Source organism: Macrosteles quadrilineatus, unplaced genomic scaffold (genome assembly GCF_028750875.1).
Source record: "Macrosteles quadrilineatus isolate MER2022 unplaced genomic scaffold, UCM_ALF_1.0 Scaffold_2__2_contigs__length_208266976, whole genome shotgun sequence".
Taxonomy (NCBI): Eukaryota; Metazoa; Arthropoda; class Insecta; order Hemiptera; family Cicadellidae; genus Macrosteles; species Macrosteles quadrilineatus.
This window is the reverse complement of record NW_026542595.1, coordinates 98,318,698-98,390,786: the sequence shown is the minus strand read 5'-3', so window position 1 is coordinate 98,390,786 and position 72,089 is coordinate 98,318,698. Positions and strand designations below refer to the sequence as shown.

Below are 72,089 nucleotides of genomic sequence, written 5' to 3'. Positions count from 1 at the left end.
CTTTTCAATCACCCTGTATAAGATCTTGGTCTTCCCCATACATGTGTGTTTTGAAGTTTAAAACACATAGGCCTACATACACAAACATTACACATAAAAATGAATTAATTAAAAAAATTAATAGCGAGAAAAAAGAAAAAATGTTGATAAAATAAAAACCATCTGTAAACACAGAACAACAACAACAAAAAATGCTGTAGTTTGGGCTGCGTTTTCAAAATTACCTTGTATTAGAAAGTTTAAGTTCAAGGGGTCGTTGAATTTAATTACAGGCTCTAAAGTACGAGGAAGAGTATCCCAGTGCATTGATGGAGTTCACACGTGCATATGAGTTGAACCCTTCTTGGGAGACTCCAAGCAAGAACCTGCGTCAGATGCTGCAGTATCTAGACTCCATCATGGACCTGCTGCAAGCCAAGGGACGTCTGAAGGCCAAGAAACTGCAGTCTTTGCTGCAAGTGAGTATACTATGGAAACTGTACATTCCATCTCTAAGTGAGAATAAAAAAGTATTTTAATTGTACCACCGACAGAGTGTGGTAAAGTAAATTTACTGATTTCTGTCAAATATGCAAATTTCTCTAAAAAAAGACAAAATTTTTTGTAAAATGTAGCATCTTTTATATTCTGACACACAAACTATAGTCTGTCCACAAAATTTAGGCGGTTCAAGTTTCGAGGGAGTTCTTCCCCTAAAACAACTAAAATTTTGTGACTGGAATATATATAGTTTTAGAATGTAGGGAACTCTTTGAGTGGTTCCAACAAGCCTAACCCTACCATTCTCAGACGACCTGTCGCTAAACTGTTCACGGCAGAAAATAGATAGTTTTTTTGCCGCACGATATATTTACCATTGCGAGTCGAAAGGTATGTTAAAATCAATAAAAACATACTTAGCTTGGATTAAATAAATATATAGGATGGAGAAGACACAGCTAACTCACCTGATGAAAGGTTGCAGTCAAAGAACACATAAAATCACACACATAATAGTGATTTTATGTGTTCTTTGACTCGTCTGCAACCTTTCATCAGGTGAGTTAGCTGTGTCCTCTCCATCCTATATATTTATTTAATCCAAGCTAAATGCTTTTTCCTGAAAACATAACCCTAAAAACATACTTAGAGATGATCAATATTTTTCAGTTCGAGGATAAAAAAAATTTTGATGGATTTACAACTTATGAAAGTTATCTCTAAGAACCATAACTTACTGTCATTATCCGTCTATATTGTAGATTGTGCGGTTAACAGTTTGACACGTCCTCTCTAACCAATTGTCCCGTTGCAGAGCATAGAAGACAAGCAGTTGGGTCCATATGAAGGAGGCCAATATACCTCAGGTGGCCAGACAGTCAAGCTAACTCTGCAGCCTTTGTCCAGCCTCAAGGCCGGTCTAAACTGTGAGGTCGTTATTCTGGGAAAAGTCATATGCAGCGTGAGGAATGAGGACATTGTGCCTTTGTGAGTTGTTAAATATCGGATTATCATTTATCATATCACTATCACCTTAGCCTTTCGTTAATTCACACAAGAAACCCCCCTAACACCCGCTATGAGAAAGTCTTAAAAACCTACTTTAATCAAAATAAGGGTAAAATAATTTACAAAAAATTATCCTTTTTGATTTAGGTATCGATGATATAATACTTTTGCATACATTACAAAACCATACTTTACGTAACCAATCTTTTATTTACGTATGGAGCTATATCTTTGGCTACTTTGTATGAAAAGTTTTTGAGTAATCATTGACTATTGATACAACTAGACATTCCATCCCTATGTTAAAGTTGTCGCAAATTTGTTAATCAAAATTGTAGTTGATGTGAGCCACCGACAGATTGTGCTGATCTAAATTACTCATTTCTGTTGAACACAAGAACTTTTTTACCAAGCCAAACTAAAATGGAATGACCTATAAGTCCATATACTTACTTACTTACTTACTGCTGTGGCCACTGGTACCCTAGATGGTACTTGGCCTCCCCAACACACTGCCTCCTTAGGTCTCTGCTTCTTGCATCTTCCTTCCTTCTCCCTAGCTTCCTCAGGTCTTTCTCCACTTGGTCGAACCATCTAAGTTTCGGTCTTCCAAGGGGTCTTCTACCTTCTGGGTTATTCCTCAAGATGTTCTTTGATAGGGAGTTGTCATCTTTTCTTAGAATATGCCCTGCCCATCTCAGTCTTCTGCTCCGTACCTCAGCGACAATATCTGGATCCTTAAATAATTTTCTTAGTTCCCAATTATGTCTTGATCTCCATTGTCCATCCTCAAAAATCGGTCCGTACACTTTCCTCAAAATCTTGTTCTCAAATACAATAGCTTTCCTTTCTGATGTCTTGCTTAAGATCCAATTTTCTGAACCATACAGGAGAACTGGTCTGATGATTGTCTTATAAATCCTGAGTTTGGTGGTGTGGGATATTATTTTTGAAGTTAGTAACTTGTGATAGGCCGAAAAACTTTTTTGTGCTAGGTTTAATCTATTTTGTATTTTTAGCTCTTCATCATAAGTCCATATAGAGACACATAAAATAAACACCACAAAAGTAGAATTTTTTTTCAACCACTGGAGAAATGCTCCACCTTTTATTTTATGTGTCTCTATAGACTTATTTAAAGATAAGCCCGCTTTCTTGTCAATTTCCTTAATAATTCCTGACAAATGCCCTATCTTTTTATCAGATAACCTTAAATGGAATTACTTATTATGCATTAGTTTTGTTTGACCTATCCACTTGGTCAGCAACATAAAACCGTAACCAAAGTTGGCAACTCTGGCTGCTCCATGTAAATGGAAAGTCTACTTTCAGTATCCATTTGTCAATGATTCAACATACTTCCATAGTAGATTTGTCATCCTTATAGATCAGCTTATGACAATTTTAATGTTTGTTTTTTGTTGTTTAAGGGTACTGTTTTTGTTTCCAATTTGTTTCTTGCTTTTTCAGTTATGTAAATACTAGCTGTAACCCGCGGACTTTGCCCCGTTTAACTTCTTAATTTTCAAGATTATCTCGTTCGCATGGCTCAATCACGTCCTGGTTGAAGTTTGTTCGCTACGCTCACTCACCTTTAGGTTGGAGCTGGTTCGCTGCGCTCACTTGCCTTCAGGTTAGCTCGTTCGCTACGCTAACTCGCCTCCAGGTTGAAGTTCGTTCGCTACGCTCACTCACCTTTTGGTTGCAAATTAGCTGTTGTCATAAATGTAAAAGAAATAATAGTGCTGCACCCTGTTGGTAATCCTTGTAACTTTCATGCTATTGAACATCATAGAACAGAACCAACTTGTTTAATTGAAACAGCTGTTAAGATTCAATAATTCCAATTCTCATAAGGTTAACATGGGAAACTCCAGAGCCACTGGGGCGGAGCCCGAAAGGATTTTTGAAATAAGAATATGCCTATATGTTAATCGGGAATGTGAGCTATCATCATGCCAAATTTCAGCCCAATCCGACCAGTATTTTTCGCGTTCACTTGTCACAAACATACATCCATACATCCATCCATCCAAACTTTCTCATTTATAATATTAGTAGGATTAGTTTAACAAAATGAAACAATCTAATTATAAGCACTAGCTTATCCTTTTGTTTTATAACCGAAAAGTTAAGTACAAATTATGAACTCATCATAAAATATGATCAACAAAATTTTGTCAACCCTAGCGTCCAAAGTCACCAACGTGAACTAGACTTTATTTTGACGAGAGCTGCAATCTGGAATTCATGTTTAGAATTGCTACGCTTGGACTTTAAGCTGACCAGTATTGTTGTGGTAGAACATCAAGTCAGACCAATGGCTGAGTGGTTTAACGTGCTGTTTCTCCGTCCGAGAAACTGTAGATTGAAGCTTCAATACAGAAAGAGTAATTCTTACATTACCAACACAACCTCTATATTTAAATAGTACCTTTAAATGTGCATTGGGAACATTACAATATATTTCTGTTTTGTAGGCTATTCTTCTTTTTTACCACCGTCCACAGTTTATTCTTTCTGCTTCTTGCCACTTTACCGTATTTCACCTAATCTTGCACAAATCTTACCTACGAATTATTTCTCCAAATTTAGTTTTATCCTCCAAGAGCGATTTTTGTTGCACTTCTATCCTTATTTGATAGGAACAGTATTGTACAATGAAGTGTATGGTTTCAGCACGTTCTGCCTGATAGACAAGCAGAAGAATGTGTGCGCAGTGACTGTTTACAACATAGCGGAAGGTCAGGGCGTTATCATCGGTGACTCAGTGGCCATCCCTGAACCTTACGTTACCAACGTGTGCTTCTCCTACGGCAGCAGAGTAAGTCAATCAGATATCAGGATACAGTCTTGATGGTCGTAATGTAAACAAATCTGTAGAGGCAACTTTAAAGGCTTCTGGGGCAGAGCCCCAAGGGAATTTACCTCGTTCCTCTTTTGATGGCTCATCTACAGACCAAGACCTTTAGATACCCCTACCAAGTTTCTACGCCCAGCCGTTCTCTCAAATTAGCTATGACAAAAACCCTGTTTTCCTCCATAAGAATAACATGGGATAGGAATTTAAAGGCCACTGGGGCAGAGCCCCGAGGGAATTCACCATGTTTCTCTTTTGATGGCTCATCTACAGACCAAGACCTTTCTTTAGACACCTCTACCGAGTTTCTACACCCAGCCGTTCTCTCAAAATAGCTATGACAAAGAAAAACAGTTTCAAATTAATATATAGATTGAGATTTGCCTGTATAATTAGCATGGTTCGTGTGTTACTGTTTTTATAGTAGATTTTGAGACCCACATTATTCCGTTGTATTCTCCTCGTGGCGAAGCACGGGCAGAACAACTAGTAATCCAACATTTTGTTACAGAAATATTCCTACTTGAGCATCAGAGTAGATAACCCGCTAGTCATGGTTGTCAACGGGAAGAAATTGGGAAGAGATAAACTTGCTGGAACCCAGATGTCTACCAGTCCGATGACTCACTAGCGAAAATGTGACTTACTACTGCCACTGCCCTACCTGGCTCAAACTGTAGGATTGTTACGGTAATAGCTACTAACTATTAAAAAGACTGACTATTAACATTTTGCTTTAAAACTAATGTAGATGCAGAGACATTGTGTTATTTTGAATAATGTAGAGACTGTTAAGTTGGCTCATTTCTTCTTTAGAGAAGTATTTTCTTAGATCGTACTACAATAGTTTTTGTTTTTTGTTCTTAAAAATTTTACTTTACTTTGTAAAATGATTCTCAATGGCAAAAATACTCAACATAATTGATAGGGGTGCATTTAAGTATATAAATCATTAAAATTTGTTTACTCATCGCTTGTTTCATTGTTTTTCAGTATTATTTTTAGAAATATAAATGTAAGCATCTTTTGTACCAATATGAAACATTGTCATTTCTTGCAAAAAAATTCAAAGATCGGATATTTGATTTGGTTAAACATGTGAACTATGCAATTTTTAATCAAATGTTGATCCAAATCTTGATCATATTACTATCTATAAATATCTATGTATTGTTTTTTGTTCACATACTTTTAAGCACCAAAGCATCCTCAAATGACCATAAACGCACACTCTGGTAAGCTCTACAGCGAATAATTATTACTAATTTAATATTTTAAGTTATTACTGCACAGTATTAACATAAAACCAGTGTCATAGATATATTTAGCACTAATATGTTACCCTTCGTTAACATAACCTTGCTTTTTCCATCTGTTTGTAGAAAACACATGGGGGTGTTTATGAAAATGGTTTAATAGTAGTTAACGCAACGATCGCATAAAGACTATTTACCCGAGTTGTGTGCTACTTTACCTACGATCGTTTTTTAAATACTAACAATCACTACTCATAACTTCTAAGAGAGGTTATGTTTATGTTTATTACCTCTCATTGCCCACTGATAGTGATATAACGACTCATTAAATAGGTAATAGCTGATAAGTTGTAAAAGCATTACAATTTTACTTCTTTTCGCTCAATCCTTGAACCTCATTGGTCCATTACTAGTGCTGTAAAGTAAAAAAAATGTGGTTAAGTAAGTAAACAATGCAGTAAAGTGAATCTTTTATATTTTTAGAACTGAATTGAAAAAGCCAGTTTAAAAAATGGTCGTAGGTCAAATATTATCAATTTAGTAATTTGTTTAAAATATGTGCCTTTTAATAACCATAAATCTAAATACTTCTAAAGGTTTTTCTCAAGTGATTATATTTTGTGATTGTTTAAGACACGAGCTATAAATAACATCTGGAGATAGCAACTTTGTGAATAAAAAAATAACCAATGGTTTGAATACTGTCCTGATAATTATTGGTACCTAGCTTTTAAAAATGTCTAAAAAAATTGTTTAACTCAATATAAAAAAATAATATTTTTAAACAAAAAGAAGTCATATGTTTACAATGAATATACAGGGTGTCCCGGAACTCTCTACCAATATTTTAGGGCATTGCTCCTGGATAAGAAACATACCTAAATATCATATTTAAATTGTCCGGAAGTCCTTAGTTACTCACACAGCCGCCATTTTGTTTTTTCCAGTTATTAATTTTTTTCTAAAGAATGGTTAAACATACGGAATGGAAACTTTGCACAAACATTAATGACAACTAGACAAAGCTACAAAAAAATTATGAAGATTTTTCTAATTCATAAAACAAAATGGCGACCATTTAAAATGTTGTTTCTTAAATAGCTCAAAAACCGTTGATTTTATAAAAATTTTAAATGGCCGCCATTTTGTTTTATGAATTAGAAAAATCTTCATAATTTTTTTGTAGCTTTGTCTAGTTGTCATTAATGTTTGTGCAAAGTTTCCATTTCGTATGTTAAACCATTCTTTAGAAAAAAATGTATAACTGAAAAAAACAAAATGGCGGCTGTGTGAGTAACTAAGGACTTCCGGACAATTTAAATATGATATTTAGGTATGTTTCTTACCCAGGAGCAATGCCCTAAAATATTGGTAGAGAGTTCCGGGACACCCTGTGTAATATGAAAATTCAATGAGGCCTAATTAAACACAATTATTATTTCACTAGGCCAAATCAAAATCAAACGAATAACAGGCAATATATATAGCAACTAATAATGATCCCAAATTGACTAACTGTCGCTCAAAGTCTTCTGTACAGTGCTACTCCAGATGTAATTGTAGCTAAATGTGACAGGAATTTAGTTTATGTTTTAGTCCTAGATATAGTTTATTTTATAAATCAAAAGTTTGTAACAAAATTGTGATAAGAATTATTTCTTTAGTTTTATTAGTGATTGTTACTTAGAACTTAGTGTTAGGTTTTTGTTGTTTCTAATGAATTTTTTTTTTCCAATTAATTCAGAACTCAATTTTCACTTAGATTTTTGTAGTCTAAAAATTCAATTTATTTGTCGTCGTAACAGTCAAGACAGTCATTATGTTATAAATTAAATATATTAATATTTCCCTATATTAGATAAGATTTCAATTTATGCTTGTAAAAAGAAATGTGTAAAAAAACAATCTAACTATAGTTTTTAATACGATGGATTGGTTATATTAAATCATGATATCGAGGCGGAATTTGCACAGATTGATTTCAAAATAACTGCCAGTAAGCCTACATTTCACGAAATAGGCCTACATCTTGCTTTATTAAAGTGATTGATAAACCGGTAACTGTATAGTTTAACAATTATTTATTGGTTAATAGAATTATTAAATTTAAACTTTAAAACTTATAAAAAACTGGCGGCAATAAGAAAATTTATGTTCCATGTTATGATAAACCTTGTTTGAATGGAGTCAAGATCTTGTAGGTTTAGAGATAAGACTAAATTATAGTCAAGTAGTAGGAGTGGCTTAATCTTCAGTTAAAAAACAAACAAATACATTATCTCTCTATTTTGATAAACCTAAAAAAAATTAAAACTTTCTCTATTAACACTATACACCTAATACTTAACAGTTATTTGCTGTGCTTGTAATCTAGAAATTGAGGAGTTTAACTAAAACATTTTGTTTAGTTACAATTCCTACTTTTGTTTATTTTCTTACTTTCTACGCTTGTAGCATTTTCAAAGGAGGAGGAAACAGAGGTGAACAAATACGTTTTCGGAAAGCTGTCCTAACCCATATGTTTTGTGGTTGTGCGGAATCGAACACGTTCCTCTAGCACCTAAGTCCAAGATGCTAACACACCCAGTCTGGCGAGTATAATTTGCCACCCGCTCAAAAAAAGCAACCTATACTATAAAAAAATCAAAAATTAAAAAAGTTTATCTTTGCGGTGGAATGGTGAGGATAGGTCGCCGGGTGCCATTTTCCCGACTGCACGAATGGCAACCTATACTCGCCGAAAAAATGAAAAACAATTCGACCTCAAAGAGTTAAAGGAGACTAGCAGCATAACCTGGCTTTGCCAACACAACCATAACTAACCAACATTTTAATAATATGTTGACGGACAGACATTCAAACATAAAGAGAACTATATCAACACGCAAACCACTTATAACTTACCGGTACTCAATTAAGCAATTAGTTTTCTGAAAAAAATATTTCTCTAACATGAGTTCAAATTTCCACAGCATAAACTTATATTTACTACGAAACTAGATTATTCGTAAGTGGTTAGGATATATAGTTAAAAAATACACACCTCCTGAAAACGCAAATATTATGGTGAGAAAAAACTTCATCTAGTAACATTGTAAAGATATGTAATTCCGACAATCAGTATTTTTGTAAACAACTTATTATGTAACATTTACATTTAAGTGACAGTTTGAAACCAGCTGTTAGTTAAACAAAATTACATTGAAACAAACTTAAATGTTGTCAAACGCTAGAATCGGCTACTAGACTTTTTTAAATTAAAACTAAAAAGTGAATGAAAAAGAGTTTGATAGTGTAAATTATTTCTGGTAAAATCATATTTTCAAAAAAAACAAAAAATACCAATGAGTACTATGTGTATGGTTCTATCAGATTTGATATATTTAGTTGATGTCAGTAGTATTTATTTATTTTAGTTTGGTGCTTTCCAATTTTTATTTTAGGTCTTGTAAGTTTTCTATTGTGAAAACCTAAGTTTTTCTTAGATTAAGATAACATTCCATTGTGAGTTGATAGGTTAAAAGATAGTTTACTGTTATTATAAATTGTATCAAATGTTGTTGTACAGGATGGATTTATAAGTGCTGATATTTTTGTCATGTAATGACGCAGAAAACCTACCCCGGTTTCAACCAAACCTGGATACTCAGAAAAAATTAAATCTTTTACTAATATACTGATAGTAAGTGGATCATTTTATCCTAAAGTTTCCATTGTTTAATAATCATCTTTATCATTGAAATATTTACTACTCTACTCTCATTATTGTAATTAGTGGTTACAATTTCATATTTTATTTGTTTCATTAAATATAAAACTTTACCAAAAAGACTATACCAAATGACATTTAGGGTCGAAGGTTGTAGCAAAATACCTATGTCCAAGACATTTTTTTCAAAACCAATAACGTAAAAAGATGTTAGTTTGTAACGTGGCTATATTGAGGGGGGGGGGGGGGGGTCAAACTAGCCTATTTATCTGTCTAGCCTATCCCTAGGCATAGCCTACAATTCCTAACTAAGGTTATAGGTTAGAGGGCTAACCTTAGTTATAACCTCTCTAGTTATTATAGGCATGATACACCGTTGTGTTTGGTAATAAATAAGTGCAGAACGAGAGTTATTAATTCTGTATTAGCGTGTATAAACCTTATACAGAGTTTTATAGCTTATTGACTCACCAGCGATGTGTTTTGCAAGCTAGGGCTCAACCCGGCTTAGTACTTCGACGACCCTTTCTATACTTAGTAAACCCGCAGATCGCGGCTTAGGTCAATAATCCGTTTCAAAGGCGTGAGGAAATGCGGTGTGAGTAATGTAAACCGCCAACTTGAAGTTAAAACTCATTGTCATGTGAAACAAACACAACATAACCTACAGTCAACACAACAACAACAAGTTTGAGTGTCTATTTGGTGGCTGCAGACGAAAGCCGCCGGCTAGCTTTTTTCGGGTTAGCAAACAGCAGACGTCCAGGATCAGCTGAGCCCCCTACTTTGCTAGAGAGAGGAGCGAGAGGGATGATCCGAGGAACCTTCAGGTGACAGGAAGACAGGAGTCCCTGTAACAAGCAGAACACCCATATGACACAATGGGAACGACAGGTGTCCCCGCAAAGAGCAGGATACCCATACAACGACATTGACAGGGGTCCGTGCGATGAGCCGGATTCCCAGGTGCTGAACAAGAAAACGATTTCGGGGGTGGCGACTAGTGTCCATGGAAGGCCACCACGTCCCACTGCGGTGGAAGGGGCAGTGAGCGGTCCGTGAGGATTATTCCGGACTACGGTGACATCTGTGTGATAAACCAGATGATCGAGATCTCCGACTCGGTAAACCTCATCCAAGGCGACGGCACGGCTGAGTGTGAGAGTAACATCTTGACGCGAACCCTGGAAGGCCAACCCAAATCTCCGTACTGAGGCCTATCCGGAAACTAAATGTGCTGTATAACACGTGGTACTTGAACCTGGCATGTAAACTAGTGATGTATGTTTCAATGTGAAAAAGTACGTCACAAGATTGAATTGACACATTCACTACGGGATTTCACAAAAGTCTTCATACAGAGGAGTGTGACAGCTGGTATTTTCTCCCTAAGAATAACATGGGAACTTTGAAGGCCACTGGGACAGAGCCCTGATGGAATTCTAAAGTTTTTTTTGTTTTATGGCAAAACTACATGCTAAGACCTTTCTAGCGACACCTTGAACATGGTGATCGGTAGCACCACCGCTCCAAAACAATTATGACAAAAATATGCCTAGCGTATTAAATATATAGATAAATGGACACTAGAGTTACAAAACCAAACTTTCACTTACAGCTTTTAATGTGAGTACAACTCAAGAAAAACATAATTTCATAACATTTCCCCTCTCATTTTCTAAAAATATCCAAATTACTCTTCTAACAAGTTTTTAGTAGACATACACCAAGTTTGGACAGATAATGTTGCATCAGAGATACATCTATCCCTTCAACTTGCACCAGAGCCATCAGTGGCGGTTTAAAGGGGCAGGCTACAGGAGCTAAAGCCCCCCTCCATTGTACCCTGGAAGAATATATCCAAACATACATTTTGTCCTAAAAAAGTAACGGAGGTTTTTGGATACAGTTCTAGACGTTAAAAAATGCTTAAGAAAGTCACCTGCTTTAAAAAAAAAAAAAAAAAAATCCAGGAGAGGACCCCTGAAACCCCCTCTTCCTTGGGGGGTGTTAGACATCGGCTCCCCCCTTGACAAGGTCCTAGAACCGCCATTGCAAGCCATTTACCTTTTATCTCAGATGATAGACCTCTTCCATTAACTCTAACACAGACAGGATAACTCCTCAGGAGCTGCACATTATCTGAACAAGGATTTGAGCTATTGATCATGATATACTTACACAAGTATATAACCACTGGGCAAAGTCTAGGTCAGTACTTAGTAGAGCTGTTGCCTGAACGGGTAGACATCACTGATGATTGTTAGGTAATATAGCACACTAACGTAAACCCAATTCCTTAACGTGGTTCTAAGCTTATCTCCCAGGTTAACATTTCAGGTGTAATTTACAGCAGTTGTTGATGAGTTAGGTTTGAGTAAATAGTTGTAAGTGTAAATAGTTACTTTTTGGTTGTATTATTCATGATAACCTATGTACCTACCATAGAGACTTAAAGGGTCAAAGCTTGGTGATTGTTAGCGTGTTTTAGACACCTTTCCTTCAGGTGTGTAGCTCCTACAAACCTTGCTACGATCCTACAAATAATCATTTTACTGGTGGCTGTAAATATTTCAGTATTGGTAGTAGTGCCAAGGAAGCTTTTCTGGAACGTCTTAATCCCTCCATTTACATCTCAACCAAAAATGGGTGTAAATAAATTGATGACATTAAAAAATAGTTTATTAAATCAGCTAAACATTAGCCAATAATTTATTTACACATCTGTACACTCTCTTAAAATAGACAATAATGATTGTCAAAATATTAAACTAAATCTTACAGTAAAAGGAATAAATAACCTCTCAATGTACACTAAAACAGTCATCCTTAAGTAGAAAGCTAAATCATCACCGGCTATCTCATATTGACCTCCCATAATTTGAGGTTGTTGTCAATCACTTCCTCAAACCACTGTCTTTTCTGGGCATCCTTAAAAACAGGCGCTAACGTCCTCAAGTCTATCTGGAGTAGAGCTTCGTTTCTTAACAGTTTGTCCAAGTCTTTGAGCAAGTCTGAGCTATCAGGGTGGTGTAGTTTGATAAGGCTGGAGAAGACGAAGAAGTAGAACTGAGTACGGAGGTTGTTTGTAGCCCAGGACTCGAGGGTGGAGTTGCCACTAGCTGCTAGGATACGACCCATGTGCTCTGCGTACCACGGGGAGAAGTAGCTGTTGATCTCCTCAGAGGACAGTTGAGCTACCCCTCGCACCTTCATCACCTCCTTGATGCGAGTGTAGATGGCTGGACTGTACACAAACACCTACAACATACAGTACGATGAGCATCAGACTAAGAGAAGTAGCTGTTGATCTCCTCAGAGGACAGTTAAGCTACCCCTCGGCACCTTCATCATCTCTTTGATGCGAGTGTAGATGGCTGGACTGTACACAAACACCTACAACATACAGTGCGATGAGCATCAGACTAAGAAAAGTAGCTGTTGATCTCCTCAGAGGACAGTTTAGCAACCCCTCGCATCTTCATCACCTCTTTGATGCGAGTGTAGATGGCTGGACTGTACACAAACACCTACAACATACAGTGAGATGAGCATCAGACTAAGAAAAGTAGCTGTTGATCTCCTCAGAGGACAGTTGAGCTACACCTCACACCTTCATCACCTTGTTGCAAGTGTAGATGGTTGGACTGTACACAAACACCTACAACATACAGTACGATGAGCATCAGACTAAGAGAAGTAGCTGTTGATCTCCTCAGAGGACAGTTGAGCTACACCTCACACCTTCATCACCTTGTTGCAAGTGTAGATGGCTGGACTGTAGACAAACACCTACAACATACAGTGCGATGAGCATCAGACTAAGAGAAGTAGCTGTTGATCTCTGCAACATACAGTGTTCCAAGGAAATAAAAACATGCAAAGGCAAGGGTCATTATGCTTGATAGCATACTCCTGTGACTTTGTTCAGTTTTCCAGGATAAGAGTCTTTACCTCCACACAACATTCTGCAAGCCAAACTTAAGAGAACATTTTACTGTTCATGTCTGTTACTCAGTACAGTAAAATCTGTATTGTGGATTATAACAAACACATTGATTCAAAACCCAAGCTTAATCCATTCATCTCCTAATGTTAGGGAAGGTCCATCATTATCAACCAGGAGCCATAAGGAAATGTTTTTTATTCTTCATCTATCTTTTTCAAGGCTGTTTATGTTGTAAAATGTATGCCATATTTTATCGTTTACTCTTTGCCTTGAAATACCTATTTAAATCAAAATTAGTAAGATTTTCGTATATCTTATAATATATAATAAATGTAATATAAACCAGCCTACAGTATACTCTCAGGGGAGTTTATGAAATGAAAGCAAGTTTGATTTCATAATTTTTATTTCATTTTAAATTTTGAAGCCTGATTAATTTTACTGCTAAAAATATTGTATTCACATTTTAATTCCAACGGCAGGCTAAAGTTATTTAGCATGCAGCCTCGCAGTGCAATTACCGTCAACTAGTTTGAATAAACAACTCTGTTGAGTCAGCAACACAGTATATTCCCACTGCTAACGCAATACAACAGCGCGAACAATGTAAGAGTATTACTACTAGCATAATTAAAACTGTGGATAACTATATTCAAAGATCATAAATCACGAGAGCGGAATTCAAATCACCAGAGGTCTATCTCATTCCACAACTGCTTCACGAGACAATGGATCCAAACCGTCACACGTGCGCGTGTGAAGAATGTCATGAATTTATTCCGAGGTAAACAGAAGTAGGTCATAGTAAACCTACTCGACAACTTGCATCCTTGACTTGTCAGTGAAACCGGAGTGATTACTTCACTGTTACGCAACACAGAGTATAAACGGTCTCGCTGATATAGCGGCCAATGTATATACTGTACTACTTGAGTCACCAGAGTCTGCCATTGGACCTGCAGGGCGTGGCGGGGTTGTTTTGACCACGAGGGAATTCCAATTACGCTTTGTGCTAAGCTTAACTTCCAGTTTGAAAGATCAAGTGCTGTTAATTATGTGGTCATGGATCTCGATGCTTGAGATCCTTGGCCAACCAGCTTTGACTAGAGGTACATTACCGTGAAATTCAGATGTTGGAGTTGTAGCATAGCATCATAGCATGAATCAAACAAACTCTTCTATAAATCTGTCGTCCTTTAGAAGAATCAGCTGAATAAAAGTTTAAATAGTGTACCCCTAACCCAAAAAATTCTGACATCAATATACTCTACGAAACCAAGCATACAACGCGCATCGAAAACCAACTGAGATTGTATAATAGAATGAGTACTTGCAGTTTAAATCGTAATTGGCATCAGCCAACTTAAGGACGGTACAACTAGCTGTATTGAGCTACCCAGCCGCAGACAAAGTAGAAATTGTGCTGATATAAAATACAGTTTTTTCGTAAATGCCTTATTTTCAACCATACAGATCGAAACGGAGGTGGTAACTCATAAACGATAGATTTATACGTGGCCATTAACTGCACTCAGATTAGTAGGCCTATGAATCACTATAAGAACAATAGCTGCTACCGTACTCAATGAGAGGATCTTTCAACTATATGTATAAAAAAACTTGATACAGCCGATTCATATAGATGGGATGTCAACTTCAGTACCGTACCTATTGAATAGAACATGGACCATCTCGATGAAAAAAAGCTATGGGATTGAATCCAATCCATAATTTTTAAGTCAGCCTTGCCAGACTAAATTCATTTGTAGACGATTTTTTCTTACAATTTCCATGGATTTGATCTGACCTATACAGGGTGATTTGTACTCAGTGTGACAAAATTTTTTTGGTGTAAGTACAAAGTAAATGAAGTGTGATGATGCATATCAAATGTTCCAAGTCTAAAAATTAGCTTCCCAAAAAATTATTTTATGTTTTTCAAAAATAACCATGCTTTTAAACTTAATACAGCGATTCCTCAATTACCTGTATATGGATTTGAGTAGATAATGTCATTTTCGTGTTCTACATTAAATTTTGAACAAGAATAATGGAAAATGACGGAGGATCAGTTGTAAAAACTCCATTTTAAATAGATTCAAAGATAAAAATTAAGATATTTGATAAAATTTTTAAAAACATTGGTCTATTGCATTTTTCACACCCTGTATACAAGAAAGTGTCCGAATATGTTAAAAACTACGCCATTTTATAAGCTTTCCAACTATATGCTACACTATTGAGGTTTAGATATTTTTTTGTTTGTTTTAGTGGTTTGAATACCAGAAAACAGGGAACTTTTTTACTGTTTTTACTGTTCAAGCTGAATCAAAAATACAACTTTTGCTTAATACATGCCGACTTTCTATGTTTTAAATGTTAAAGACACCATGCTTTGTAGTCTTCAAACCATTAAAGCGTACATAAGCAGACATAAACCTCAATAGTGTAGCATATCGTTGGAAAGCTTATAAAATGGCGCAGTTTTTAACATATTCCGACACTTTCTTGTATACAGGGTGTGAAAAATGCAATAGACCATTGTTTTTAAAATTTTTATCAAATATCTTAATTTTTATCTTTAGTTTTTACAACTGATCCTCCGTCATTTTCCATTATTCTTGTTCAAAATTTAATGTAGAACACGAAAATGACATTATCTACTCAAATCCATTTACAGGTAATTGAGAAATCGCTGTATTAAGTTTAAAAACATGGTTATTTTTGAAAAACATAAAATAATTTTTTGGGAAGCTAATTTTTAGACTTGGAACATTTGATATGCATCATCACACTTCATTTACTTTGTACTTACACCAAAAACATTTTGTCACACTGAGTACAAATCACCCTGTATAGTTTAAGTTGGAAAAAAAACTATGATTTCTACACCAGCCACAAAAGCTTCCAAACGGATCCTTTGAGGAATACTTGATGAGAATTTTCCGAGTAAAAACCCATCGACAATTTTCTATAGTTTACACGGTCTTCGCTATGATAATTTTGCTGGCATGCCCAGTGGCACAGTTTAGCAAGGCGGACACCGCTTGTGCTGAAGTCACCGTGAAAGTGCAAGTTTTAACTGATCATAACCGGTTACGCAAACGTGTTACATGGCTCTGGCGTTGATTATGCAGTATTGATCATGCTCACGGTGTATACTGTATAAAGTTGAGGCAATAAATACTTCTGATAACGGTATATTTACTCACCGGGGCCTAAATTGACACAAGCTCTAGGATAACGTTTGGCACGAAAACTACATTTTCTGAAAAAAAACTGTCACACTTCAACCATTCTTCGTGTTTTGGTACATCAACTGTTTATTACTCGTAATAAGGTTGGTCATCGTAATAAGGAATTTAACTTCCAATTACTTAAAATATTTAACTATTCCAATTAGATTAAATGTCTATAAAAGAGTTCACGTTGTGATAAAATATGCAAGTAAGTAACATATTAATAATAAGGCCAAGCAGGCCTAACATATTAATAATGTTCACAAATCTATTCAAATATGACAGTAAACTTGGTTGTGGTTAATGCACGTATTTTAGAATGGGAAGATTAATATCCGATGCTTTATCATTATTTTTATTACTATACCCCGTTCACAAAATTTAGGCGGTTTTAGGGGAATAAATTTACCCTCCATGTCTTGACCCTGTCATTAAAACCGCTCAACAGCTGAGATAATTGTCAAAACGTCAATCAGCTGCAAAATATAAGCAGACAAGTGGTAGATGTACTTTCCCTCAAACCGCCTAAATACTTTAAACGGAGTATTGAAGATTCTTTTTACCCTAAGGATGAGAATAACTTTGGCTATGAAAAGCAGCTGTCTGATGCAACGTAACTAAAATAAGTTCAACAGTTAATTGATTAAAATAATACTTTACAAATAAAGGTTTCTTGGAATCGAACATAACCTAATTCATGAACTGTGTCAATATATCAACGTCATGGAATTAGTTTACAATGACGTTATCGTGAACGTCATGATTATTGGACAGCTTTTTAATATTATACAAATTGGCTAGAAACTATGCATAAGTTGTATAAAACTTTATGGACACGTCGTGCTCTGTTTTATAGCAGAGTCCTTCCTGAAGTTGTTACTGAAATTAAGTTATGTTAATCTCTATCTAAATATCTAAACCAATTAAAGAAATTATGAATTTAACTGCGTTTTCTTTCATAAGAGCGTGTTAAATTACTAGGTATACATTTAGTGTCCAGCTATATTTTTTATTTTTTCAAGATTAGTTTAAGGTCAACTATTTTTAAGAGAGAAAAAAAACACTTGTTTTATTTAACTTGTTCACTACCATGTTAGATGCATGGCTACAATTCAATTTCAGGGTAAGTTGAAGAAGTTTACTTCAAACTATACTAGGCCTAGCTGTCACACGGATTAACCATTTTAGCTATCACAGCTGTTCAATTTGTGCTGAGTGAAGTGCAGTTATTATCAACTTATTGCCGATGAGTCAACACAACAAAAGATAATTCGAACTTATAAATACGGCTGTCAATCTCAATCAAGCTTCAAAGATGATTAAACACAAGATTGATTCTTGATTTCGTAATATTTCATCACTATGGCATAAAATGACTTAACGACACTAGCAATAGTGTCACACACATCATTTAGGCCTACACGTGTGATAAACTATATTTTCCGTCATACTGTGCTTACTTTATTAACTCACAAAAACTGAGATTTGGTGCATTGTTTACTACTATAAATTAGCTCTTATGCTATTTTATACATTTATATCTATACAGTTGTTGTACAGTTATTTAGATGCGTTACGTATTTCTCCGTCAACACAACAATTAAAACACGTCCAGACGTACTAAAACGTTTGAACTTTCAATTTGTTTTAATGTCACTTAAGGGGTATTTATTGTTTTATTTCGATAATTAATGTGACACTATGGCAAACAACAAATAATTGAATAGCCCCACGAATATAAATTAGAACTTTATAACAGGACTATTTTCTTCGAAAAAATCAGTGAAGGAATTTCGCAGTCACAAAAATGTACAGCTTAAATTATCGACTCCAGCTGTTTCTTTTTTGGCCTACATCATCAGAACTATTTAAGTCCCAACGTGCGTGCTGCAACGAAAAATATATTCCCTTTTTTCACATCATTGAGAAATATAAATCGTAATTTTGGTTCAATGAAAAACTCTGGGACTAGTTTTGCTTCACATTAAATCAATGCTGCAAGGTCAGCTGGTCAGTGGTCAGCATGTATATTAAGAAGCGGAATATGATGTAGAATGACAAGAAGAAGAACTAGTGGAAGAAGAAGAAGTGTGGGTGATTGTTGGCTGGCCGGTGGCGCTAACCAGGAATGCTGCCTTGCAGGTGTTACGTCTAATCATCACAGGTAGGCTGTTGACCTTTGGTCAGAAGTTCTGTACGAACAGCAACTTTCTATACAAGCGATGACGAGATGTCAGGGATTACCGTAATCAAATTTGCGACATGCAATTAACTGATTACTGTGAATAAATTCACTTAAGTCATCCGTTGTAGGGGTAAATAATTGTGATACAGTATAGCACGAAGTATTGCATTTCTAAAATCAAATGTTTAAGTCAACGCATTTGAGGGACCGAGATACGCAAGCATATCGATATCCATATTCAATTTAGTATATAAAACTCTTTGAAACGTATTTTGGACTGTCTAATACTGGAATACTCTTTTATAAGCCTGAAGATTTTTGAACGATTCAAACCAACGAACAAAACAGATACAAGAGTAAAATGCAAGTTAACAAATTTTAATAGTACGAGTAAATGATTTATGTGGAAATATATTATTTTATTCATTACAAAAATTATGATAAAAACACTGTACAGTATATTTGTCACTTACCCATTTTAATAATTGCAATCATGTTTAGTAAGTTCATCTTTATTTGTCTGGGCAGATTTCTAGGTACTGACGATAGGCACAGGACACCGGTAAAATGAACATGACAACTTATTAACAGGCGATCTTCTTAGTAAATTATCATTTATTGAGATCCCTGTTGAGTTATTTAACTTTTCTATCATTGTTTCTGTGAATTTAAAAGTATTCCGTTGCATATTTTAAGTTTGGTAAAACATTGCCCAGATTCATTGTAATCGCATTGAGGTGTCTAATACCTTGCAAAGTTCAGTCTTTTAGTTTTGTTTCCTCTCAAGGGTAGCCGTGTTGTATTGATTTAACATTATTTCACGGAGTCCCGCCGTGTGTCTGAGGTTGTTCTGGTTGACTCACCCAAGACAATAAACTTCCCCCTGATTGATATCCATTGTTCGCTAATGCGTGCATGATTGTAAACCTTCGCTACGGCTCTAGTTTGTTTTTCCCCACTAAGAGACTCGATCTTGCTCTTTTTAGTTCCATATTTTTTTATTGTAAGGTGAAGTAAATTACATATTTGGATATTTTGTTACGTTTATGTGTTTTGTGTTTTTACGGAGGCAACCAGTGGACCGACATGCCACTTGCTCGTCAAGCCATTTGACCGACATTTTAAAAGATACTGAATATTTTTTAGTTAAATATTTTATTGAATGTTGCCAACTATTAGATTTGAAATTGCAAATATAGATATTTTTGTTACTGTAGGCTTATTTTTTTGTCATAAGTTAATTTGGTTTGATTGGACACAACCAGTTGACATACACGCCACTTGCTCGTCAAGCCATTTGACCGACATTTTAAAAACATACTAGTGACTCTTTTTTAGTTAACATTTTTACTGAATGTTGTTAGCTAAGTAGATTTGAGATTACAAAAAAACGATATTTTTGTTAGGTTTATTATTTGTACGTTTAACAGGGTGGTCGTTTTACCGATAGGTCACCTGTTCGCGAAGCCATTTGAACGGAATTTTGTATTAAATGAATAATCACGTAGAGCTTTGATGAGGAAGGGTGAAAAAGGTCCAGCCCCTGGTCTTGACTAACGTCGATCCTCTTTTGTTGGAATTCATCTTTGATTGACAGCCCAAATACATATATCTGGCATCCAGGCACTAATTCGATGCCGCTTAAGAACATACGACTATCCGATTTGAAGGTGGGCACAGTAATCGCTCGACTATGCATGCAATTAAAAATCTATTTGAAATAAAGTTGTGTGATTGCACTAATTATTTACTAATTCAACTTGAACGTGGTGATTTAAAAGTTTATACTTATGTCTCGTCATGTACATTGTGTACATGTACCATCCTCTAAAATAAACATCAGAAATTACAAAGGACATAGCATTGTCCCTAAACAATTAAAACATTACTCGATAAATGTGAATCAGACTTTAATCTTATAACTTAAAAGGTTCCCTTCAACGGTTTCAATGTTTGAACGTAACTATCTAATGTGTTCCATGTTCTTCGTAGCTTACAATTCTTCTTTATTAATATTTTATCCTGAACTTAAATTAGTAAGGTTTTTACAACATATAAAATGAAAGGTTTCATGTAGGGAGTGAAACTCGTAAGCAGAGTAAATTGTAGGTAAGCTTTACTACTTAACAGCTGACTTGTCATTCTTGCAAACCGGATGCAGACGCAAGTAAAAGTAGTGCAAGCAACGTGTCTATGTTGATAAGTAAACTTAACTTGGATGAATAATTGAAACTACTAATCTAGTTTAAAATATCCTCTTTCTTAGTCTTTAACATTTAGAAACTCAATCTCAAGTCAATTCTAGAACTCTTAATGGATACTCTAATTCTTTAAGCTCCCTTCCTATTTATATTCGGCCATAACTGCATAATTTGGACATTCAAAGGACGTGAGACATGATAACATTTGTACATATGTTCTCAGGTTATTGGTGAAATCATAGATTAATCCTTTAGCAATTAATACAAGTTCAGTATCCAAAAGTAAATGATGAAACTTACTCTACTCCGTCTTCCATCATACTTATGGATCAGCTGAAGACTATTTCAAGGCTAGTTCCATTTGGTTTATGAATACGGTCTTGTATGGATTGCCATTTTTTTCTGACGATATTTTTTATACAATTTTAACCAAATCATAAATTTAACCAAACCAAACGATCGAATTATACTCAATAACTTGCCGTCTCGTTTTCCAAACAAAATGTCAAAAATCTAAAAGATAAACTTTTAAACGACATCAACACAAAAAACAGACTTACAATTTAATAGCATGTAAAGTCTTTGCATTATTCAAAGTCAATGGGGAAAATCTCAATCAACAGTGACATCATTGAAGGACGTAATCACAAATCTTCAAACTATCACAGCTGGTTAGCAGCAGTGTTTGTTTATTTACTACTCAGACACGAATAGCAAGTCAATGAACTCTTCTGAATGATAAGAAACGTAGAATATTATTGAACGAATTACCATACTGGTTGTAATGCAGTAGTATTGACTTTGTAGTGAGATGACTTATAAATTGCATGGAGATATTTTGGCCATAACTGCCTGATTTTACAAACTATGATCGAAAATTATTTTCCCAGCCTTGGCGATTAAATAGGGTTATGAAATTGACTTTAAATAGTAAATAGTAAAATACTTTAAATCTCATTCCATTGTAAAATTTTGTTTCACATTGGTTATGTCTGAGTGCAATGTTGTGGACTCAACTTTTCTAATATATAATAGGTTAAATGTTTCTCTCTCATTTTTGGGTGGATACTGTTTTCTTCTTTGGCTTTACGGTAGTGCAAGAGACAGAAGAGAACAAGAAATAGGTTATGTATGGCTTGGTAATTTAGTTGAAATCGCTTTTAAGTTAGAACAAATAGTAGACAAATAATGTCCTCTACTCAAACCGGGCACAAAAATACCTTGACGTATAGTCTGATCACACGAAGAATAATTTCATAATGGAGTATGTTTAATTTCTGCTTTTTCATTCTGTTATCGTAGTTCGTAATCCATTTTCTTTGGGAGAAATTAGTAACTTTAAATACTGCAAGTTAACTTGTCCCGTTTTAAAATCTTAAGCAAGGCTATTTTGTAAGTATTGTAAGTGTTTTTCACGACCGGTTGTGTATGAATGCGCTGATATCGTCAGAATGGTTTATTTTGTATTAGGACAGATTCAACAGTTTGCGGTTGACTTAAATAATAATACCAAGACAAGATATATTTTGAAAATAGACAGGTTTGTTTTATCTAAATAGTTTTTAATTTTGTTATGTACAAATAAATATTAAACGTCAAAACGTAGTATACAAACACCAACTAAAAAACTGGTATAAAATCGTCTTCTGTTGATCCTTGGTTAGGATATTAAATCCAAAGTAATTTAGGAATAGGAAAGCTAAGTGATTGGAGTTAACGAGTTCTTCACGAAAAATATAAATAACAACCGCGCACGTGTTAAACTGTCAATCCTGCGCATAACAGAGTCTTTGAGTTATTTATATCGGGCATTAGATTAAGCAACTAAGTTTAAAGAAGGACATCATTTCACAATACATTGGAAGGAGTTTCTTGATACTTATCAAATAACCATTCATGTAAGGTATTACGAGTATTTTGCAGAAAGAAAAATTAAGGTTTTGTAAGAAAAGATAAGTTTCTTTATTTAAAAAATCGTAATTGAAAGAATGGTTGGTTAATATAAATATTCCAATACGATTGAATAGAGCTTTAAGTTTACGTTTGTTTTTTAAGACCTTGTTTTTTTAAACCTGTAATTTAAGAATATTTGTAATAAATACAAATTATTTTAAGGCTAGTGCATGGAGGTAAAAGGGAATTAATTTCCACCAAACGTTGAATCCGACCCAAGTGTTTTACGAAATGTTTGAATTGTATTTTATATTCATTTGAAAAAATTTTGAACTGTAATGTACAACGTGCTATGAAAAAATTTAATGACGGATTAGGATGATTTGAAATCCTAGTCTAAGAGACTTAGATGAGAGGTAGTCGCTTAAGTAGTATACTGTAGTAAGATCGATTTCGATTAACAAATATTCCTTCGACTTTAGACACTCTACCAGATAGATTTTCCATGCTTACGTCAGAGTTGTAACCAATTATACGAGTAAGAATGAGAATGAACTTGATCCAACTGAGTCGCCGATGGAGGGTACTGTTGAAAAAATACAGATTTTTACTTTACCAACTTGTTAACAACGCCAATCTCAAAGGACAACTTGTGCAGAATTCTTTATGTTTAAGCCTGTTCAAGCCTTAATTTTCTCATTTAAGTTCTCATTCAATATTAGGTTAGGAAAAAATAAAAGAATAAAAGACTAAATAGAACTAGAATGGGAGCACACTTTAAATTCTGGGATCTCTAGTAAAAAACTGAATTCAGGTCGATCTAGATGGGATATAATTTATTCAGCTAGATCAACAATATACATGCATTAGCCAAGTCAAATTTACTAAAACTAACTAACTAACTTGAAAAATATACATTAAAATTCATGAGGACTGTCCGTCAGCGAAAATGCGCAGACACTGTAGTAGCCTTTACCAGCGAGAAAGGACCTCAAGTGCCTTTTGAAGCATCCCGGACTATTAACTATGGATATCAACTCCAGTATCCATATTCATTGCTGGAACCGATTAGGAATATTCAAACATTATGCATTACACATATATTTGGGCTTCTGTAAATATTCACAGCAACATAAATAGTATCTGAATCATTCCAGGGTTTTCGACTATTTACAATTCTAATATAAGTTTTTTCTGATCGTCAAGTAGTGTTGCAGGCTGTGGTGTATGAGTAATACATGTGGTGACATCATGAGAGCATGTAGTGTAGAGCTATCTCAGACCAGGTGTGTGTATGACGTGGCAACATGTAGATGTTATCTGGACAATTGGTACACGATTGACTTTGAACTCGTGGTTGGGAAAGGTCACTTGGTGGAAGGCTATTGGAAGAGTTGAGACAAATCTGAGGTACGAGAAGTGTGCCATCGAGGATGAAAAATACCGCCAAAAAGAGTCCTATTGAGACAATTTAAATTTCAGCACGGTTACATAGGTGGCGTTTCAAAAACGTGAATCATGAGAAACGAAAATATGTTTTAAGGGGAGCAGTGTGCGAAAATGCCCAAAAAATAAGTTTTTAATAAATTATGACAAAATATTGTGTATTTTGTGCTGTTTAAGAAAATATATAACACTTTATACTTTGGATATTTTTTTATATAAGAAGGAATCATTAATTCTGCATTAAGATACATTAAGGAAACTACCCATTTTCCCGGTTTTTCCTGATTTACTAAGCTTGTAATAGTCAAATCTTAAATCAAACTGCATATTTGTATTTAGGAAAAAAAAACTGAACAATTTGAGTAACCATAGTCTAATATTGTATATAAAAACAATTTTCCCGGATTTTTGAAAGAGGGCCCTTCTGGATTCTACTGAGCCTGCCCTTCAAGGGTTCAAATGTGAATATCCGAAAGTTAGTTTTTATAAGTTTAGGTACCATTCTAAACAAAACTACTTAACTCATCAAGCCCAAATTTGACACAATACTTCCTGTTACCATGGTGAATAGTTTCATGCATTTTTAGAATGTTACCATTAATTTTACTTTAAAAATAAATTGTTTATTATTAAAAAAAAACACAATAAAAATTAGCAATTTGTTTATTTTATATTTTAAAAACTAGACCTAATTTCTTGTTTATATAGCATGAAATCATAGAAAACAATCTAAGGAATGAATATAAAAAAAATTAAGTCAATATCTCTAACGGGTTTAAAAATAAATGTACCTATATAATCACATGTTTTCCCATAAGAATAAAATGGGAGTGGTATTCGCGCACTGCTCCCCTTTAAGGTATGTCTTGAAAAAGAAGTACGTCTTGAAGGACACTTTTTATCCTTCGAGTTTTTCCCCCTTAAGATGTTAAAGGGGAAACAAACTAGAAGGATAAAAAGGGTACATTAAAGGACGAAACCATTGTAAAACTCTGTTTTCATAACATTAAAGTGTGAGAATTGTACCATAGTTGATGAAAACCACAAATAATTCAGTATAAAATAAGGTGGATAAAACCACTTCCAAACACTTTCTGTGTACAAGAGTTGGCCTTAATTTCAACTTAACCTTACTACTTAGTTCATGCACTCAGAGATTTTTTTCATCATATTACTTGTTTTTACTATTTGCCTCAAAAGTTGTCACAATAATTGATACTTATATTGAATACAATTTTAAGTTCATATAGAAAAGTCCCGGAAGAGCTAAGTCTATTCCTAGGATTACAAATGATTTACAAAATCACGAAATGTAAAGCAATGTCATTTTACCCAGCCTTCATAAATATATTTTCCTGTATTTTCTTAGTTGCCGCGGACTTAGAAGACTTGGATGGCGTAAGCTGATGTGCAGTTCTGTAAAAATTCAATATGAGTATGAATAGAGCAAAATACTTAAAATTCGACCTTTAAAAGATTATTGCTGTCCTAAATATTGGAATTGAAAATTGAAAATTCTATTATGGAAAAGGTTGATTTAACATTCAGACGCACGAACCACGGACTGTTTCTTCATTTTTAAATTACGATCTGCACATAATTCAACTGTTTCGATCTACGCTTTATAATATAAACAGGGTGTTTCCAAATTGTCTGGACATATTTTGTGTACTTGTTCCTTGAGTTAACAAACATAAAATGCCACATAAGTAGGGGTCTAAAATGCCTAGATTTTTTTTTCGGTCCGTTTGTGATTTTTTTTAAATTTCTTTATATCTGGGGCATTTTTCAAGATATTTCAAAATTGAGAATTTCAAAATTGGTATAGATGTGTATTTATAGGTAAAAAGAGCTTACACGGTTTCGTTCCAATATCTTTTAAGCCGTTTCAATATGGTGGCCATTTAAAATCTTAAATGTCAAATTTCATGGAAACCGTAAACATAAAGGAAATAATTCTACGATTAAAAATATATAGAATTTAAATTTAAATCGAATAAGACCTTGTTTGTTAAAATCGGATGACAAACAACCGAGTAATCAGTTTTTATCTACATTCGGTCACGCAATGTGAAGACAATAAGACTTCCATATTGTTTATTATTATTTTACAGAGCAGTATGATCGTCATATTAATTGCGTAACTGAATGTAGAAAAAAACTGATTACTCGGTTTTTTGTCATCCGATTTTAACAACAATCGGTCATCAGACCGACAAACAGAAATCTAGGCATTTTAGAGCCATACTTTTGCGGAATGTTATGTTTGTTTTAGCCCAAGCAGAGAGCACAGAATAGAAACGTTTTATATTCTTTGCTCTCTGAGCCCAAGGAACAAGTCCACTAAATATGTCCAGACAATTTGGAAACACCTTGTATTTTGTAGCTTGACCTTCAGATTCTAACAAGATCACGAGACCAACAAGATCAAAATCTAAGATCACAAGTTTCATCATATCTCAGTTCAGAAGACGTGACATTGACGATATCACATTTATTTAGAAACCAAAACACAAAGTCGTGGCTTTACTTGACCAACAAGGTTGCGGATTCAACCATATCATGGTTTGCGGCGTCGTGTGCCTCTTCTTGTGGTTTACTAAGTTACATAATAAACGCAGCTGTGGTTTTTCTCAGAGATGAAGATGCTGTATTTGTTTTCGGGTAATTCCGGATGGTTTGATAATCCTAAAGTAAACAATGTAAAATAAGTTCGATTCTTGAGTACTTGGAGAAGAATCATTTTTATTTCTTTATCATCAGATATATTCGAAGAAAGTTCGTTAGAAGTTTCACGCCGATGGTCATATTTAAACTCACTGTCAAACACTAGGTGCTAGGTATGCTCCAAAAATATTACTCAAAATAGAATACAAGACGAAGGCACTGTTCCAAAAGAATTTGCACGCACAGGCATATCTTCTAAAACGTATTTTTACGAGAAGCACTGCTCAGGAAAAGAGGGGAAGTCAACCGTGACGTCGAAATATCGGTAGGTTTTGTCGTCGGGAGGACAAGCCGTTGGCAGATATTGCCATATCACCCTCTCAAACATTAGGCCCTCAAAGGGAATGCCTTGACGACGTGTTCTAGAGTAGTACCTTTCGGAAAGCTCCCCGGACCTCCAAACATTGAGTCTAAACGACATGAGAGTTTCCTGTACCCACCTGGAACAGTGAGTTGCCAGTGACGAAGCTGCGCACGTAGTGGCTGCCGAAGCTCTTGATGAACTCCACGACGCTCGCCGTGTCGCCCACCTTGACCTGGTCAGCTTGTCTCGCCACCGCCTCGTGTATCTGCGATGTGTCGGGCGTGACGGCGGCGTCCTCCTGCACTCTGGCGGCGTCGCGGTGCCTCGCCAGCCGCACCAGCACGTAGCTGTGTCTGCCAGTCACGTAGGTAGAGTTGATCCCCAGGTTACGTGCCACCGCCGCGGGTCCCCAGCTGCCCGTGAACGCTTGCCAAGGACGGTCCAGCCGCTCGACGGCGAAGTCGCGGAAGTAGGCTTGCAGCAGCTGGCGCACGTTGTCGCAGAACTCCATGTGGAAGTCACCCTGGAAGATAGGGTTGGTTGCCACCTTCTGCGATAAGCTGGAATACACAAGTATGTTTTACGTTGCGGATAATGCAGGTGTTAAGAAGATAACATAAGCTACTTGCCTTCGAGTAGTTTTATAAATGAGATTTTCATTAAAGTAATTAATCTAAAAGCTTTCACTCAGAATCTCTCATACAGGATGACACAAAGGAACCGGACGTTTTTTAAACACCTGTTTCATCGTTGTCGCACGTGGTAGGAAGATTGAGGTTATGTCATACCCTTCAGTGAGGCTTGCCATTTTTGTTGAAATGGCTCAGTGCACCTTAGACCATCGCGTTTTCGCATACAATATTTTGGTCCAAAATAGTGAATCCGTCGTCAAATCCAGCGGGAATTTAGAGGACATTTTAACATTGAACGCCACGGAACGGTTCCAAGCCGAAATATGCTATTAAGATGGGTTTCAGGGTTCCGAACAACTGGGAATATAACAAGAAAGAAACCACCAGGCCTTGTTAGAATTTCGAGAACACCTGAAAACATCGCTAGATTGAGAGCAGTGTTGAATGAATGTTTCCTAACAAGGTGATTTCTCACTTTGGTGACATACCGTGGCCACCAAGGTCACCTGACTTGTCCACTAGTGATAACTTCCTGTTTAAGGAGCGTGTTTATGCTCACAAACCACGCACTCTAAGGGATTTGAAGTAGGGGGGGGGGGGCAATCACAGAAGATATCAACGGCATTGAATAAGACCTCCTGACCTGAGTTTCAGATGATTTTCAGACCAGAATGAACATTTTTAGAGAAGTACATGGCCGCCATTTGCATGACGTCATTTTCAAAAAATGACTGTTTTGTAACAAATGGCAAATTTTACCTCAATATGTACATTATTAAAACCATTTTATTCCATTTAACTACTGTGTACTACTTATTTAAATAACGTTCGGTTCCTTTGTGTCACCCTGTATGAAGAAAATAGTAGTACCATGCTCAAAATAGTCAATCTGGTCAAACGTTATATGTCGCACCAGGTATAACAGCTTAGACATACCTATTTCTAACAGGAACATTTTTGAAGACATCGACGATGGGTTCTCGGAAAAGCCACGTCTGGTCGGTGTCGTTGCGAGGTACAACCTTCATGCTGATGCTGAGGTAGCCGTAGCGGCCAAACAGGTTGATAGCGCCTCCAACACGGATCTGGGCGTCAGCTTGTGATAGTGTCAGCGACAAGAGCCACAGCAGCGTCAGCGCGAGGACAGACCACGGGCTCAGCATCCCCTCCTGAGAACATAAATCAGGAATGAAGAGCATACTACTTGAAAACGAGTAAGACAGCGTCAGCAACAAGAGCCACGCCAGCGTCAGAGTGGAGATAGACCACGACACTACCTTCGTTTCCTAAAAGCAAACAACAGTATTTGAGTACCATCCAGAACCAGTGGTAAGTTCCCGCAGATCCTGAAGGGTGGGGACCGAGGACGAGGGAAAACTCAACGTTGACGAGTTAGAAGAGTTTGTGAAAATGTAATTTTTGAGCAGTAAAAGAAAACTTTTGCTATTTAAACACATTTAAAATGTATTTTCCTTTTATTGCTCACTAAGAGATGGCCGTCACATCAAGGCAACACTAAATAAACGCCTTGGTCACATGGATCCAAGAAACGCCATGACAATTGCAATCAATCGTATTGCTGCTTTGTAATCAATGCCCCTAGAAACATCTTGCACACATTTAAAATATTTAAATAAAAATTGACAAACCAATAAGTGAGCCAAGCTTTCAGCATTCATGTGAGGTGGATGCTAAGAGAATAAGGTGTTAGGAAGGACGTAAACAAAGTTTCTTCATGTTCAACTTTTATATGTGATAAACAAAATTTACGTAATCATACAGTTTGTTTTATACATCATATTTATTAAGGCTACAAACACATCTGTGATTTATGTCCATTCATACAAATAAAGACGTGGACCCAAAGACATTTCCATCGGGGGTCTCGAACGCAGAATTGAGAGTCAGCGACCACTACTCAAATGGAAGAGTAATTTATTACAAAAAGATAACAATCAATAAACTTCGTTCCAACATTACTATTTTTTGTTTCTTTTAAATGCTTGATATTATTGTGCAGACGACCAAGACCCAATTTCCTTCTCATTTAATACATGACCAAACATTACAGTGTCGTTACAACCAATCAGAAGTACTTCTTGAGTTTTTGTTGCAGTCTTTAGATTCTAATGTGTTATTTAAGCAGTTAAAATCGCATTTAGTAGGTAACCACAAATGGTTGTAGGTATTACAGCTATTAGTTGTGCAACAACATGTGACGAACGGGCGAAACGTGTGTTTAAATACGTGTTTACTCACGTTGCAAAACACGTACAAAATGATCAGCTGATCATCAACTGGAGTTATTTAGCTTGTAATTTGAATTTCGTTGCATTTAATAGCTTTATGCAACTAACATTTAAATGCACTTTCCGCGAACGTTTGAAAACTTTACTTAAACCTCTTCATGAGATCGGATTTCATAAATAAAATATATTTACATATGAGATTCTGTTTGTTCCTATTAAACATAAACCCTACTGAACTGAACACATTGCAATTTTGCACAAGTAGGTCATGAACACGGTCAAAACAAAAAGTTATTCATGTTCGTGAATTGTCTACACCATGTGGATGTTCATAGTTACGAAGTGAGCCATTTTAATTGGTTTACATTGAGGCAAAAAGAAATCGCAGTGTTTAAATCTGCTATATCCAGATTTCATTTACTAAAAGTTTAAAACATAATTACTTTTTATTCAGCTCTCCTAGCGTATCAGAATAAAATGACTATTGAGATCATTTAGGAAAACTAGGCCAGTTGAGAATGATCAATATTAGGTGTACAAATATTTTCCTCAATTAATAAGGACCAAATTAATTTATTTTCCGTCTCACTCTAAAAGCAACCAGTCGTCTATAAGTTGAATACATAACAAAATAGTCTCGCAGCATCACGGGATTTCCAAAAACATTTTCCGTTCCGTGAAGTTTCTGTTGACGCGTTAAACCGATAAATTACTTCCCATGAGCAGACAAAGTCAAGTCCCGCGTCCTGAAGTCGAGGTCATCAGATTGTATGCCTGAATTTATAGAACACACGTGATTATTGGTCGCCTTTTTCGTTTGATACCAGAAACCAGGTATTGGACATTTGGTATAATGTAAAGTCGTAGTACAATGACCAGTAGTCATTGGTCGAAGCCACACCAACCACCGAAGCTTTTAACCGAAATATTTTTCCGAGCTTGAGAAGGAAAAATATTTTACTTCTATTACCGTTATCATTTCTTTTGGAGACAATTCCACCCAGGAGCATACTTTAAGCTGAATATTAATCCAAGCTGAGTGCTTGATTGAGTAAGATGATCTGAGTAGCTTTGAGTAGTTACTGTATAAGATTAATTGTTTCTTTAGTCCGCATCATTTATTAAGACCAATGATCAAGGACATCTGGGCCAAGTTTCAGATCTTCAAAATCTGATTCGATAGAGCTAGCAACTAAATAAGCTACAGAAAATACAGTTTTCTCTCTTATAAAAAAGCTTTTAAATTTTTCCAAACTAAAAGTATACTTTATTGTAAACTAGTTCCATCAACCTATTGTAGTATAACAATCGAAAGAGAATAACATTTCCTAGCGACATACGCTATGAGAGTTTCTTGAAATCTATGTTCTCTTTCTAAAGGCTGGCTATGTTGTCAATATAAATGGGATGTCAATTCAATTTTCGTGGTCAAAGTTTTATCTAGGGCCTACTGCAATGAAGATATTTTGTTCAACTGAGATCTTAGAAGAGACTTTTGAAAATTTAAGTATCATATTTTCCAAAATTGACTGTTAGATCAAAGAAAGTTGAAGTAATTTTTCAACGCTCCTTAAACATCCTCATTTGACCTGCCAATACATTATTAATGATTTATAAACATGTATCAACTGTGGATTCATAAACAACACGTGGACGAAGAAATTTTCAGAACTTTCATCTTTACCCTCGTATTTAAAAACTGTTAAAACCCAAGATTACTGTCATCGAAAACGTTAAGAATTAGGAATATTCTATTTTCATTGTTGCTCTTCTTAACATACATATTAGTGTGGTTTTCGATACTTTATGAACGAAGATGTCGTTTTGGATACCAGAAACATAAAGGTTTTAGAATTCAACAGAAGATATGAAAGCCTTCCTTTGTCCCTTGGAAAGCTTCTCTAGTCGTGATAGAAGAGCCTTGCCGTGAGGTTCGTGTCCGTCAAATGTCAGCAAGAGTGTCGTGGTTTCCCAACCAAAGTCCAGGGCCAGACTTTCATTTGAAGCAACTCTTGACAAAGTTCTAAGCAAGAGTTCAACTACGAAGTTTAGAAATCATGAACATTTTCTAAAAGTTGGATATTTGTTTGGTAACTGTTCACAGTTTGCTTGAAACCGAAACTGAAATTGACAATGTTAAGGAAGTGGATCGAATCGTAAGGAAAAACTGTCAATAATTCCACAACAAAGGATGAATTCACTTCACACCCTACCCTGTTTTTATTATATCTCTGTCCTAGAACACATCATGGTGTTTTTTTTTTTTTTTTTTTTTTTTACATAAATGTGATCTAAGAAGATGACAATTAACACTCTAATCACTCTTATTCTTGTAATTTATCAGAGTGCTGTCTGTCTTGCCTTTCTAGTTTTATCATCTGATTTAGAGTAAAGAATGATGATGGTGTATCCTATCTTGACCGAAATGATCAAACACTAAAATACTCAAGAACACAAAAGTCACTTCCTCTTCAAGGTTTCTTAATCGATTTCTCGCTGATTTCTTCACGTTTGAAGGTTAGACCTCCCGTGCTTTTTTGACCCTTTCATGCACCGAGACCCAAGAGGAAAGGAGGGAAGCCGTGACGAATTATCATAAAAGTATTGGGTAACCGGAGGCGCACGGCAGTGGTGTACAATGACCTAGATAGCTGCCAAGGTCAGTAGAAGGTCACTGGAATCGCTGGACTACGAACTGCAAGAAATGGTCCTTCGATATGGGTGGCCAATGAGCACGAAGTTGGATTGAAACTTCATACAGTATCAGATTAGCCAATCGAAGAGGACACTACATTGACTTTCTTTTTTACGACACTTTTTCAAAAGATCACAAAAATTATCTTCAACTGCCATGATTCTTGAGAACGCTTTGGATTTAGTCAAGAAATCTTGCATGGTTAGCAGATTCTCCAATTAAAGTGACAACTGAACTGTTATCCTTTATCTAACATCAACTGAATTTCTCACAAAACCACCTCTTATAACCTCCAACCTACCAATAGTATGTCAAGAACGATATGCATTAAGCAAAGAAATATTTATTATACAGCTTCGTAAGGACCAGTTATTTAATCATACGAATACTACAACTGTACCTTTTATCACTAGGACTTGGAGTGACTGTTTTCTAAATGAGCTCAAGTATAAGGACCCAGGCTGAGTCGAAATTGTAAACTGAGGGTCAAAAATACAGAGTATGATTTTTATGTTTATACCACCAATAAAGGATTTGGAACTCTTTTTTTATCTAATTATTATTGAGGTAAACAACGCACAAAACGCTGGTTTTCTGGATTAATTGGCTTAATCAACTGTGTTGAATAACCGAGTTTTTAGACTATCATCATTTTGGATAAATTTGTAGTTTGAATTGGCAAAAAAATTGTGTTGTTATATGTATTGTATGAGTTTATGATTGTTGTATGAGTAGATTTTCTTTCTTGAGTATTATGTATGATACTCTGATACTACTGATGATACTATGTAGATGTATGATTAATCCTATTAAACAAATTTATGGTCAACTGTGAATAAATACATGATTTCTAAATATTAGTGCAGTATGAAGAAAAAGACTTTATCACACGGACCAAAATAATCTCTTACCGGCTGCTCGCTCATTAGAGCACAAGTTGAAAAAGATTAACTTTAATCTTTTGGCCTTAGTAATGGAATATAACCATGTTACAACTAAGTAATCAATCAATGTAGCAACTGAATACTTCACTTGGTCAACTTCCAATTAGTTGTAAGGGTTTATTAATTCTGTAGTTGTTCTCCCGCTGTAATACATTTACTTGCATATGCCCGGTCACGATCAGGAGAAAGGTTTGTATATGTTTGGCTGCAGACGACTTGGCACCAAGTACCTTCACTTTCATCCAAACCCGCCAAGAATCCTTTATGAAAGTGAAGTAAGACATTGGTAAACAAAGGTGCACAACTTTCGTATTGCCATCAACAGTTGAACAGTTTTTTTTTTTTTTTCTACGCCAGTGGCATTTCACACGAGAAGTTACGAGAGATCAAAGTTTAGTGGATGTGCCGGGGATTGAACCCGTCCCTCCCGCACCGAAGTCCGAGACGCTAACCACTAGGCTAGCAACACAACCAAACCAAACAATTAACCAACACAACCAGTTGTCCTAAGTTTAAATCTTTATTCATGTTGTAGCCTCCAGAGTTGGTGATGTATATCAGCAGACTGACTACATTTCGAGATGATAATCATCGGATCTTCAAAAACACGTAACGTTATTCCCGCAGACTCGTCAAAACACACACATAAATTTATGCATTAATTGTGACTACATAAAAAGACGGAAAAAATGTAAATTTATGGAAGGTTTCAGGGTCTATTACCGGCTGGCTTCATTACCTTACAATCTTAATGTATTTTTATGTACTTTAAATTAATGAGTTTTGCACATCCAAGTCTGCGAAGATGATGTTTCGTGTTTTTGAAGATCCGATGATAGGATTATAATCCTCAAATTTGATGTACACATAGTTATTGTAGAAAAACAGGAATTGCTCCGACTGAATGTATGCAATTTTGATTATTAAAGCTTTTAGTTGCGAAAATGTCAGAATCAAACAATATGAAAGCATACACAGACAAAGTTACCTTAAATAAAGTAACAAAAAAGCTGTTAATTGCCATCAGTGCACTTAAATGTAGCCTAATCTACAATGATCCATTTAATAACCATAAAGGCCCGAAAATTGTTATACCAAACGAACCATGACTACTCATTTTTTACCAAAACAAAATCAACTAATAATGACAATAAAAATTGTTCACAAAAATTATAGCAACCAATAATCGATTTATATATAGTGTGATTTACGTTTAAAGTAGAGAATATTTTTGGAAAACTAGAAGTTGTTATGAACATGTTAATAGACAGTTAAACCGATTTCTACGCTGAGTCATAGCCCTATGGCAGAGTTTCTTGTGGTTTCTAAAATGATTGTAAGTTAACTAATTGTTTGTTTGGGTTTCGCTTGTGCGGGTTACAAACAGCTGATTACTGACTCACTTACTTGTTTACATGAGAAGAAGGTTAATTTAAAACATCTAGGTGTTCCCTTCGAAGCACTCTACACATTTTATGTCTTCAATTAAATTAATTATAACACTTACCTAATACTTATAGTACATTCAACTCAAAATTAAACTAGTGTTAAATTTGCTATCAAGATCGATATTACATAATCAAAAACATATTGTTTTCATAATAAACCCATAAAACTAATACTAACAGGTGACAGTGTAAACAGCAATGTGTACTAATTTAATTCACTCTTAAAATTTCAATTTGATTTTGTCTCTTCAGTTTTAATAAAATTTCCTACCAAATTAGAACTTTAAACCGCGTTAGTTTTAATCTGTGGCTAATTAAGCTTAATCGGTTAAGATAAAGATATCATAATGGTTTCCACTGAAGGAGTTATACTCATAACAAGCATCGTAAAGATACTCCAACAATGGGTATGTTGTTGCTATGGCCCTGACAGATATGCTATCCTCCCACCTAATGTTGACTTAGTGAGGGGAGTGTGCTGCAGGGCGTTCCTGCTATGACGGTGAAAATATGGAAGTAGTAATTTGTGGTGGCGTTTACACACAAAACAGGATGTTACAGGAAACATAGCTTAAACTGATGCGTTAGAAAAAAAGTTGTGCTGGCTTTTAGTGTTTACCTACTACAGTTTCTTCCTTTTACTTGTTTCAACTACTGTTTTCGCTCTTTAGTAGTTGTCACTGTTGTACACTGCTGGCTTTTAGTGTTTACTTACTACGGTTTATTCCATTTGCTAGTTTTAACTACTGCTTTCGCTATTTAGTAGTTGTCACTGTTGTCAACTGCTGGATTTTAGTGTTTACTTACTACGGTTTAATCCATGTACTAGTTTTTACTACTGCTTTCGCTATTTAGTAGTTGTCACTGTTGTCAACTGCTGGCTTTTAGTGTTTACTTACTACGGTTTATTCCATGTACTAGTTTTAACTACTGTTTTCACTCTTTAGTAGTTGTCACTGATGTCAACTGCTGGATTTTAGTGTTTACTTACTACGGTTTAATCCATGTACTAGTTTTTACTACTGCTTTCGCTATTTAGTAGTTGTCACTGTTGTACACTGCTGGCTTTTAGTGTTTACTTACTACGGTTTATTCCATGTACTAGTTTTAACTACTGTTTTCACTCTTTAGTAGTTGTCACTGTTGTCAACTGCTGGCTTTTAGTGTTTATTTACTACGGTTTCTCCCATGTACTAGTTTTACTACTGTTTTCGCTTTTTAGTTGTTGTCACTGTTGTCAACTGCTGGCTTTTAGTGTTTATTTACTACGGTTTCTTCCATGTACTAGTTTTAACTGCTGTTTTCGCTTTTTAGTAGTTGTCACCGATGCCAATTGCTAGCTTCTAGTGTTTACTTACTAAGGCTTCTTCCATGTAATAGTTTTTTGTCATTTGTGAACTCAATCTGTGAAAAGGTTGGGATTTCTCTACAAGCCAAATATTCATCCGACGCGTTTCAGTTTCAGTTCTCAGCGTTATTCTGTAGTCTGTGGTATCGTTTCTTCACAGTTTATTTTTAAGCAGACCTTATCGACATACTTGAGGCCCAACTCTTGTAGGTTACTGTACTGTGTAGTAAATAATAGCCCCTTCTGACTTATATTGGAAACCATGGGAGATTATAGATTTTATATTTTGTTGTCTGGACCAGATATACAGCGTGTCCAATAAATAAACAACCAAACTCCGGGAAATAGTTTTATGGGGGAAAATAAACAAATAAATACAGACTAATATTTGTCCAAAAACGCTTTGTTAATAAGATACCCACAATTTTTTATTTTTATGTAAATATTTTTATTTTGGAATTTTTCCAACCAGACTTTATGAAACTTGGTAGGCCTATATATTTTAAGGTAGGAGAGACATATTTTGAAAAAAAAATTAATTCGATCCAATTTGGAATTTCAAAATGGCGGTCATTTTAATTTTTATGGTTACAAAAATGGCTGATTTCGTGAAAAATGCGAAGAAGACTTTTATTTCGCATTCAACATTTCCTATCAAACGACATCAAGTTAAAATAGATCGAATAGTAAATATCTAGGAAATCACAATTCTTAGTAGTACAGGCCAGGCAAAATAAGGCCAGTCTGTCAGAGTGCACCACTTAGGCTACTCCAAATCCTGAGAAGGCTGCGGCGCATCATAAAACCAAGTAGTACTAAATCGAACAAAGCTGTCAACAGAGTCATTAAAGAGGAAAACAGGAACAACGAAGTAAACTGAAGCACACCTTCCTGCAGACATAATTGTAATGTATCTCTAAACAGTGTAATGTGTAATGGAGATGTTGATAACAACAAGGTACGAAGAAGGACGGGTGTAATGATAAACAAGAAAGTTACACATGAGATAAGATGACCTTGTGTTTCTGTGTATTACACTAGGAACATGCTGATATTTGATACTACACTTGATAATAACAAGGGTCCGAGTATGCGTCTTTGTGGAACTCCGTAATAAGTGATCAGTCTCTTTGTGTAGAGCATAAACGAATAGAACTGTTACTTGACATACAATATTCGTGTAAACATTTTGGCTGGTTTTAAAATAAATACCCCGCCGTAGCACACCTGCAGACTAAGCGAATTTCCATTTGCCTGGATATTCAATTACAACCGGGACCACGTAAGTTTGCAGTTGAGGGAGGAGCCTTTTTACCATATGGGTTTGAATGAACAAATGAGAACCATGCGGTGTTGCCAAATCTTATAATACCAGCTTATTTGAAAATATTGCTTAGTATATTTTAATTAGTGTTGTCAACGGGCGATGTGGCAACTGGCCTTGTCTTGTGATTGGCTGCCACCAACTGCAAACTTACGTGGTCCCGACTTTAATTAATTATTTTAAAATAACATTGAGTTTTACAATTGACTAGGTGTGCTGCTACAGGGAGTCTAATAAAATTGTGTTTTTTAGTATAATAGTAATAGCTTAATATGAAATAAATAAATTTACCAGGCTTGATCAAAATATATCTAAACAAGCGATCTACAACAGTCTACTTATTCTCCATAAGAATAACATGGGAATTTTAAATTCACGATTTTTGATTTTTCTTCGTGACCAATAACCGTAAAAACACGTATATATACTAAATTATTCATTTTTTAAAGATTTTCAAAATGGTTTAAGGAGAAATTTGGATATCGTATGTTTTTAGTGTCAAAATGAGAAAACCCAATTTTTACCCGATAAAACCCCGTTCCCATAGTCCGATCATGCTGGTTCGCGAACTCATTCAAGTTTATCCCGCCTTGAATGATAAGTATAGATAAATTACCTTCTAGCCAAATTTCATGAAAATCTGACAAATATTTCTCAAGATATCTCGAAATAGCTAATTCTCTATAGGGAAACTTGCTAAAAAGGAATGGAGTTTTATTTTTTAGCCACCAACAGAATATGCTAATGATACTTATCCTACAAATTGACTACGTTTAGTAGTAAAATATTATAGAGTGTATTAGTGTGTGTGTGTGTCGTTTCTTAACTTACCTTAAATTGATCATTATACAATATTTGCGTTTTTGCATAAAGATTTATCTGTAAGCTTGTTCAAAGTTTTCTTATCTTTTACAATTAATTGTACCCTAAGAGTAGAACGCACACTGCTACAAAATCAACACGCTTAAGCGTGGACGGTTTTAAAATTAAATAAAAAAACATATAGAGTCAATTATTTTGTAATGTACTGTAATTGTACAGTTCATAGTCAATGGTAATGATTATATGCATGTGGAGAGATTCAGTTAAGTTTAGTTTTAACGAGTTTTTGTACATGGTTACTTAGTAGGATGAAAATGTTACCTATTGAAATTCCTACAATAATCAGAGCATATTACTGCAAAACGTAGGTCTAGAGGTCAGCATAGGACTATTTAAAATAGGTTGAAATGTACGAGAACTTAGAAAATGAGTGTATCATAATCATCCTAAGATTAAATATTCGTTTTAGTTTACCAATTAAGTTACTACGCGCCAAGTTACCTTTTCAAAAGACTTTAAATTTCCATCATTTAGGGCTTACGTATATGGGTGGACTACAACACAATGGGGGGGGGGGGGAGATTTTCAGAAATCTGTTACAAATTCTAAAACTAACCAGTTTTCCTCCATGAAAAATTGTTCATCAATAACCTAGAGACGTCTATGACAACTCCAGCCTGTGCGAACTTCACAATAAGAACAGAGGAGACGTATTTAAATCAGAGGGAACTTGAGACAATCGATTAGTTCGTGTGCAGTTGAAGACTTTCTCTCGTGACTTCCTGGACATCTTCGTGACCGTCCTTCCAAGGATCACCCGGGACCAAGGGAACACGCTGCTTACCTAATAGTGCAGTAGAAATAGGGTTTGAGGTGGAACTAATTGCAACAGAAATTATTCCAGTTAGAAATGGTAGGTAATACACTTTTAAAAAACATACTAAAAATATACATTTGTACTGTTACGCAAAATACGGTTTTTTGGTCGCCATTTAAAAAAAGTGTAAAATTTTAAATTATTGTTAAAAAATCTGGTTTGGTATCAAATTATAGAACATTTCATGCTGGAAAAGAATATAATGGTTGAATTTAAAATATACTGTTAACGGTGATTCACTATGGGCGAAAAAAGGTGCGTTTAAAAACGTGGCATTTGAAAAGTTTTTTATTTATAAGTTATTTTATACTTTTAAAATTTGTTTTTTTCATTTTTGACCCTTAAAACGTAAAATTTCCCAATTTCTCTCTAGACCTTTTTAAAGAGCTTAAAAACAAATATTTAAGTATATCAAAGGTGTTTTGTACAATTATTGGTAACGAGGAAAATTAAAAAAAATTGGAAATTTAAAATCCCCATGTTATTCTTATGGAGAATATGGTAAAAAGTTGTAGTTTCCTTGTTTATGGATATACAGGGTGTCCCGGAACTCTCTACCAATATTTTAGGGCTTTGCTCCTGGGTAAGAAACATACCTAAATATCATATTTAAATTGTCCGGAAGTCCTTAGTTACTCACACAGCCGCCATTTTGTTTTTTTTTAGTTATTAATTTTTTTTTTAAGAATGGTTAAACATACGAAATGGAAACTTTGCACAAACATTAATGACAACTAGACAAAGCTACAAAAAAATAATGACGATTTTTCAAATTCATAAAACAAAATGGTGGCCATTTAAAATTTTTATAAAATCAACGGTTTTTGAGCTATTTAAGAAACAACATTTTAAATGGTCGCCATTTTGTTTTATGAATTTGAAAAATCTTCATAATTTTTTTGTAGCTTTGTCTAGTTGTCATTAATGTTTGTGCAAAGTTTCCATTTCGTATGTTTAACCATTCTTTAGAAAAAAATTAATAACTGGAAAAAACAAAATGGCGGCTGTGTGAGTAACTAAGGACTTCCGGACAATTTAAATATGATATTTAGGTATGTTTCTTACCCAGGAGCAATGCCCTAAAATATTGGTAGAGAGTTCCGGGACACCCTGTATTTTGAGAAAAAATTGAAGATTTATTTATTTTATACTAAACGATTAATATTTTACTAAAAACACACTTAATTGGTTTCCTTGTAGCAGCAAACCTTGGTACTCGTTTCGTTAAACCTAATGTTATTTATTTAATAGACTAGCAACAGAGCCCATTGTGGTTAAATTAATGCAACGGTCTCTAGTAAAATAATGGTTATGAAATCCATACACCACTTTACTCACTAATATTTGGTACATATTAAGCTCATAACATTAGAATCACACACTTAACATAAGAAACACACTTTAAACACAAATGCAAATTGATAACAACAATATTTAATCAAAGAAAATTTAATTAAATAACAATATAACAATAAGCTGTTAAATTATCAACTCATTTTTCGTATGGTTAGATTATGCATACTGGTGAATCAATTATTGCCATCTATAAAAATAATTGGTTTTTCTTTTCCAAGTCGGGTTAGCTCTTCTACAAGACCGATTTTCATAATTTTGGCCTTAAGCCGGGTTTACACTATGTAGCTAAACCTGCTACATTGCAGATTTGTGTAACATCTAGCAATGTTGTATAACATTTGCTAGAAGTAGAAAAAGTAACTTTACAAAAGTGCTATATAACACTGCTATATGTAGCAGATCCTGCTATATATAGCTAAAATTGTGCTATCCATCGGGAGTCGGTAAATATCAAAAGAAATGCGTGCTACATCTAACATTGCCATATGTAGTAATGATATACATATATTTTTCGTCTAGCATCTGCTATATGTAGCGCTGAACGGTTTTGCTCAGGGATCTTTGTTTACAATGGATGGACTGGAAACGGAAAGTGGCAGTGCCTAAGATCGGGATGATATTATCGGGGCTATTGATATTATAAACTTAATTGAACTGTTCCGTGGACAACCGGCGTTGTGATCATACGTAAAACGTTTTTGAAGTTACCGTCGCCTTATTTAGCGTTTTAATTATGGATTGTCAGGGTATTCATAATCATTAAGGTCCCGTAATAAATCTGCTACACTGTACTTATTTCTCGAAGCAAGAAGCGGTCAAACCTAAAACTTGCTAAAATCTTCGCTCCTGTCTGTCTCTCTCTCTGACTTGCAATATCACCACGATAGCTGCCACGAACAATGTCTCTTCAGCGCACATTTCGATACGGAATGCGAATGAGGTTGTGCTACATATATGTGCACAACCGTGTACATATCGTGCTATTATAGCACGAGCACCAGAATCACTAATATTGTTTGTAAATTTTTCATACAGCAAAAGTTATAAAGCAATGTTATATAGCAAAAGTTATATAGCAGGTTTTGCTACATAGTGTAAATTCGGCTTCAAACTAAAGCTATATACACACCATAGATTTGCTATTAAGCATCAGCACTCATTTTGACGTATATTTTGAGCTATGCACAAACTGCCTCCCTGTACATTACTTACGGGAGTTAAATTTGTTTTTTTCGAGTTTGTTTGGCTCTTCTACCAGACTGATTTTCATAATTTTGGTCTCAAAGCTATGCAAGCACATATTTGTCATAATTAATCTATCAAATGTATAACCCTACAAAAACAATTAAATTGGATTTTTTTCAATTTTTACTTCAATTAAAAATGTATTCCAGCAGTTACATTATCCTATATCTTTTTATCTAAAAATCTTCAGTGAAATACCAGATTCCATTGGAATTATTGATTATTGAGATTGGACGTACCTAAAGCACACTGCTAAATTATAAACGACCCAAATAGTTTAAAAATGGATTTATAGTTAAAAGATCTTACTTGCAAACTCAACAGTACCTAAGCTAATTGTCGACGTAGACGGGTTTCACCTAGCAAATCTTAAAAAATCAAACTTTAATAATTATTTGAAAATCTACACGAATTCCTTTCCAATGACCCATTAGGTTATAAAATCGGTCCAGTAGAACTCTAGATTTAGTTGTACAAAGATTTTTAAAACTGAATTACTAGATTTAATTGAAAATCAATTAAGACAAATGAAAATTCGTTTAGTCTGCAGGTTTGCTGCGGCGGGGGTGTTTTGTACTACGATCGTATTTCTAAATAGTGCTAATAACCACTATTATAACATTTTTCAGCATTAAATTTCCTATAATTTGATACCCAAAAAGTTATTTTTACGAATATTAAAATGTTGACACTTTTTTCAAGATGGCGGCCAAAAAACGTATTTTGCGCCACAGTACGGATGTATATTTTTAGTATGTTGATTAGAAGCATACTACCTACCATTCACAGCAAGAATCATTTGTGTTGCAATTAGTTCCACCTTAAGCTATATTTTCGATTATTTCTACTGCACTATAACCGGTGACCGTCGTGAGACTAGCACTGGTCAAATGGTAACTTCAGAAAAGATAAAGAAATACTCAAAAATGCGTCAAGAATTTAAGTTCCACTAATCGTGTTGGAAAAAAGCTTCAGAACATCATGTAGGCTGACTACATTAACCGTCAAAAGTCTAAGTTTCCATCACTCTTTGAAATGTTCAGAAGATCATTAATGATGACTCCGATGTGCGTAAAAAAATAAGTTTCCACCATTCGTAAACAACTTCAGAACGTCATGTAGGATGACTTAGCTATTTGTAAAAATGTAGGTTTCCATCAATCGTTGAAAACGTCAGACCTTAAGGGATGATTTTTTAGATCAGAAGTACCCTATAACTAACCCGCGCTGAACAACTTTGGAAGGTAATTAATGGCCCGTTTAATGACAGGTAGACGTAAGTTATCAATAAACCTAAAAGGGCAAATTAAAACCTCTTACCTAACTATGCTACAAGCCATGTAAATATTCGTATTAGAATTCTTATTCTTCTAAAAAGGGCGATAAGAATCATAATGAATTTGAATTTTGGTGATTCGTTTCGTCAGCACTTTACAGATTTGGGCATAATGACTGTTTACAGTTTATATGTTTCTCACACAGCACTGCATGCTAAAAAAACGAAGTACCTATAAACAATCTGGTTCCCAGGTTAGGTGACAGCCATTCCTATTTTACAAGAAATAGAAATCAAATTGCCATTGAATTTCCACAGGCTAGAGTTTTATAATAAAAAAACATTAAATGCTGGTGTTAAGTTTTTACTACGGCTACCTGTGGAATTGAAAAACGTTGATGATGTAAAGTTTTTTTAAGAAAAAATTAAAACTGCATTTGACAAATAAACCATTATATAAATTTGATGAACTCTGACAACCATACTTTTTGTTTGGTTTACGATCAACTTTTGGCTTAAATAGGTACCTTATGGCTTATGGAGTAATTGTAAATGAAATAAAGTTGTTAGCTGTTGACGCCTTTCAATGTATACCACTGTATATTATATGAATAAAGACATTTTCTATTCAATTCAATGTGTAGCCGATTTAAACAAAACAACTTAATTATAACCGATAAATAAATAGAGATAGGCTAGATGTTGTGTTTTGAATTCATAATTGGGAAGAATAACTAGTCTCGTTTTTAATGTTCTTTTCTTACCCTAAGCGTTTTGACTGCACTACACTGTACGTTCCGGGTGATAAGGGAACTTCTCCAGTTTTCATGTAGCCTAAATCTACATTAACTAATTACCCTATTTCCCAATCTACCTAAACCTGAAACGTAGTTTAGCCAAAACACCAAGCTTGGTAATAGTAGATTTTTACCTAAAACTAAAATGAGAGTGGTAGCTAAATCAATTGAGATATTAATATGTTGCCAAAGAATTTTAACAAAAAATCTTGAGCTGTCTTTATATATAAAAAAAACTTATTATACTTTACAGAATATACCATAGTTGTGCAACTATTTTATCACCTTTATCACCTGAATTTAAACTTCCCTTACAAGCTTTGACAAATTGTACAAGAGCCATAGACACATAAACTAAATTAACTAAGAACAATCGTAGATGTGTCATAAAGACTTGACGAAATGTGTATAAATTCAAAAGTGTCATAACGTTATTCTGTGTTTTACTTACCTGCGGTTGAATTAAGGTCACACGTTGTGTTGTGTTTGTTAACCTTTTCTCCGGACACAAATGATGAAGCAATAACCGCAATCTACTGAGCGTTTGTTTATTAATTAGGTGTTTATTTCCTGTGTTGTTGTTTATCTCAGCTGTCAAGGGGAGTTACGCAATTCTATTATTTTACAGGTGGAGTAACCGAAGAAAAAATAAAGAGTTTAAAAGAAGTATATGGTCATAGATTAAACGTTCGCCTTATATGTTTCTTTTGTATCAGCTGAAGAACGCTTCAAAGTTATACCATCAGATGTATTCCATTCATTTATTGTATTAAATAGTCTCTTAAAGTATAGAACCTTAGACTACCCAACACAAATAGACTTCTCATCCCTTTGTACATTTTGAAGCTCGTTTTTCGTGTCTAGTTCATGTTGGTGACACTGATCGCTAGTCGACGAAATTTAGTTTCTATTATTTTAGGGTTAATTTCATGATTTTTGCTTTATTGTTTCGTTATAAATCTAGGAGACTAGTTATTGTTTATGATTAGATGGTTTATTTGGTTAAACGAGGTTTTAAATGGCTGTAATAACAAGAAAGAAATTGTAAACAAAAAATTACCTCAACAGTATACCGGACAGAACTAACAATAAAATTGTCTTCAGCTGTTCCACAATGATGAGTAATCTATTAAGGGAGTATGATTTATCTATGGTATAAGCTAAAGAACGCATGAAAGTTATACCAAAAGATTTATTCTATTATTTTATTGCATTAAATATTTTCTTGAAGTATAACACCACTGACTTTAGCCACCTGCCCAGACAATTGGCAAAGACAAGAGAAATGATTTCTATTTAATAGGGAAATGAATATTATTTTTCTTGTCTTAGGAATTAATTATTTTTACTGGTTTTTCCTCACTCTGGGATTAATTCACTACGGTCGACATAAGCATTACCAGCATGAAACTCACATGAATGCTTCAGATTTTATTAAAGGACGAAAAGTGTACTTGTAAGATGAAAAATCGATTGTCGTAGCGTTTATACTGCAAGAAAACACCTTTCATCGTGTTCTGAAATCTAAAATGTGTTTCAAGTTAGGTTGCACTTGAAAAATATTGTATTTTATCTATACTTTAAGATAAGTATTACAAAATGCTGTTTACGCTTAGTTACTATACCGGCATTATGCTTAGTTAGTTAGAACGGGCATTATACTTAGTTCACAATATTTAGGTAGTTTTAAGGTCCGAAGAAATCTATCCCCTCCACTCGACCCTTACATTCAAAACAATAGCTCAACAGCTGATTAAGTAACATACTTTAAATACAAAAAAGTGGTGGGGGAACTTACCCTTAAACCGCATAAATATTGTGAACGAAGAATAGTACAAAATGTATGGTTATTATTAGGTAGGTGGTGATATTATTTAAGTGAAATAATTAAACAAATATAACGAGTAAAGTTAAAAACACAATCTATGAATATTGAATAGAAATATACATGGAATAGTCTTCAGCTGATCCACGATATTAACGATGAAAACTATGAGGTTGTATGTGTAAACCATGCTTATACAAATACATTAAATTTTTTGTATGAAGTTTTAATAGTTCATACAAAAAAAGACAAATTTTAAATTCTATTCTAAATAGGCAATTTGCTAAATTCAGTCTCTTACAATTACCCCTTTAAATTCTGGTAGTCAAAATGGTAAATGAATCTCAGAATGTGCTCGTAGACGAACTATTTTAAGCTGATCCAGTCATTACGGTGGATCAGAAGCACTTAAAGAAGCCATATATCTACTTCCCCATCGTTGTCAATGTTGTATGCGTTATTATGTTTACTAAACACGCACAGACGACCCCAGGGTAAAACAAATACTAAACATATTACACAGAGTAAAACAAATATTTAATCTTTTCACTTTCTGATTGCCAATGTTTGAAATTGCAAGTAGACTCTTCCCTTCGTGCTTAAAATCTTCCTGATCGTGTCCGGTAAAGCTAAAAGTTCTTGTTCCATAGTAATTCTTGTATCTATTAGTTATTTATTCATTGTTGTCCGGTAAATAATACAGATTGCGTTTTACTTACTTTTCGTTATACAAGAGCACAAACTGTTGTTTTAAAATAAATCCATCTATTTGGTCCTAATAATGCTATATTAAAGTAAATAACGTATAAATAAAGATAACACATAAACACTCAAGTTGTATTGGGCAAAAACTTGATTCAATGCTGGTTAGAGAATGAAGATAGGAGTAGATTTCAGATATATCGAAACCGAACCAAATTGTCCCTTAACATTTGTTTGTTATTATTTGTTTTGAACCATTAATTAAATCTTTAATTTTCGTAAAGAACCTTGTCAGTATTTATCATAGTTTATAACGGATGTACTCTGCATGTAAAGGTCATAGGCAGTTTGAAAATAAAAACGATCGGAGCGCCAAACAAATACTGCAGTTGAACAGGTCCCTGTATCAGCAGTTCATAAATAGCCTAATATCCACACGAAACAAAACGAATGCCGGGAGCTAAGTTATAAATTAAATGTACAAATTATCACTTGGTAACACAGTCAGTCTACAACTTGTGCCTGAAATTACAACAATACGTCAAATAACACTTGTAACTATTAACACTTATACTGTTTAATCACACGATGGTAAATACATATAAAAGATGGTAAGTGGTGATCTATTTCGATTGGACACAGCAACCATCATCAGACCTGGGGATCGCCTATTGGGTCTGATGATGATTGGAGTAGAAAATATCTATGTACAGCTGTAGAACCAGTCAAAGTATGCATTAGCTGTCTAATATAGGCTAACACTTGAGCTATATGACACACGTAAGCGAATTCCTCGACTGTTTGCGCAGCAGCTAGGATAGCTAATATAGTCAGCTGATTCAAGATCAATATTATGCTTACTTTGCAATTGTAGCTATTAAACTGCTAGACTCATTTATGTAGCCCACATTAGACTAAGAATTTAGCGAATTTCCTTGTAGGCAAGTAGCTATTACCGTAGGTGAATTTTGTCACGATTTTGATTAAATTTGTACGATTGGTGATTGGCAGTTTCATATATTTTGTTTTATTGTTTACAATGAATTTGTTATTTGAACTTTTGTATAAACACCTTTCATCCTTTCAGAGTGAAGTCTATTTCATGAATGTATAGTACAAATTCAATTGAACAAATTGAAGAAATATATGGTTTGAGGATTGATCAATAGACAAATTGTTGGCTGATAATAAAATGATTGCAACCAAATTTTCGTAACCAATAAAATACTGGAGGTCGTCTAGTAGTCGAAAACTCGGCCAAAAATATGTAATATTGACTATTGGATACAGAAGAAGACATCCCATCTATATGGACAGCTGTCGCCAATTTTTTACTAAAAAAGAACGTCGTCGCGTGAGCCAGTCACATAATGCTCTAGTGTCTAAAATTATTTTTTGTTACTGACATAAATGATAGGTCATAACAGTTGCTATAGCTCCATAACAAGTCGTTCCATTAGTTTGACTTGGTAAAATCCATCGTTTGTTCGACAGAAATCAGTAATTTAGATAAGCGCAATCTGTAGGTGGCTCACATTAACCAAGACAAATTTGATTAAAACCCTGGCGAAAATTTTAAAATGGGGATGGAATACCCCTTGTAATATGTCTTGTTGTATCAGACTCCTCTATTTTCAACCCACCTATAAATAATACATGTGATTGGAATTTCTTTAATTTGTTTTGATTTTCTGTTTATATTGTGTTGTCATTTCGTCACCAGAATGGCTTATTTTGTGCAATTTTTGAGTCTATTTTAATTTATAAAGGGATTCTACACATCAAAAAGAAAATATATTTCTAACAGTATGCGTAGTTTTTCCCTGCGATGCACACGAGCTGACAAAAAAGGTTTTAAAGAAACATGCCTGCCTATTACTATATATATTTTCACGTACTCAAATAATTGGCAATTAATTCATGTAGTAATCTAGTACAATGTCATTTAATCAAAGTGGCGAAAATCTTTCAATATTTGGACATTTAGTGTAATTAAAAAGAAGAAATAATGTGCTTTGAATAAAACACATTTCTTTCGGGAAATATGTTAACACATTTTTACTCTTTTGAGAGGTTAGAAGTGCCTCAAAGCATCGACATCGTTTGTAGTATATCTGGTTTGTATAAAAAAGGTCAAAGAGGTGAAAATGCAATTTTATCCTGTATGTAGCTTACTCCAAGTATACCACTAAGATTAAGGAATCTTACTGGTAGATTTACTGCTAGAGTTTAAGGAGGCTATGTCTACTCATGAAATTACTCCTGCAAAATTAGGCGCATAAATATCCTCTTAAGTCCATCGATATTTCGGTGGATTCGTGCTTTACATCTATAATAATTTTAGTAAAATTTAAGGACAGGTAAAATAATATATAGGGGAAAAGGTTTGTGATGTTCTTGGTGTGGGGCGGGCAGTATTATTTGTCCTAGGGGAGATTTCTTACAGGGGAGGTTAAATGTGAGGGTCGCAGCGCCAAGAGGGAGAATCCCCTAAGAAATATACACTCTTTTCAAATTTATATAAATGTTCCCTTTAGGAGCACGAGGCGGAAAACTTGTAATATCCTTAATTTTCATTGTAGAAACTACCAATCAAACCTAGACGCATCTAGCTATTCGTCATCCTATTTAGTTTTAAAATTTAGATTTCAGGCCTTGAATAGGCAACATTGATTAATGGTACAATATAAAAATAAAATACACAATTTTTTTTTATTGGTTAGTAGGTGATGTGTATGTGTATGTCTTTAATGCACTACCCATGACTGGAAACATTGGGGAATGGTTATATACATGACAGAAAAGTCTTCAGTTCTACTCCTAATTTGAATCTCTTTATGGTTCGGGGATCAATTATTATAAGTTATCAATCATTGAGATGGGGACGCCCCCTAGGTGCGTATTTTGACCCAAATGAGTGAAGGATGAGTGTAGAATGGTGCGAGATGATCTGTGTAGTTTTTTTACTGACTAAGATAATCTGTTTCATTAGCCGGGATCATTTATTCAAGACCCAACGATCCGGAACAACTGAGTTTAGTCTCGAACCTTATTGTAGCTACTGACTTTTCTCAGGATCGAACCGGTGACCTTTTATTTGTCAGGCGAGTACTATAAACGAGCACATAATATAATATGCTCGTTGGGTAACCATCGCATTAGAGTTCTTTCAATTTATTGACAGAAACAGTGATTAAGTTAAAAATGTTTACAATTGATTCATAAACTTGTTTTCCAAATGTGTTTTAATTTTTAGTATAGCATACAAGTTTACAGAAATAAAATTGAATATTTCGTATAAATGAGAGGATATTAAAATAATTTAAGGGTTGTTTTGTTCTACCTTGCAAGCAAAACACGGTTATTTTTTATACCAACAGTTATCAAAAAAACGTGCAACTATAACATATAAAAATGGCAAAAAACACAGATCCTGCAACCGACTGAAAATGCTTTCGAAGCTTGCCTCTTCTCTATGGTTTATTATGAACCTTGAAGTTGAGGCTGTTGATGATGAAACAATTCTTCGCAATCATGACACGATCTGAAGCCAGCACGATTCTTATTTACGCAAAGTTTATCTGTAGTATAATAAAATAGGATTTATCTTCTAATACCCATTTGTTAAATCCGGGTGTAAACAAGAACCGAAATGGTTTAAACTTTATACGAATATAAAAAGTTTTTATACGCCTTGACGTAGACCTACTCACGTCGGGACACGACCTGCAGACGTATAAAGTTTGAAGGTATACAAGGCATATAGATTTTGGAAGTAAATATTGACCGGTCTCCAGGACATTAAAAAAAAAAACTCTTCGCATTACTTTTGCTCTATTTATACAGGACGGTGGAACATTTTAACGTTATCTTTGTCTTGATATAGACTAACCAACACTTTACTATTGTCATAGACTAACCAACACAAGTAGACTTCTCATCCCATTGTAAATTTTGAAGCACGTTTTTCGTGTCTAGTTCATGTACGTGACACATGGGCGCTAGTGTCGACGAAACTTTGTTTCTATTATTTTAGGGCTAATTTCTTGATTTGTGCTTTACTGTTTGGTTATATAACTAGGGGACGAGTTATTGTTTATGATTAGATCGTATTATTTGGTTAAACGAGGATTTAAATGGCTGTCATAACGGGAAACAAAACACGACCTCTACAGAAAACCGTACAGAACTAACAATAAAATTGTCTTCAGCTGTTCCATAAGGATGAGAAATCTACTAAGGGAGTATGTTTTATCATAGATAAAACATACTCCGTGTTGGTTAGTCTATGGTTTTATCTATGGTCTTGACTGTACCTGGAGAATTCGTAGGTAATCAAAGTAGGTTAAGTACATCAAATTAATACTGTAATCTAGTTGATTAAGCACTCACAAATTTTTTTTATAGTTCTGATAAAATTTAACCGTCGAAAGTTAATTTTATTGTTGGTTCTGTCCTGTGCACTGTTAGAGGTCGTTATTGTTTACAATTTGTTTCTTGTTATTTCAGTCATTTCAAACCACATTTAACCAAATAAAATGGTCTAATCATAAACAATAAATCGCCCCCTAGTCATATAACCAAACAGCAAAGCACAAACCATGAAATTAACCCTAAAATATTATAAACAAAATTTCTTCGACACAAGCGATCAGTGTCGGACATGAACTAGACACGAAAAACGAGCTTCAAAATTTACGTCTACTTGTTTAGTGTGCTTGTAACTAGATACATGTGACACATCAGCTGTTTTCGTTATACCAATATTGATTTTACTGCCAAAAGTTTAAACCATCGACGGTATTGGGATAGCGATATAAATTCTGAGCGCGGATTTTCCTTTGGTTAAAGCGTAGGTGGTCAGTTCTCGAGGCCTGAGGTGAAGGGTTCAAATCCTGCAAATCAACAATTAATTTTAACTTAAATGTCACAGTTGGTCAGCCCATAACCTTTGAATCTAAAGATTCAGAAAACAACGCAGGATTATATTTTATGCGATAGGTTTGTTTGTATTGGAAAATTTACTCCATCCACTCTATAACAATGTTTTTATGTTTCCCAGGAATCACATAGTTTGTTGGCGATGGCGTGGTGACTAGTAGCTATCGGTATAGCACAACAGTAGCCAACAGTGAAAGTTGGAGGTCATCGTCGTAGAGTCTGTGTCTCTAGGTTACATAACAACTGGATGAAGAGTGCCAAAAACTGGGGAAACTACCTGTAAACACTACATGTTACTAATACACAGCTCTGTGGTACAATGAAGGTTTGGCATGCTTGATTGTTTTATAACTGTGGTTATTATTCGAGGTATAAGTTAAAATGAAAACTTTACAAGCTTTCCAAAGTTTTAAAGCGTGAACTGAACGGATGTGTAGCATGAATATGCTCAAGTTAAGAATCAACTTCCTCGTTATGTAGGGTTAGGTTAGGTAAATATAGGTCTTAGGTTAGGTTACGTTACGTTAGGTTTGGTAGGAGTAAGTCAGGTAAGGATAAGTTAGGTTAAGTAAGGTCAGGTTAAGTAATGGTTTGGGGGTGTATATCTACACCTTGCTACTTCGGCCTGTTGGTCTATTGTATTGTGCAAGTTAGGTTAAGTAAGGTTGAATCATTTTAGATCAGGTTAAGTTACTATCATTGTTTGTTCTGTGGTTCAGTTAGATTAGGTAGGAAAAAGTAAGGTTAGGTTATGTTAGTTTAGGTTGGGTAAGGTCAGGTTAAGTTATGGTTAGGGGGGTATATATCTACCCCTTGCTACTTCGGCCTGTTAATCTATTGTAGCAAGTTAGGTTAGGTTACGTTAGACCAGGTTTAGTTACGCTAGGTTAGGCACAGCAGTTCTTTCTGCTACTTCAGCTCATCAAAGGTGATTCTCACTTTAACTCCGAACGATTTCAGTTTTTAAAAACACATTTATATCATAACCAGATTTTATCAAAAAACTATAACACTTCCTTTCAAATATTTTAATACACTTAAACCCCTACTCCAAGAACCAAGTCAATTCTATGTCCAAATTTTCTACATAAATGTAGCAAAATTTACTAATAGTTCTGAATTACTGGTAAACGTCATCATAACTGCACAGTTTGCACTAGTTTCTAAGTTGTTTGTTCTGTGGCCAAATGGTAATTTTCTTTGACCTTGGCGAGTTATTACCCAGATTCAGTGATAGGTGCGACCTTCATGTAATCTTTTGATTGTGTGATTGTCCTTGGCCATTACCTACTGCTACTTCTTATCATTTCAACTCTACCGACTAACTATCAGTTAATTCGACAGTTAGGTAGTTAATGCTTACATTGCCACTGGTATAACCAATTACTTTAACGACTTGTTTAGGTGAATCGGTTAATTTGTTTATCGTGTTAATTTGTCCCCTTCACCTATTTTATGATATGACCGTACGTACTGTAAGTTAAAATCTATCCAGGCACATAGAAATGTATAACCCACCGTTTTAAAAGGTGCAATAAATTAAACATCCTGGAAGTCCGGGGCCTTCCCCCGAATGTTTCCGAAAAATAAAGTGTTTTACGATGATGATGATGTTTTTCGGTGATTTTCGAAAGATATGGTGTTTTGTGCAAAAACGAATTTTTGCACGGTTTTTAACTTATAGAAATTACCAAATAAAATTAGGTTATTTTGCATGAGGAGGGTAGGACATCGTTTTTTGCTAACGTTAAAAAAATTAACACGCTAATTTAAGTTAAGGTAACATGTATAATTTATAATCCACGTGCTAAACTTATAAAAAGTATCGACCATAAATTAACAGTTGAATAAAGCCTACGACAACCAAGAAATTTGATGTCTTGTTTTCTGAATAGTCAAGTATAAGAGTGGTACATCTGTGGCTCAACTACATATTTGATTTAGAAAATACATCTTTCATAATGACCATTTTGAAACGTATTTTTATAAATTTCTAAAAATAAAAGTAATTACAGAACCTTTCAGGTATAACATTCATTTTTAACCGACTTCCCCACTACCAACAAAAGGAGGAGGTTCTCAATTTGTATGTGGCGATGTTTTTTTTTTTTCTATGTATGTTCACCAATTTCTCTGTGATTCTTTTACCGATCAGTGTGGTTCCACCACCAAAATAACCAGGAGAGTTTCTATTTGGTACCTTATATATTATGTTTAAGTATAATATTTGTTTCGGTGAAAAATTCTGAAAACCTTAAATATTCAACATTTATTTTGTTTACATTTGTGCAGATTGTTTACATTTGTGCAGAGAAGGCAATAAATAATAATAACATTCCTACAGCTGTTGGTTGAAACCATTTAAATTAAGCTACAGACAATTCTTCATGAAACAGTTGCTTCATATTGATCAATAAACTATTTCTTGCCTTGGAGCCTAAATGAATTACATTGAGAAAAATGCATTTTGTTTTGGTTACTATAAAAAATGTATTTTAACGTTTGACCTGATTTGTGTATACAGTAATTCTTTTTTTAGTATTGAATATTCTGACTTACAAAAACATATATGTTTCAGTGAATAGCTGTATGATATTGACAAATAAAGGTGTATTGTGAAAACCAAAGCATTCGTAAAACAGGTCTAAATATAAATTAAATGCAATTCCTTACACGACCTAAGAAGTGTGACAGTGCATAATCGTCAATTGTCTTAAAAGTGTTAAATATTTTAATTACTAAACATGCATTTGCAGATGTGGAATGTTTATTGATATTCTCTACCCAGTTACTATATCATATCAATACTATTATGCCTGCTTCGGAAAGTCCTAGAGGAAGATGATTTGCAATTTCGAGTAGGCTATATCTTGATCAAACAAAGCCACCTACATGGCTTGCACCACTTTTAGCTGAACCAATCTTTCATATACATATTTCATTTGCAGTTGTGGAACGTTTATTAATATTCTCCACCCAGTTACTATAACATATCAAAACTATTATGCCTGCTTCGGAAAGTCCTAGAGGAAGATGATTTGCAATTTCGACTAGGTTATATCTTGATCAAACAAAACCGCCTACATGGCTTGCACCACTTTTAGCTAAACCAATCTATCATATACATATTTCATTTGCAGATGTGGAATGTTTATTAATATTCTCTACCCAGTTACTACAACATATCAAAACTATTATGCCTGCTTCGGAAAGTCCTAGAGGAAGATGATTTGCAATTTCGACTAGGCTATATCTTGAGCAAACAAAACCCCCTACATGACTTACACCACTTTTAGCTGAACCAATCTTTCATATAATATTTTCCAAAGGTACTATACGTGTTAACGACCAATTTTCCACTTTTGAGAAATTTTTTAGTGCTGGTGGCTGAGGAATAACTTTCATATTGTCCCAAAAGGCTTGAGACGTTACTGTATTTCTTTTTATAATGTAGAAGTACACCGATTGCAGGAAACGATGATGTCTGACATTTCAATGTATCTAGAAAATACAATTAGTTTTTCACTAGGCCTAATGTAATGGACAACTCTTTCTTTCTTAAGGAATGTCTAAAAATGTTTATTTGCATTATTACCCATTAGATACCTGAACAGGTGACTCAAGCAGTTTTAAAATAATGATTGTTCTGTGGAACTTTTGATTGTTTCAAACAGTTTTGCTTATCAAAAAACCTCAAGTAGTTAATACATAAAAAAAATATACAGTCACTAAAAATCATGAAATAATTTATTTTTGTAAAAAAATACAACCGACTTCAACCGCTCTAAAAAGAATGAAATAATTTCAATAAAGTAAACTTTTGTATTAGGCAAGCTCACGTATTTCAAGTCGGCGCGGCTCAAGTTGCAAACATGATTGAAATTAAATATTGTGTGTGTATTTTGAAAATCAATAAATTGTAGCTGGATAGCATAAATAATATAAAAAAAAACATACTGAACTGTTTTGTTTATATATTAAAGGAAATATTTTCTTGTATTTTATGTTTACTTCAGAATAAATGCATTATGAAAATAACACACACAAATGTTCTATATGAATAAGAAAATAATTTAGTTTGATATTATGATAGGGAAAAGAAGCTAGTTTAGTATTAAAACGTTACTTTTCCAAGTTAGAAACATTTAAATGCGTTATAATCTTTTTAAAGATACTCGTTAATACTATAATGCCGATCTCTGATTACGGTAATAAAATAACCCTTAACGCATAACTATGAAAAAGACATACAGATTAACACCTTAAGTTATAGATAGTCACCTGCAATATGGACACCCTCTTTCAATTTTGTATCAAAAATCATCATAGAGCCGCGCCGATTTAAAATACGTGAGCTTGCCTAATACAAAAGTTTACTTTATTGAAATTATTTCATTCTTTTTAGAGCGGTTGAAGTCGGTTGTATTTTTTTACAAAAATAAATTATATATCTTTTTAGAGGGTGTAAGTGCACCCCCTGTGGGATCCCATGAGGATCGTTGGATTTCGACTTTTTATGAATAACATTTTTATGATTTCCTCCATCTGTGATCGAGGTAATTGGTACTTAGGAAGATGTATTGCAAGCATGCATAGTTTTCCTTTGAAATACTTGTTGAATTAAGTCTAAAATGTTTAAAAGGGCTTCTTGTAGCCTACCATTGTTACATTTTAAATAAAAGTTTCATGTTGGTTTGAATCAAGTTTGTTAGGAAGAAGTAGAAGTTTGTGACGGTTAATGTTAGGATAGATAGTTCATGTTTTAGTTGGAAAATGCTTGATTGAGAAATGCTAATTTTGGACACACCTATGATAAAACTGCCCAATTTTGTTTTACAATGCTGCATGGTATTCTTAGTGGTGTGTCAAGATTGTATAAGCAGTGAATAAACCGCTATAACGTCAAATTGCTCTATTGTCATTGGCAGTGTCATGGTGTGGGTACTTTTTCATGCTTTGAAAAATGGCTTGATTCCATACAATGAGAAAGTGTTGTAGAATATTAAATAAACTCCCTCGTTGACCTTCATAGACTGACTCCATAGTATATTATATTACATCAATAAGGTGATGAGCTATATTTTTGTCAGACTGCATCATTAATTAACTAAGCTAGAAAATGAAAATACTTGTCATGTTAATATAACCTCTCAAAACTACTTCCAGCTTGTTTTCAGTTCTGCTAATGTAAATAAGCAGCTGTTTAGTAAGCGATTCAATCATTTCGTCTATTTCTATTGTTTTACAACAATAAGCTAAAAACCTTACCTAAATAAGTCGATAAATAATTTTGATCCATGGGATTGCTATAATCGAAATTTACAACTGGTTACAAAAGCTGACTTTTACTGCCTAGGAAATAAAAATGCTTTTACTCCCTTGGGACTAAAAGGCTTTTTACTCCATGGAGTGAAAATGCTACTTTAGAACCGCAATTCATGTAATAAACTTTTATTTTTTGCTGCAGTATGGCTATGTTTTTTGGCTGATAATGGTATTTTTGACAGGTATCATTTGATTGCGTCGATGTCTTATCATAGGTTATATTTCTATTTTCAAAATAACTACAATCAAATAGAACAATTATGTTCTAAAATACACCTTGCATTTCGGTATTTAAAAAAATAATACCAGTGCAGTGCAAAATTTGACCTTAAATGATAGGGAATGATTTAATCGATTTTAGCACACTCAATCGCCATAGTACATGAACTACCCAAATCTGTTTTCAAAATTCATAAAAGGACGAAAAGTGTTTTAACCGTACCCAAATGCAATGTTCATACTGTACAACAGTCCTTTTAGCATATCTAATGGGCAATCTAAGCTGCAATCGATGGAAGCTAGACCGTATCATTGAATGTTACTCAATTTGCTCGGGCGGTGTATCCCTTGTCAAACCCGTTTCCGTTCGTTTCCATCATTCCCTCGACTGCCTGGGCAATCAATGATTCAGGGCTTCGCCCCAATTGGTATTGTGGGGGAGGGAGGGGGGGGAGGGCGCCGGCGTCAAGTTTTTGTGACTCACCTTGACGGGTCCTAGCCAGAAAGATTTATGTTGTTTTCTGCGCATCGTTTGAATCTGACGAGGGTTTCATTTTAACTATCTTCCACCTTTCGGTTAAATTTGACATTTCTGGTCAAAGTAATGGATTGATGTATTAGCTGTTTTATATGAATGGTGAGTAGACAATAGACAATAGACAATTCATCTTTATTTACACATTCATTAAGAATAGCAGTAGCGTCAATTTAAAATTTTTTCTAAATATGTAGTTGAGGTGTTGTTTAGTCAAAGATCCGTCGATAGTATTCTTTTAAAGAGTAAAAAAGTCGATTAATGAGCCATTGATGCAAAGTTGGTTTGAGGTCATCTTCTGTTTTGCTTCTTAAATCTGTAGGTAGCCTTAATTAGCCTTCTTAATATCTGGAAGTAGATCTGGGTTTTAAGTTTTTCCTATATTGTCTTATAAATGACTTATAATGATGTTTAGGGGTCCTTCACTACGTCAATATTATGAAATGAGGACTAACCGTATTTTATTTAAGAAATTAAAAAGATGAGGGTTGATGAAATTCAGGTAAAATCAGCCAGGATAATTTATTTAAAGTTCAATTACCGAAGATAGCTGAAGCTAGTTCAAGTTTGAAATCATCAAACTCATCAGACTTACCGGGATTTGAACCCGGGACCTATTGGACCGAAGTACCGCGCTCTAACCACTAGAACAGCTCGTTCCGCCCACTTTAGCAAGTAAAATAAGTTGAGACGAATGGAACTTAAGTAATAGATAGTAATTTAATTGTTTAATTGATTTTAATTGGTATTTATTTATAACTAAGTCGGCAGTTTAATTTTATAAAAGGCAGTCTAGTTCTATAAAAGACTTCACGAGACTAAGTAGGGCCTGCTTATTATAGTAATGTTGTAGTATGTTAAAATATAATAAACGATGAGTCCCGTAACAAAAGAAATGAAGACAAAATCCGAAATCATATAGGTATTATATTAGCAAAATGTTTGTACGCAATTAATTATTGATTTTTATTGTTATGTTTAAAATTGCATGTGTCTCGTGGTTTATAATAATTACTTTGTTAAAAAGGGTACAAATATCACAAGATTTTAAATTTGTTAATATCAGAGTTTTTAAAAACATAATGATGTATTTTTCTAATCTATACTATTATAAAAAAGAGGTGGTTGCTGTATGTGTGTATGGGAAAAGTAAACTCGAAAAATACTGGTCGGATTGGGCTGAAATTTGGCATGATGATAGCTCACATTCCCGATTAACATATAGGCATATTCTTATTTCAAAAATCCTTTCGGGCTCCGCCCCAGTGGCTCTGGAGTTTCCCATGTTAACCTTATGAGAAATGGAATTATTGAATCTTAACAGCTGTTTCAATTAAACAAGTTGGTTCTGTTCTATGATGTTCAATAGCATTAAAGTTACAAGGATTACCAACAGGGTGCAGCACTATTATTTCTTTTACATTTATGACAACAGCTAATTTGCAACCAAAAGGTGAGTGAGCGTAGCGAACGAACTTCAACCTGGAGGCGAGTTAGCGTAGCGAACGAGCTAACCTGAAGGCAAGTGAGCGCAGCGAACGAGCTCCAACCTAAAGGTGAGTGAGCGTAGCGAACGAGCTCCAACCTAAAGGTGAGTGAGCGCAGCGAACAAACTTCAACCAGGACGTGATTGAGCCATGCGAACGAGATAATCTTGAAAATTAAGAAGTTAAACGGAGCAAAGCCCGCGGGTTACAGCTAGTTTTACTATATAAAATTGGAATTTTCCAACGTGTCCATCTATAAACATAATGGGTTTGCTACAATTTTTGTTTTGTTTCATAACGTAAACATTTAAACGACACTGTGCAGAAAGAATGTTCGTCTAACAGATGATTAGTATTGTTGGATGACGTTTTTAGAAGATCATTTTTTATTTACAAATTAGACAGGCCAGGTTGAAATAGCCAAATATATTCTCAAGAATTCAGTAATACAGGTAGGATTTACATATGCACCTACTTAACTATTAAAAAAGTGTCCATCATCACACACAATTGGGATTTGAAGTTCGTTATCTTATTTACAAAAATATGCCAGGTTGAACAAACCAAATACATTCTCAAAATGTAATAAACAGGCAAAAGAGTTATTTCTTCATCTAGTATCGTTTTATTATCGAAGGTATCGTGGATTACCTCCTTGGTGTCGGGGACATTAGTACAGACTTAAATAACACACTTAAATGGGAAAACTTACTTTAGCTTTCTGAAATAAGTTTTGAAAGCTATTAAACGTAAATATAATCAGAAAAACTATGCCATGTACCGGAAAGAATAAACTTAAAAATTCCATAACTTCATTGGTGATCTGTATATTAAGTTTCTAAGGAACGCGATCTTTAACAACAAACTTTAAGCCTCACACCTATCAACGGCATACTTGAATAAAAATCCTGATTTAAAATTTACCGAGAAATATTACTTTTTCGACACAACCTCTCCTAATTAATTTAGCACGGATCTTAATTAAAGTTAAAATTGTAAAAAAATAAAATATAGAATATTCATCAGCAGTTGCTTTTGTTTTTATTTATACAGTAATTTTTGTTTACTTCCTCCTGAGTTGGTTAAACTTTTGATTCATATCGTGGATTTATATGATGGCCAAGGTATTTACCGTGTATTTTGAGGCTTCGGAAAGGATGTTTGTCGCAGAACATCTCACATGACACACACACGCACACTCACAGGCACCGTCGCTAACTAGTCCCTACTGACTAGTGACTACTGACTGACTGACTGACTGAGCAGTCGCGTCTATTGCGTTAGCACCCCCCCCCACCCCCCCCCCCCCACCGTAGAACAGCTGATTGCTTCACGCTTACTGAGATGTTTTCATCGTTTGTTTACTAATACTATAGGTACTCCAAGTAGACTTCTCGTCTTATTGTAAAATTTGAAGCGCAGATTAGGTTTTTTACGCCAAGTGGTTCGTGTTCATTCACCAATATTAATCTATTTCCACCCCATAGGTAAAATGTTGCCAAATAAATGGATATGCATGAAAATGTATAAATGTACAAAATGTATAAGACTCACTAGTTCTCAGGGAGTATAGATATGCAAATAAGCACATCTTGTGAATTGTACACAACAAAAGATAAATATTTATACAATTATGCGATAAGTTGTATTTTTTGGGATATTTTCCCTAGTAGGGAATATTTTACTTGACGTTTCTCACAATTCGGGATAATTCCCTCGTAATTTCATCCGTTTGTGTGGTAAGTTGTATTTCATGGGATATTTCCCCCAGTAGGGAATATTTTAACTGACGTTTCTCATAATCCGGGGTTGATTCCCACGTCTTTTCATTCGTTGGCATGTTAAGTTGTATTTCATAGGATATTTTCCCCCAGTAGGGAATATTTTACCTGACGTTTCTCACAATTAGGGATGATTACCTCGTCTTTTCATCCGTTGGTGTGTTAAATTTGTATTCATTGGTAAAGTTGCACTGTACTAGCGAACCTGCGTAGACATAAGAAAAGCAGGATTTGCATTGATCTTTTTTATTTTGCGTTTTCTGGTTTCTTGGCTTTGTTGTAACGGGCCTGATTGAGTTCACAGTTTTTGCAGTTTGCTTTGTGAACGTCAGTAAAAGATTCTCTTTTGATTAATCGATGATAACCTAAATGATAAACCAAAGCCCCTCGTTCCCACCACCACCTCTAGCTTAAGTCTGGGACTTATTTGCCAGGTCGATTTCCCGTGATAAATCTTCTTCCCTTAAGCTTCAGCCACTTTCAATCCTCGTCCAAAAACACTTTAGTTTCCAAAATCCTAACAGCATTGCTCTCTTCTTCCTACCACCCTGAGCGATGGGATCATTGGTATTCGCTCTAACCTTCCCTCTTTCTTTCATGGGGAAGCTTTCATTCCTTTTCATTATTTGTTTTTGTTTGTTTCTTTTTTCAATTTAAAAACCTGTATGTATCTTTGGTTTTTCCCTATTTCCCTAGCTTTTAAGCGCTCTTTTAAGTTTCCCTAGCTCCTAAATGTCTCAATTGTTTCATTGTCTCTCATCAAGTTTTATTATATTTTCATCTCTAGACCTTTCCTATCCAAGACTTCTCCCTGTTCTCTCCTATTTGCTTACTGAAGTGGACAATCCATCAATACTTGACTCGTGGGTCTCTATTTTTTTGCACAACTGCATACGTCTTCTTTCACCAAGCACCGAGTTAAATCTCCACAAATTCACCTTGAAATTGTTCATGTCCTGTGACAAACTGGTCAACGATGGCCTATCCCCCAACCTTGTTCCAGTCTCCTTCTGATGTTTGGCATTTATCCTAACGTTTCCCTTTCTTTCTCATCTGATCCCACCGCATTTGCCACTCATCTAATGTCTCCTCTTTTCTGGAACTCTTGCTTTTGTCGTGATCCTGCCCGCAGCCTTGTCTCCCAAAATCCTGATCATTTTATTCAATGAGCAAGTTGAGTGGTTTATGGCTCCATGTCAAAACCCAAATCGTATCATGCGATACTGTGCTGTATGATTTTCCTACGTTCTACAAAACTCTTCTTTGCATAATCAAAAGGTTTTTTTTTCAATTTTATCTTCCAGGTATTCTTAAGAACCCGCATCCGTAAAGCATTGCTGGCTCAACACCCCTTGTAGAGCGTCATCAAATGCTTCCCAGTTATGCCTCTATTGGCTCTGGCCTGTCATGCTAATTTCGCGAAGACTCCTTTTAATTATAACACACATTTTTCCCTAAGAATAACATTGGAACTTTGAAGGCCACTGGGGCAGAGCCCTGATGGAATCCATTGACGTATCCAATGATACCTTAACCTTGGTCATCGGATGCATAGCAGCTTCAAAACAATTATCACAAAATTCTTGTTGGCCTATTAAATATATATAGATTTCATGGGATATTTCCCCCCAATAGGGAATATTTTACCTGACGTTTCTCACAATCCGGGATGATTCCCAAGTCATTCTATCCGTGGGTGTGTTAAATTTGTATTCATTGGTTAAGTTGTATTATATGGGATATTTTTCCCCAGTACAGGGAATATTTCACTTGACGTTTCTCAGATGATCCGGGATAATTCCCTCGTCATATCATCCGTTTGTGTGTTAAGTTGTATTTCATGGGGTGTTTCTCACATTAGTTTTAACATAATCTCTAGATAGGAGTATTTTACATCCACAATCCCCCGTTACGCCTGACGGCCCGGGAAGGAGTCTGCTATAAGCCCGTCATTATAATCTCGCTGTTTATTTGTTCGGCCATCGTACGGTCAAATCCAAGGTCGAAATCGGTCGCAGGTGGATCGCCACAAGACGAGTCACGTTTCCTTGATTGAAACTTAGGATAATTTATTTTTGCCAAACTTCTATAATTTATTCGTTAATTTTCTACATTTTAAAGACTATACAGGCTGTTTCCAAATTGTCTGGACATATTTTTGACTTGTTCCTTGGGCTAAGACAAACATAAAATGCAATATAAGTATGGGTCTAAAATTCCTATATTTCTGTTTGTCGGCCTGTTTGTGATTTTACTTTATATCTTGGGCATTTTTCAAGATATAAATTTCAAAATTGGTATAAATGTGTATATTAGTAAAAAGCGCTTACAAAGTTTCGTTCCAATATCTCAAGCCGTTTCAATATGGCGGTAATTTAAAATCTTTGAAAATCGTAAATATTAAGAAAATTTTTCAACCGATCAAAAAGATAGAGAATTTAAGCCCAAATCAAATGAGACCTTGTTTGTTAAAATCGGATGACAAACAACCGAGTTTTGAAATTTCTATCTCAAAAAATGTTCAAGATATAAAATAATTCTTAAAAATCACAAACACACCGACAAACAGAAATCTAGGCATTTTAGACCATACTTATTTATATGGCATTTTATATTTGTATAAGTCCAAGGAACAAGTCCAGAAAATATGTCCAGACAATTTGGAAACTCTGTAAAAGCCTCTTATTATTTCGGATTGAATCCAACGTTTTAAACACAAGAAACGTTGGAAAAGAACCAACGTCATAATGAATAAAAAAAAACTCTGAATATATAATAAAAATGAAAACGTGTTAAAGAATAATCACAATTCACATAACAATATTCAAAAATCTCTCATCTTACGAAGCTAATTATTAAGCGGAAAGTTAATGGCTGTAAGGACATTTGCATGTAGGCCTACTTATAACCAGTTTCATACGGACTTCAAGAGCGTCGGAAACTATAATGGAGCTATAGCATTGGCTACTTCGTATAAACAGTTTTTCGGTAAAACCTTTGACTATTGATGCAACTAGATATTCCAGTCCCACGTTAAAGTTGTCACCAGCTTTAAATCAAAATTGTCGTAGTTGATGTGAGCCACCGACAGATTGTGCTGATGTAAATTACTGATTTCTGTCGAAAGAACTAACTTTTCACCACTCGCAAAATTTCACAATTTCTTTCCACATTATTTTGTAGAGCTTAAAAAAATAGTTTTGTATATTGAAGCGTTGTTGTATACCCAACGGTATGGGATATAACTCAAAAATTTTAAATTATAAATTCCAATGTTATTCTTTTGATGAATAAATAAATTGTTGTAGTTTGCTTGTTTATTGATTTATTTTAATCAAATTTGGCAATTTTATTTATTTCATACTAAGCTATCAAAATTTCAATTAAAAGACACACCTCGATACCTTCTATGTAGCAGCAAACCTAATTTAAAGGACATTTTTTGTATAAATCCAGCCAGGCAAATGGAAATTAGATTAGTCTGCAGGTTTTCTGCAGCGGGGTATTTTATACCGAGTCAAATTTATATAACTACTTAATCTGAGCTCTAACAACTCTTTGCCAACAATTATGTTAGCAACAACAAATAATGTAGAAAATATAATTTTAGGCACTGTCACATTCTGTGTCTGGCTCACACAGCTACGTATTTTTTAATTGGCAACAGCTGGTCCATATCGATGGAATACTTCACTATCCAATAGTCAATGGTATAACACTGTTGTAGGAAACAACAATAAAACATTCCCACCACATGTGAACAGCTGACCGGGGGAAGGGCGTAGCCCACGTAGGGACCTGAGGCCGTGATACCGGGTCAGAGGTTAAGGTCTGGGCACCTTTGACGGCTGTTCTTTGTCTTAGTTCAATGTTGAAGTCTAAACCTTCTATTGAGCATTAGCGTCGTTGAGTTCTCAAATACCTCTTGTTCTTTGTTTGTTGATTGCTGATCCAGGTGTAGTAGCAAGGATAAAAAGCAGGAGATTGAGATGGGCTGGATATGTGTAGAGGAGAGAGAACTTATCATTAATAAAAAACTGTGGACTAGATCAAACCAGAATGCAGAAGACCACTCGGCGGGCCAAGACTGCGATGGAGGAGTCAGGTGCTGAAGGATGTGGCTGTGTAGGGCACTACTCCTGAGGCAGCGGAGAATAGAGAAGAATGAAGAATCATCGTTGGGGAGGCCAAAAACCTTCTTAAGGTTTCAATGGCCAAGGAGGTAAGGTAAGGTAATGGATCATAAACATAAACAAATAACGTTGTTGGCCCAAATCCTATACTAATAGCATTAACGTATGTTTTGGCAGTTCCATTTAAGCAATGTTAATTTTTTTTAATAGTGTAGCATATGGTTGGAAAGCTTATAAAATGGCGCAGTTTTTAACATATTCTGACACTTTCTTGCATACAGGGTGTGAATAATGCAATAGACAATTGTTTTTTTTATTGTTATCAAACATCTTAATTTGTATCTTCGAATCTATTTACAATGGAGTTTTTACAACTGATCCTCCGTAATTTTCTATTATTCTTGTTCAAAATTTAATGTAGAACACGAAAATTACATTATCTACTCAAATCCATATACAGGTAATTGAGAAATCGCTGTATTAATTTTAAAAGTATGGTTATTTTTTTAAAACATAAAATAGTTTTTTGGGAAGCTAATTTTTAGACTTGGAACATTTGATATGCATCATCACACTTCATTTACTTTGTTTGTACTTTCACCAAAAAACTTTTGTCACACTGAGTACCAATCAACCGGTATATATTCCCACACCAGAGTCGAATGAGTGAAGGATGGGTGTACACTGATTAAAATCAAATATATTTCGGAGGCTCATAGTGTCTATGATTTGTAGTGTAGATAAACCCCATGGTGGAAGGATAAAACACCTTACCAACCGCATACTTGATTGAAAGGTCTTGATGTGAAACTTCCCCGTAAAATATCGGTTTTTAGATAAACCCTCTACTAAGGGCAGGAACCTCAATTGAAGGGCTTAACAATCTAAGTCAGCTGTTACATTTGATACGTGTATATTTGTTTGTTTAATTTTCCTCTAGTTAAACCATTGTTATTTTTTTATTCCTACAGATTGTCTTTGTTGACGTTACAAACAATGTATTAGTTTTGATCCTGCCACACAGCTCATTCGTCAAGATTAAATACATCAGGGATTTTCATTAATAAAATCAATAAGTAGAATTATTGAGCTTTGCCTCTACGATCCACGGTAAGTGTCTTGTAACCTATAGTAGATTTTTAAAACCCTGCATTATCCATTTGTATTCTCATCCCATAGTGAAGCACGGGCAGAACAACTACACCTTTTCCAATTTTATTTAAGAAACTTATGTTTATTTGAGAACATATCAATTGTATTTGAGATTAGTCAAATATATTTTAGAAAACGTCAAATGAAGTTGAGAACAGTCAGTTGTATTTGAGAAGGCATCAAATTAATTTAAGATCAGTAAATTATACTTGAAAAATGGTTAACTGTATTTGAGAACTTGTGATTTGATAATGAGAAACTCAAAATTCAACTGATTAATAACAACTTCTCAAATAAAAATCCCTAGTTCTGGAATTAAATTAACGATTTCTCAATTCTATATAATACTTTCTCAAAGACAATTGACTATTCTCAAATACAGTTGTCGTTTTATCAAATTCAACTGACTAATCTCGTTTACATTTGATATTTTCTCAAATGTAAGTAATGATTCTCAAATACAATTTACAATTTCTCAAATAAATGTGGACAAGGTGTAGTGCTATTTGAATATGAAATACATCTGGTAATTTTAAGGGAATAGTTCATTGGAAATTTTACCGGACAAAGGGAAATCCGCTTGGGCTGCAGGTTGTTTGCGGTGGGAGTATTTTGTGTTATTCTACGCCATTATTAACATACTAAGTTTTTTTTTTTTGAACAGCCAGAGCCCTGATCTAGTTACCAACTAACGTGGACTTTTGCTATTGCAATAATATTGATATCCCAATGACAAAAACATTGTATCTAGGTCTTGAAATGATCACGATCGAGATTAAACAAGCAGCCTTTAGATTTGAAGACAAGCACTATATTCATTCAGATACCCAGACGTTTATTTTCCAACCAATGTTACCAGATTATAACTCGATTTCTTATAGTTACGTAAGAACTAAAATAATGCCTCACTCAATCTGAACCGTGTCAAAGTCAAAGCCAGTCTTTGTTGGCGTGCGGGGGAGGTTATGTTGAGTTAGGTTAGGAGGTAAAAAGCGCGCAAATCGGAGTAAGATAGTCACGAGCGCAAATGTCAAGGGGAGCAAACAAAGCAGCTGATCGACGGTACAATCATCTGGTAATCGACAATGAAGCAGCTGTTTTTATTTCTCACACCTTCACGCAGCGCTTCATTGCCATGCCATAGAAAAGCGTAGATATATTTAAAACTAAGTGTAACAAAATTTAATTTGTGCTGAACATTGACATTGACTTAGGGAACGCTTAACTTTTTGAAAGTGTCGGGTTTATAAGTGTTTTATGCTGGTGACGTTTGGGTGCGTTGATGTCGAATAAATCGATATCTCTAGATAGAGAATTTCCCTATAGGGAAGTAGCTATTACCGTAGGTGGCACGGTAATACCTAAGCCCGGGGCCGATTTACTTTTTCATTGTGATGTCCCTAGAGGCAAAAAACACCATTCGTTCAAAATGTCAGGTATATGTGTGTGTGTCCGTGAATGCGATAACTTGAGTAATCTTTGTCCGATTTTGATTAAATTTGGCTTGAAGGTGTAGGGTGGGATGAACTTGAGTTCGCAAACCAGCATGATCGGACCATATGGACGATGTTTTATTAGGTAAAAATTGAGTCCATTTTCAACTCTCAAAACCCATTTTTTTATTTCTCCTGAAACTAGTTTGAAGAGCTTAAAAACAAATAATTTAGTAAACGGTTGTTTGCTTGTTCATGTATATAGTATTTTTATTAAACTTGTCAAATTAATTGATCTTATACTAAGTTAATAAATTTTATAAAAAAAACACACTCATTAGACCTAATTATTAGATTTAAGTGAACAAATGAGGAAAATGAAAATGCACTTAGCAGATTCTTTTTTGGTGGGGGTATTTTTGGCATACGGTATAGGGAATGAATCTTACATTGTACATCTTCGTACATTGAATTGGACATGATAAATATGTGTTTTGTCTATTTGCACTGCGTATAATCACAAATATTTATATTTGACATTACTTTATTTTACATTTGAAGGAGGTAATCACGCGTTACCAGTATTTAACGTTCTAAAAAATCGTATTCAGCTCACGATTACTAGAAAAATACTATTCGGCTGATCTATGAAGATGTTGAATTTCATGTGGTAAATTAAATCAATGTAAATGTTATCAGTGAAGCAGTGGCAGTGACGATGTCTGCGGGAGGTTGGCTTGGCGGGAAGGATGAGAGATGGAGTTGGCGGGAAGTAGCTCACGGCCTTATGATGATTGATGGATATCCGTGTCATGGAAACGACAAAATGTTAAATATTATACCAGAGTACGATTATACTCATTATAGTAATTAATACGTATCCAGATAAAGCTAACCACCCGACACCCGACATAACCTCAAATGTATAAAGTGTCATCATTTTATCACGATAAAAACCAGCAAGCCTTATACTTATATCGTACACAAAACCAACTATAATACACCGTTTATTAGTTATTGTTTATGCTAGAGGCATTTCGGTGAAATTATAACAATCGGGAAAGCAGTCCAGACTTTCTTTTTTCATCCACATTCCGATTCCCCTCTCAAAAATCAAATCGACAATAATGAGTCTATTTACATAGTAGATATGTATGTTTATGTGAAATTTCAATTTGGTTGTTTTAGTATCTATTACATTATCGAAGTATAGACTTTTAGCATTGACATACACAAAGGAGACTTCCAATCCAATTTCCAATGTCAAAATTTGAAGCCAAAAACGTCGTACAATCCGTTGAGATGGTCTAGCAACTTATGGCAGTATTCTGTGTCAATTGATAAATAAATCACCTGTTGGCATTGATTTAAATAATATTCAACCCAATTAATATTCATAGTACCCTCTGGCAAGATGGTCCTGAACTTCAACTATTTTCTTGGCTTCAAATTTGTACATTGGATGCAAAGTATGCTCGGCGTGTAGTCAATGCTTTTAGTAATGGAAGGTTGAAACTGGATAAAATGTGGTTCGGATTCCACTATAAACTGTTGGTCCCTTAGTTGCCATTAGCTGCATGGGCTATTAATTAACAGCTGTGTCTAAGGAATTTGTTGACCTTAGTCACTAATAAGACTACAAGATCGCCACTCATCCTACACTCGTCTCAATACTTGGCTTAAAATACCTACTGTGTATGGTCGCCATTTCATTGAAAAGTAGTATTAATAGCACAGACACTGTACATTTACTAAACTAACTCTTATTAACACTAACTAAAATAATACTGCTGGGTACCTGAGTGGTTTAAGTCCTTGCCTTGATTCAAAAGATCGCCGATTTGATCTCGAGAAAAGTTCGTAGCTTTGTGATGGTTCAAAACTGGACCCAGCTGTCCTTGATCATTCGGATTTCAATTAATGGTCCTGGCTAATAAAACAGCTGGTATTGATCAGTAACAACACTACACAAGGTATTGTATTTCTACACTCATCTTTAAAGTCATATTTGGATTAAAGTGGCGTCCCCATCTCAATTGGTAAAAGCAATAGTAATGGCAATAGCAAAATATAGTAAATCGTTCTTACCGTGGTTTTACGGACGACCTTACGTAGCAGGAGGCTTGTTCAGTGACTCACATAGCAACGGCAATTTATTCTTATCAAGGCCCATTGCTGCTTAAGTACATTCTTCCGGCGCCTACTGGATCTACAACCTATCAGAAAAAGCTACACAGAATCCAAATCCAAATGATTATTTCATCTCGAATTTAGCGTGTCTTTAGTTAGCTTCGATACCAATTTACAGATGGTTCATCTTTACGTTTACAAACTGGTGTTGTACTGATTCGGATGCAACAAGGATATCTTTTGAATTTTCGAGAAATTTTCTACTAATGTACTGTTGTCAGTCGAGTCAAAAAATGCCAGGAGACAAGGGATTTGTGTTAATTTTCCTTGCAAGAATGCGCAGTCAAATGTGCAGGGGTTTAGTTAACCCAAACTGGAATGCTAACGCTGATAGATATTAAACCAGACTGTAACGACAAATCTCCCAACAACCACACAAGTTTTCAAGAACATTTCAGAATGCAAAAAAATATGCTCAATCAACTACTCATGATTTTTATCTGATCTGAAAATGTGTTAATTAACAGAGCTTTTCTCAGTTATTCTAAGACTTTCGATGCAATGCCTGTACAATCTGCCTGGATTTCCTTTAACAGCTGACTTACCTCACTATAGAAATATGTAAAGGAGTAGTCAGTAGCCGTTCGAATTAAATGACACTGACTGAATTAAATCAGTCTGATCTTAGTCAACGAGAAAGCTACAAGGATCATCTCACTTCATGGTTATTAGAACAGAAACGATATGGATCATAAACATAAACAAATTATGTGACTGGATCAACATTTTACATGATTTTTTCCAATATATTTGAATGGAACTGTCAAAAATATCCAAACCTGCTGTAACGGCTATCAGTATAGCCAGTCTGGCCAGTGACGTAATTTGATTATACTGTATTTATAATCCATGCCAGTTATGTTCTGTTCTAATATTCTGACCCTAAAAACATACAATTTTGCATTGTCTTTCCAAACAGTTTTTTTTTTTTTTTTTTTTGTAGAGCTCAAAATACAAATATGATATTTTGGTCAAATTGGTCTAAGACCTTTCGCCATCGGACCTATGCCGTGCCGTTATTCTGGCAATCTCGGTCGAATGATTATTTCCTAAATTGTTTTCGTCAAATTAGAATATATTTTTTTTTTAAATAGGCCTTATAAAGTAACAGAAGTTTACATACATGAACATTAAAGAATCTTTAAAAGGTAGATAATCCAGAAATCCAAACTAAATTTCATAACCAGTCTAGGCCTACTGAGTAGTGTACGGTACATAGCTAAATGATCAGCTTTCAACGATTTAATTTTTATTTGTTATGATTTATAATGTAACCTCTTTTTGTGACAAAATTATGCCATCAATATTTCAGTGAGTCTTCTCCTATAGGGACAACCAACATTGGTTGTCATCATTATCCTCCTCATCTTGAGAATAGTTGTAATTGGGTGGACTCACCGGGAAACTGTACCACTTCTTCAACGTCATCTGGACTCACTGTTGCTGAGGTTAGTCAATACAGTACTAATATTTAAATATATTAATTTTCGATGTGGGAGGTAATACAAATTATGAAAAAAATGTTCGCACATACCTCTCGGTAAAAAAATCCAACTCTGGAGGGGTAACAGGGGGATTGGGGTTTTGGGTGAGCTCACCACGCAGAGGGACACACAGTAGATCTTGATATTCTTTATTATTTTAAGTCTGTATGAAATGTACTGCACTCACACACACACACACACACACACACACACACACACACACACACACACACCACGGAAACGTCCCTCCCTCATAGTCTCTTCAAAATCATAGGCTTAATCTATCTCTATCTTTTTCCCTCTCATGAAAAACTCAAATTTCCCCACCTTAATTTTTGTCAGTTAGCGTCTAAAACCTTTCTCCATCGGACCAATGCCGGGCCGTTATTCTGGCAATCTCGGTCGTTTGATCACCTCGTGGTGAAGTTTTTCCACCTTAAACCTCCCTCTTTTTGTAACAGTAGTTAACATAACTAAATTCTCCCTTTGCAAGGGAGAATGTTCCTCGCGTGTGCAGTGACTGATTCGCAGTGAATTAGAACTTCAAGATCTACTTACTGTGTGTCCCTCTGCGTAGTGAGCTCACCCAAAACCCCAATCCCCCTGTTAACC

The 72,089-nt window shown here is 34.8% G+C and overlaps 2 protein-coding genes across 3 annotated transcripts; one reads left to right on the top strand and one right to left on the bottom strand.

Annotated features, from left to right (window-relative positions):
• The first annotated feature begins 244 nt into the window (after positions 1-244).
• Positions 245-6,452, top strand: LOC128986739 (tetratricopeptide repeat protein 5-like). Its single transcript, XM_054407245.1, has 4 exons — positions 245-458; positions 1,295-1,467; positions 4,168-4,312; positions 4,860-6,452. Exons 1-4 carry the CDS (start codon positions 309-311, stop codon positions 4,977-4,979), a joined length of 588 nt encoding a protein of 195 aa, XP_054263220.1. The 5' UTR covers positions 245-308; the 3' UTR covers positions 4,980-6,452.
• A 5,525-nt stretch (positions 6,453-11,977) lies between these two features.
• On the bottom strand, positions 11,978-60,556 carry LOC128987938 (torso-like protein). 2 transcript variants are annotated; one of them, XM_054409048.1, is made up of 4 exons: positions 60,437-60,556; positions 28,826-29,058; positions 27,394-27,817; positions 11,978-12,574 (listed from the first exon to the last, which is right to left on the bottom strand). In XM_054409048.1, exons 2-4 carry the CDS (start codon positions 29,050-29,052, stop codon positions 12,170-12,172), a joined length of 1,056 nt encoding a protein of 351 aa, XP_054265023.1. In that variant the 5' UTR covers positions 29,053-29,058; positions 60,437-60,556; the 3' UTR covers positions 11,978-12,169. The 2 variants fall into 2 exon arrangements, with proteins under 2 accessions (XP_054265023.1, XP_054265024.1); XM_054409049.1 differs by lacking the exon at positions 60,437-60,556 and adding an exon at positions 44,722-44,815.
• Between the last annotated feature and the right edge of the window lie 11,533 nt (positions 60,557-72,089).

Bases quoted from the DNA above. Each gene is read 5' to 3' on its own strand.
- LOC128986739 (XM_054407245.1), top strand. From the start codon at position 309: ATGGAGTTCACACGTGCATATGAGTTGAACCCTTCTTGGGAGACTCCA. The intron at 1,468-4,167 runs GTGAGTTGTTAA...GTATGGTTTCAG, and splicing joins AATGAGGACATTGTGCCTTT to CACGTTCTGCCTGATAGACA. The intron at 4,313-4,859 runs GTAAGTCAATCA...ATTTTGTTACAG, and splicing joins GCTTCTCCTACGGCAGCAGA to AAATATTCCTACTTGAGCAT.
- LOC128987938 (XM_054409048.1), bottom strand. From the start codon at position 29,052: ATGCTGAGCCCGTGGTCTGTCCTCGCGCTGACGCTGCTGTGGCTCTTG. The intron at 27,818-28,825 runs GTATGTCTAAGC...TGTGTATTCCAG, and splicing joins AATGTTCCTGTTAGAAATAG to CTTATCGCAGAAGGTGGCAA. The intron at 12,575-27,393 runs GTGGGTACAGGA...TGTATGTTGTAG, and splicing joins CTGGCAACTCACTGTTCCAG to GTGTTTGTGTACAGTCCAGC.